This window comes from Microcebus murinus, chromosome 2 (assembly GCF_040939455.1).
Source record: "Microcebus murinus isolate Inina chromosome 2, M.murinus_Inina_mat1.0, whole genome shotgun sequence".
In the NCBI taxonomy this organism is placed as follows: Eukaryota; Metazoa; Chordata; class Mammalia; order Primates; family Cheirogaleidae; genus Microcebus; species Microcebus murinus.
The window spans coordinates 101,515,326-101,587,414 of NC_134105.1; the positions used below are offsets into that span (position 1 = coordinate 101,515,326).

The 72,089-nt window shown below is 43.6% G+C and overlaps 3 protein-coding genes across 3 annotated transcripts; all 3 read left to right on the forward strand.

The window, feature by feature from the left end:
* Positions 1–2,485: 2,485 nt before the first annotated feature.
* On the forward strand, positions 2,486–2,776 carry LOC142876897 (late cornified envelope protein 2A-like). The gene has a single exon (XM_076011155.1). The coding sequence runs from the start codon at positions 2,486–2,488 to the stop codon at positions 2,774–2,776; it is 291 nt and encodes a 96-aa protein (XP_075867270.1).
* Positions 2,777–12,137: 9,361 nt separating this feature from the next.
* On the forward strand, positions 12,138–12,440 carry LOC142876899 (late cornified envelope protein 2A-like). The gene has a single exon (XM_076011159.1). It carries the CDS (start codon positions 12,138–12,140, stop codon positions 12,438–12,440), a length of 303 nt encoding a protein of 100 aa, XP_075867274.1.
* A 24,686-nt stretch (positions 12,441–37,126) lies between these two features.
* Positions 37,127–38,981, forward strand: KPLCE (KPRP N-terminal and LCE C-terminal like protein). The gene is made up of 2 exons (XM_012791190.2): positions 37,127–37,154; positions 37,988–38,981. The coding sequence occupies exon 2, from the start codon at positions 38,009–38,011 to the stop codon at positions 38,780–38,782; it is 774 nt and encodes a 257-aa protein (XP_012646644.2). The 5' UTR covers positions 37,127–37,154; positions 37,988–38,008; the 3' UTR covers positions 38,783–38,981.
* The last annotated feature ends 33,108 nt before the right edge of the window (positions 38,982–72,089 follow it).

Below are 72,089 nucleotides of genomic sequence, written 5' to 3' on the forward strand. Positions count from 1 at the left end.
TATTCACCTGTATATCCCCATGCTTGGACAAACATGCTCTGAGAATGTTGCAGGCTTTCAAAGAATGTCTTTCGAATGCTTTGGTCACACTATTGATTTATTTTATCCTTGAACTAAAAGCTCTCAGAGAGCAGGAGCCAGGTCTGAAAATAGGTTTGGATAAACAAGAGACTCTCTCATTTACAAGCAGTTGATAGAAAACTATGCTCTGCCCATCCTCCCTTCCCCCTACCAATCAGGCACTAGGCAATGTGAGGGCAGGGGCTGTTTTTCTGTTTTAACCAGAGATGTTAATGTAAGTCTTTTTTCAACTTTAATTTTATTTTGGCATCTATATTGAGATATAATTCACATATTATACAGTTCATCTATTTAAAGTATATATTGAATAGTTTTCCATATATTCACAGACTGGGGCAATCACCACCACAATGTTAGAACATTTTTATCACCCCCATAAAGAAACCCTGTACCCAGTCGCTCCCCAATTTCTCCCAACCCTCTCCAGCACCTGCAAGCCACTCACCTTCTTTCTGTTTCTGTAGATTTTCTAAGCATTTCATAGAAATAGAATCGTACAATCTATGGTCTTCTGTGACTGGTCTCATTCACTTAGCACGTTTTGAAGGTTACTCTCAATATATCTATTTAAAATAAATGAATAAATAATGGATAAATACATCTAGTGCAATATATCTGATGCAGGGTTCTAGCCCTGAATAAATGGACCCTTGATTGCCCATCGGCTTCCTGAGAGGAAAGGAGCCCACTTTCCACAGAAGGAATAATTTATACCTCCTGAGAAAGCTTTCAAATCCTCTAAGTACCTGGTTGAGTTAAGCTCTCTGAGAGTAGGGGCTTTATGTGGACAATTAATTCCACATCATACCTGAGCAAGTACCCAATGTACAGCATTAGTTTTTCTTTTAAACATGTATTTATTAAGCATATTTAAGGCACAGAGGGTTGTGCTAAGCCCTTTCTTGCTTCCCACTTAATATTCAAGATGGCTCAGTGAGATAGGTATGAGAACTGATACTCCTAATGTTCCAGCAATTTCCAAAGATTACCCACTTGGCAAATTGCAGGTTTTCTGATTCCAGTTGAAGATTCAATGCAATTCTTCTCACTAAAGGAAGTGTTTAGATTTTAGAGGAATTGCTTATTCTCCATCATCCTCCTTGCAGTGGACAGCAGAATAAACTCAGATTTACTCCACTGAGTCTACTTTGCACAGTGAGGCCCAGAAGTCACAATGAAGCACTGACGTGTGGTGAGGGAGGATGCCCAGGAGGAGCAAAGGCTGTAGCAGCCAGCTGAGATGGCTGCACCCACAGAGGGACTTGGGAGGGACACTGCTCCGATGAGGGAGTCACGATGGAGCATTTCCAAAGGGACCAGGGGAAGCTGAGGATCAGAACTTTTGTTTCCTCAGAGGACGAGCATAGAAGGAGATGAGGGGACAGAGTTTTGTCCAGGTGTTCGTTCCTTGGGCACCCTAAGTCACCTCCTCAGGGTCGCATCCTAGGGGAGGCTGTGACTGGCTAAAGCCCTTCTAGATCCCAGCCCAGAGAGGGTCCTGGGAGCTTCCCAAGGCCTCCTTGGATTGCAGGGACAGGAGGCAGAGGAATGTCAGGAATGACCCAGCAGCACGTGTCTGGTTGTGCAAGAGCCACCTCTTGCACCTCCTGGAGCCAAGCCCGAGCCCTATAAAGGGCAAACCTGGCTCCAGCACCTCACCTGCTCTGAGGTGGCCCTGCCTGTGCTCCTGTGCGTGACCAGGGTGAGTGGGAACCTGGGCGACCAGAGGGGTCTGAGCAGGACAGAGGCACGGGAGGAAGGAGGGAGGCTGGGGAAAGAGAGCCATGTGCTTGACTTCTGCCATGCTGAGCAGGGGTAAGACCCAGCCTGCCTGAAAACTCTCGAATCCCCAGGGTTTGCTGGAGCTGGCTCACATCAGCTGGGGTAGTGAACTGCAGCATCTTTCCCAGCTCTGTGTTCAAGGTCTTCACATTGGTAGCTTAGCTGAAAACAGCCAACATTTACACCATGGAAATTGGCAAATGCTTCAAACTAGGCTTTTATTTAAACTGGAGTGCTCACTGTTAAACATTTTCCCAGAGCACCCCTGAGGGTGTCTGGCAGGGAGTTTAGGCTTGTGTTAAGAGAATGGGCACTTCAGGGGCTGTGAACCCTTTGTGCAGGCTTGTGAGGATGTAGCCATTCCAGCTTTCCCCTGAAAGGAAGACTAAGAAGCTCATTCTGGTGATTTTGTTAATCTATGCACTTTTATCTGGGGGAAAGATTCAAGGTGCTGTTTTTGTTTTTTTCTTTTTTCTCCAGGTTACTGATGTGACTGTATGATCTAAATATCATTTGTCTTCTACATATAAATTGAGTCTATAAAAGGTATAATTAGGACCTTGGTTTTAAATATTTAAAGAGTTTCATTATTATCTTTCAGGTTGACTGAACTCCTGCCAGGATGTCCTGCCAGCAAAACCAGCAGCAGTGCCAGCCCCCTCCCAAGTGTCCACCTAAGTGTCCCCCCAAATGCCCACCCCAGTGCCCAGCTCCATGTCCCCCTCCCGTCTCTTCCTGCTGTGGCCCCAGCTCTGGGGGCTGCTGTGGCCCCAGCTCTGGGGGTGGTGGCTGCTGCCTGAGCCACCACAGGCCCCGTCTCTTCCACCAGCGCCGGCACCAGAGCCCCGACTGCTGTGAGTGTGAGCCTTCGGGCGGCTCTGGCAGCTGCCACGGCTCTGGGGGCTGCTGCTGACCTGGGCCGTGGAGGAGCTACTGGGGGAACCGAATGATCAAGAGCTTGCTACAGCCTGGTGCACGGCTCTCCCCACTTCCTCTCCTGCAAGGGTGACAAGGATCACGGTCATAGAGTCCTGGGAAGAACTTTGTGTTTGACTGAGCACCCCAAGTGCTCAGCCTGGATGCAAGTCTTCTTTTCCTCCTTTTCTTCATGTTATAATAAAGCTCTGATTTCCTGCTCGCAAAATGTCTTGGTTATTCTCTTCTTTTGTGTGATTTCTAATGTCCTCCCAAGGCCAGGGCCTCAGAGGCATGCTCTTTATGGTGCAGGGACAGGCCCTGGATCAGTGACAAGTGAAGGGCTGCTCCAAGGAACTGATTCCCTCCACACAGGGTGGATAGAGCCCTGAGAGGGTCACCTCCAGCTGTAGGAGCTTTGCCTCTCTCCCATTAAGCTGCACAAATGTTCTCGATTTCTGTGTGCTCCAGAAGTTGAGAAAGGTTGGGAAGCTTTGTAGACTTGTCCTTCCCTAGGGAGAAAGATAAATCTCCATTTAACAGAACTTCCCTGCTGGTAGAATCAATAGTTGGCAAAAATACTTGAAATCAATGTTGAGACCTTTCCTCCCCTAAAACACAGCACATAGTCACTGAACTCCCTTCCAGCGAGGCGAGTCTGGTTGAGATCACCTTTTCACTTGCTGCCTTGCATCATGGTCTCAGTGTTTGAGCTGTTCCCCAGAACCCTGTCTCACCACCTGGCCCATACGCTGGGCAGGTGAGTGATGAGTGATGGACATTATTACTAGAAAAAAACACTAATGTATAACTTACAAAATAAAAAGAATAAAAGGCTCAATAGCACAATAGGCTCTATAGAAGAGTGGACCCATTTAACACCTGGCTTTCCTTCTTAGCAGCAGGAAGGGCAAAAAGGGAACTGAACTCTTAATCAGAGATGCTATCTTCATCAAAATCTCTCTATGCTGAATCAATCTTTCTTTCTTTTCTTCTTTCTTTCTTTTTCTTTCCCTCGTTCTCCCTCCCTCCCTCCCTCCCTCCCTCCCTCCCTCCCTCCCTCCCTCCCTCCCTCCCTCTCTCTCTCTCTCTCTCTCTCTCTCTCTCTCTCTCTCTCTCTCTCTCTCTCTCTCTCTTTCTTTCTTTCTTTCTTTCTTTCTTTCTTTCTTTCCCTTCTTTCTTTCTTTCTTGACAGAGTCTCATTCTGTTGCCTGGGCTAGAGTGCCGTGGCATCAGCCTAGCTCACTGCAACCTCAAACTCCTGGGCTCAAGCAATCCTTCTGCCTCAGCCTCCCAAGTAGCTGGGACTACAGGCATGCGCCACCATGCCTGGCTAATTTTTTCTATATATTTTTAGTTGGCCAATTAATTTCTTTCTATTTTTAGTAGAGATGGGGTCTTGCTCTTGCTTAGGCTGGTTTTGAACTCCTGGCCTTGAGCGATTCTCCCACCTCGGCCTCCCAGAGTGCTAGGATTACAGGTGTGAGCCACCGTGCCTAGTCTATGCTGAATCTTTCATGTTCACATAGACACCTCTCAGCCTGCATGGAAAGCGCATTTGCTCTTAGTTCCTCTGCTGCACCCCGATTTCCCTCCGCTTCCCCTATTAACAACAGAGATCCCCACCATCCTAGCACTTCTCCACCCTCATACTTGAGGACAAAGAAGACAAGCACTGAAGGAACTTTAGAGTTTCTCGAGCTGGTTAAGGAATTTTCCCTTGTCCTTAGTGTTTCCATGTCAGCAAACCGAATGAATAACCTCCTAACTCCCCATCCCCTCAAAAACCAGGATAAAATGGGAACGCCAGGCAGGACCAAGGTTAGCCTGGATGCGGGAAGGCTGGCCTGCAGGGAAGTGGACACCTGAGTCTGCCTGCAGGAACTTCTGCCTTGAGTAAGGGGAAGTCGCCCGCCCTTTGCTTCCCAGCAGGTCTGATCTCTGTGGCTCCTGGTGCTCGTTCCACGGTGGACAGTCCCTTGTCTGTCCAGCTTTCCAGACACAGGATATTTTCCAGTCTAACTATTTGTTTGAGGTTGTATCTTACCTGGTGTTTGGTATGAGTGCATGTGTGTTAGAAGTTATGTCCTCCTCCTGTAACAGAAACTCAAAATAGAGCAATTTTGAAAAGAAAGCAGATGTTAATTCCACTCATATGCCGTGGAGTCAGAGGTACACAGACCACGGCCACGGCCGGTGCGGTGGCCCCATGGAATTTTCAGAGATGACGCCACGTCTGTCTCGTTATCTCATCATTAGTGCTGGCTGTTTCCTGGAAGGCACTTGGCCGTCTCAGGGTGCCTGATGAAGTTCTGACTGCCTAGGCTGTGTGTTAATCGGGAAAAAGGAGAAAGAGTGGGGAGAAGGCCCTTGCCTTTGTAAAGCCTCCTTTCTTGAGCTCTCCTAAAGCCCCGACAACTTGGTAAATCTCACTGGCTGCCTGTATGTAAAGGGAGATGGAGAAGTGTAGGTTTAGATATCTGGACATTATTTTGTTTCTGGACAAAATTTAAATACGTAAGTTAAGAAGGAAGGGGGGTGTCCCAACCCGCGGGACCTTCTGTTACTCGCGGGGTCAAGGGGGACCTTGCCTGAAAGAGATGAGCGAGAGAAAGAAACGAGACCAAGCGAATGGTTGTCAAGGTCTGCTTTACTTAGATTCTTAGTAGGTTTTATAAGCATACAGAAACAAGGAAGTAGAAACAAAAAAATAGAGTGGCGACGATGAGGCTTGAGTCTGGGTTAATCAGCCCCGATCAGCGTCTTATCAGTATCCTGTTTTTGACTGGTTACTCATCTCCAACCTGGCAGGTGGTCGGGAACAATTGCAGTCAGCATACCCTGGAGCATCCCGTGGTCAGCACGTCATGGACTGCATTCTTCTCGGAGCTATAGCTGGAATTTTCCAGGGCGAAGTCCGTGCGTAGGACGAGTCATAGGGGAGTTGAGGGTCTTTGAGGGTCCTTGCCTCTAACAAGGGGGCATATATAGCGGCTCCCCCAGTAGCTCCGGGTGTATTACGGCTTCCTGGGAAAAGACGGCCGGGTGGCTGGGTATCTGGAAACAGTGACACAGACTCTCCCTCTCCCGGGTGCACTTCATTTGCATCTGGAAGAGCCATACAGGTAGCTCGTCACATAAACATTTAGAAACGTCATACCCTCAGTGCCGCCTGTGTGCGTTCTGACGTATGCTCTGCGGCAGGCCCAGGAGGAAGGGTTGATCAGGCAGGGAATTCCCGGCCCACAGCTGGGGAGGTTTGAGAGCAGTGGGAGCTCCCTGGAGACAGGCACAAAACCTGACTTATCGACTGGCACCTGGGGGACACTCAGGGTTACTGCTGCCTGTCTCCTCACCTCTGAGCCACCACCACCCAGAGGCGTGCAAGGACCACGGTCTTGACTGTCTCTCAGGGGCAGGGGGAGGGTGAAGCAGAACCTCAGAGTGCCAGGCTCTGAGAAGAGAGGTGCGAGCAGAACACACATTTGGCTTCGTGGCTTTATCCTCTCCAAAATAATCTAGTAGGGCATCGCTATTCTTATCCTGCATTATTCTTTTTAAAAATATTAACACTAGATTCACATAATTAGATTGCTACATTAAATCAAAGGATCTTTTCATATAGTAGAATGCTCATTAAAATTCTGCTTGGAGTTATACAAAAGTATAATCTGGGGAAGAACGGACTTCTTTAGAATATCCATTCTTCCCTTGCAGAGGAAAGACTTGCCTCTCTGTTCAACTTTTATTTTTTATCTAACAGCAAAGCTTTGTAGTTTCACTGATACAAGCGCTACAGTTTTTATTAAGGTTATTTTTATTAGGATGATATTTTACAGAGACTATTTCTGAGTACTATTTTTTTGGTTTTATGGTTTTTATGAAAAATATTTCCTCTTAGAGCTTCAAACTAGATTTTGCTGTTATATTGTAGTAACTCGTCTGCTTGGGAGATTTTTTTTTCTACTAACTCTAAAGATTTCTTTTTGTTTATTCTTGTGTATATTCTGAATTTATAATGCTAGGTTTAAATAATTTTTTGTTCCCTTCTTTCTAGTAATTTTACCTTTATTTCAGTTTCATATTTTTTGCTGAATATTCTAGACAATGCAGGCCCTTGGTAAATTGAAATGGTGATGTCATGCTCCTTAATGATAGACATTCTTTATCACATGATAGAAATAGATTCCCCCAAAATCATATATATATATATATATATAAAACTAGAACTTAGTGTTGATTTTATCAAATTCCTTTTCAGAGGGGCTGAAATAATTGTGTATACTAGACTATGAGCCCTGTAGGAGCAGGAATTTTGTATGTTTTCTGTTGATCTCAGGACTGAGAACAGAGTGGGCACTCAACATTTATTGAATGATTTATTGAATGATTGCATTGATGAATGAATCAATGTGCCTTTTAAAATAGCAATTTTCATTATAACCACAAACTCTTAAAGTCAATAGAAAGTTAATATGAAGAAACTGAGCCACAGAGCAGTAAAATGACTTACCTATTTTCACAGATGAAAGTTACGGCAATGCTGGGACTTGAACACAGTTCTCCTAATTTCCAGGCTAGTGCTGATTTCCAAAACTTTACCTCTTGCCTTCCCAGAAACTCTAAGGGCTCTCCACTGCTCATAGCAGGAATTCCAAATTATATATTTAACATTCAAGGCCATTTATAGTCTATTCACTCTTTACTTTCCCCAAAGCACCATTAATGCATCAGAATCCTCTGCAGAAATCACACTGGCAGACTGGTTGTTGCCTGAGCTCACCTGACTCCAGTCTCCGCTCCGAGTCCCTGCTGAAACCCCCCTCCCCCTCTCCATCTTTCCTGGTTATCGCTAACTAGTTAACGTGGTGCAGCAGCTGGAACAATACACATAAGGATTTTCAAGTAACATCATTTCTGTGTTTTCTTTAATATTTGTTTTTTTACTTCATTTGATATATCATCTTTTTATCATTGGTCAATGTATTAGACAAAATAAGGGATCCAAAAATATTTGAGCCAAATAATACCTTAAAATCAAGAATGTTTAGTATGTTAACTTTTTTTTCTGGGATTGAGGTAAACACTGATATTTTTCAACTCTTAGAAATAAAATAGGGCCGGGCGCGGTGGCTCACGCCTGTAATCCTAGCACTTTGGGAGGCCGAGGCGGGCGGATCGCTCAAGGTCAGGAGTTCGAAACCAGCCTGAGCGAGACCCCGTCTCTACCAAAAATAGAAAGAAACTAATTGACCAACTAAAAATATATATACAAAAAATTAGCCGGGCATGGTGGCGCATGCCTGTAGTCCCAGCTACTCGGGAGGCTGAGGCAGTAGGATCGCTGAGCCCAGGAGTTTGAGGTTGCTGTGAGCCAGGCTGACGCCACGGCACTCACTCTAGCCTGGGCAAAAAAGTGAGACTCTGTCTCAAAAAAAAAAAAAAAAAAAAAAAAAAAAAAGAAATAAAATACTTCTATACACAGGATAGCAGTTTTCTATAAGAACATACTTTTAGGTAGAACTTTTATATATCCTTCAAAACCCATCTTCAGTTTTCCTCCTCTAGGAAGCCTTCCCAGATTGGTTTTGCTGGAAGTAAAAACTCCTGCCTGTCTAGTCTGGAAGTTTTGAACTCTGGTTGCCCTGTAGAATCACCTGGGAGAACATTTTTAAAATGTTGCGTTGTTCATTCTCTTTTGTTTCCAATATTTTCCCTTTCTGAGGCCAATCAGAAGAAGTGCTGCGATGTCGACAAGGCCCTAGATAATATTTATATCTTTCTTGGAATGGAGTCAAATGCCTAATGAATGGAGAAAAGATTCTAAAAATGCCAGCACCTGATTGGTGACGTCCATGGGTTGCCCTCACAGGATTCCAGTGAGGCTGGGTCTGGGGCTGCCCATGCAGGCTGGTGAGAGAGGACAGAAGACAGTATTGTGCAGCGTGGCTGTAAGATATGGCAGGTTAGAGAGGTGGAGAAGGATTCGCTGGTGGTCGCATCACCAGGCACAAGCAGCCAAAGCAGAATCCCAGAGAATGTGGGGACCAGAGGTGCTGAAGAAGCTTTGGCTGGGATGTGGGCATGAGGAGCCCTTTGGGGAATGGTGCTCTGGATCTCCCATCAGGCCTTTGATAAGAGGCATGTACGGCCCTTGAAGCTATGAGGGTCTCTATTTCCCTAGGACCCACCTCCACACAACCTTGGGCTTCTGAAGAAGCCTGGGGTGGCACTGTAATAGGAAGGGGCGAGGATCCCCTGGGCATGGAAATCTACCTTTGGGAGACATCCAGCTGAGTGGGAGGGTGAAGATGATTAACCCTGTGAGTCAGGTTATTGGAAATCCCTCCAAGTGAGGAGGGATCAATAGTAACCAGAACACACTGTGAAAAGGAAAAGACGGATTGCTTATCACTTGGGCCAGAATCACCAGAGAGTACTTTTAACTCCACACATTGAGTAGGAATTTCTACCTGGTAACCCTCTTGAGTCCTCAAAGAGTCAGCCCACAAAGGGAGGAGAGCAGAAAAGAAAGCTTTGTGCTAGGATGGATTCTTGGCGTTATGGTTGATCCCAACACTGACTGTCTGAGCTCGGCAGCAGAGCCCCTGAGATGTGGCAGCAGCCAGAGACCCTAGACTCTCTGCTGGTCCCTGGCCTTGAAAACACATTCATGCTCATGCTGTAAACGCGCACACACACACACACACACACACACACACACACACTCATAAAACATCAGCCTACCTCTCTTTTTTTGCGTGTGTTCATGACCTTTTTAATTTTTTTAAATTCACAAATAATAATTGTACATATTCATATGGTATATAGTGATGCTTTGATACATGCAATGTATAGTGATCAGATCAGAGTAATTATTAATAACATATCCATCTCAAACATTTATCACTTATTTGTGTTGGAAACATTCAATATCCTCCTTCTAGCCTATCTCATTCTCTTCCTTCATGGTTACTATCATCTTTGTCAAGGAGAATGAGGAACCTAGCATGACATCACCCAGGGCATTGTCAGATGATCCATTGTCCCAACAATCTCCTTGGGAAACAGTGACTCAGAAGATTCCCAGCCCCAGACTCATTTTTATGCATGTGGATTTCACAGTGGTCTTCAGAATGTCCACTGAATTGTCAGTTCCTACAGGTCACGGCACACATGGTATTTGCCTCTGTAAACTGAAGTGTTGGGACAGATGTGCTGAATACTCAAGAAGTAATAAAGCAGTACTTTTTTATTCCAATTCTATTTGAATAATATCCTTAGTAAATGTTTGACCAAGGAATAAAATAAATTGATTAATGGAATTGTATTGAATTCTTCACTCTCCTATCATTCATCAACAAAGTGAAATAAACTGTTTGATTCCCATCACCCTCTCAACTAGAAATAATTATGTTTAGAATCCTGAAGGCATAATGTATATTCCTAAGAGAGTTTTCACCAGCATTATATTTTTAAATGATTAATATCAAAAAGTTCAGACGTAAAAATTTTCTACTCTTGATCTGAAAACTCTCAACATTAGTGACTATATCTGAGACTAGAAGAGAAACAAATTGAAGATGGGGATCTCTTCGTGAGACGGAAATTTAAAGATCATATACTCTTGCCCTCTAGACAAACGTATATGAAGGAAAGGCCTATATTTTTCAAAAGCTGTATTCTAACTTCATGTTATGCAGTAGGTCCTAGTAAATGTTTGACCAATGAATAAAATAAATTGATTAATGGAATTGTGTCAAATTCCTTACTCTCCTATCATTCATCAGCAAAATGAAATAAACTGTTTGATTCCCATCACCCTCTCAACTTAGAAGCATTATGTATATTCCTAAGAGCGTTTTCACCAACCTACTTGTATTTTTAAATAAAATTTCCAAGGACAGGAACAATATTGTCCATCTCTGTGTCTCCCACACTGACTAGGCAAAGTGCCTGAACCCTTACACATTCTTCTAAAAATTGACATTGTTTAGGGGTCTTCCTTGTGTCTTTTCATGTGCCACACCCCATTTAATGGTCCTAAGAACTCAGGGAGGAAACTACTGATAGGTCTGTTGTATAATTGAGGATTTACATGGTCTAAATAAGTCTTTTGATGTCACTGGCCTCATAAACAAAGAGCTATAATTTGCACCCTGCTTTCCTGATTCCAATCCTATTGCCTTGTAAGGAAAACTGCCTTGTAAAATAGCAGGCATGTTGATTTTTAAGTGAATAAGTTTAGTCAAAATAATCAATCTGAGGAAACCACCTCGATTCACCTAATAATCCTGTTAGCAAGGATGTGTGGGCCCCACAGGAACATGGAGTAAGGAATGAGGGGCTGACCAGGAGGGGTGGAGATAGGGAGGAGTGTATCCCAGGAAGGAAATGGTTTCTGATTCCATGCCCCAGAGAAAGCAGCCTGGCTGTGGAAGCAGAGCTCAGAAGACCATCTTTGTGGATGGGAATAAAGCACTTCTGCAGGGAAGCTGTGGTACGCATCTCTGGTTTCCTCAAAGGCACTGACTCTTTGAAAATCCCCAGGTAGCTCTTGGGGATCCAACCAGGAAAGGTTGTGACTGGCTAAAGCCCCTCCAGACTCAAGCTACAGAGGGGTTCCTGGGAGCTCGCAACGCCTCCCTGGATTGCAGGGACTGAGGGCAGGGGAATGTCAGGAATGACCCAGCACGTGCCTGGTTGGGCAAGAGCCACCTCCTGCCCTTCCCGGAGCCAAGCCTAGCTCTATAAAGGGCAAACCCAGCTCCAGCACCTCACTTGCTCTGAGGTGGCCCTGCCTGTGCTCCTGTGCATGACAAGGGTGAGTGGGAACCTGGGCCACCAGAGGAGTCTGAGCGGGACAGAGGCACGGGAGGAAGGAGGGAGCCTGGGGAAAGAGAGCCATGTGCTTGACTTCTGCCATACTGAGCAGGGGTAATAAGACCTCATCTGCCTGAGTCTCTGGAAATCTTGCCTTGGGTTGGGAGAAGCGTGGGTCTCGCAATTTTGCCAGAAATGTATTCTGATATTTAGGGACTAAGCACTTTATTGAGGTGTGAACACTTTATCCAAGCTCATGAAGGTCAGAAAATACTGGGTGTCTACTGAAAGATGGAATAAGAAGCTTCTTATTTTATCTGATTTTTCAACATGTTTTTATTCATCAGGAAAGATTTAAGTTATTTTATTTCAATTAGTGATATTTGTGTGTGTGTGTGTGTGCGTGTGTACACACACACTAAATAGTATTCACCATTACCATATGATTTAATTTTAAAATCAAATTGCAATCCTTGGCTTTATGCAGCTAAAATGTTTGATTATTGCAACTTTCAGGTTGAAAAAGTCCTACAAAGATGTCCTGCCAGCAAAACCAGCAGCAGTGCCAGCCCCCTCCCAAGTGCCCCCCAAAATGCACACCCAAGTGCCCTCCAAAGTGCCCGCCCCAGTGCCCAGCTCCATGTCCCCCTCCCGTCTCTTCCTGCTGTGGCCCCAGCTCTGGGGGTGGCAGCTGCTGCAGCTCTGGAGGTGGCGGCTGCTGCCTGAGCCACCACAGGCCCCGTCTCTTCCACCGGCGCCGGCACCAGAGCCCCGACTGCTGTGAGTGTGAGCCTTCGGGCGGCTCTGGCAGCTGCCATGGCTCTGGGGGCTGCTGCTGACCTGACCTGGAACATCACAGAAAAACCCTCATGGAGAAACTGCAGGCCAGGACCCGCCCCAGGCGATGCTTCCCCTCTTCACAGGAACACGTCCTCCTGGGAAGTGTCCTGTCTGTTCTGATGACCCAAGTGTCCATCCTGGACCCCGATCTTCCCTTCCTGCCTGACCTCACACAGCAATAAAGCTCTGTGGTTTACTCATGAAGTTTCCCTGCCTTTGTCAATTCTTTTATTCCTTTCAAATCCCTGAGAGCCCAGTGCCTTGGTAGCACACCTTTAGGATGCTTTGCTAAGACTGGACCTGAGAAAGAGCAAGCTAGAGCAGTTTTCAGGGGCAGTTATGTAAGAGCAATCTCACAGGGGAGCTTCCCCATGGGATCACCTTGTGCACTTGAGGCCTGGGAGATGTGGTCCTCCCAGGCCACGCAGTGACCAAAACCACTGAGCACTTTTGGCCAGGTACAGCCCAGTCAGTTTAACATACCACGCTGCATGTAAATTGTTTTCATTTTCTCTGCATGCCATGATGACAAAGTTTGAAAAGTCTTTTGCATTTCAAGTAAAAAGTTATATTTAACAGAATTCCTTTGATTTGATTTCAAATGTTTGGCATGAGAATTGGAGCCCTTGGGGCAAGCTTAAATGACAACTCACTGCCACTCAACTACCCTCCAGGGAGGAGGAATCTGCCTAGTTCTTGCTTTCATTCACCCTCCAGCCTCTCTTCTAAATAATTGTTAAATAAGCATTTAGACAGTATACACATGGCTGCACAAGTATGGACCTGCTCAGTCCCTCTGACTCAGCCTACGCTAAGGGGCACACTGGGTGTGGAACTGAGGTCTGGGCCAAGCCCCACTTTCATCGCTGCAGCTGGCTCACTGCCAAAGCCCAGGCCTGGAGGGTGAGAAGAACTGTCAGAAATGCCACTGTCATGTAGCTGTCAAATAAGCTGCACGGTAGCTCGGGCTGGGGCCGGCCCTCCTTAGATCCTGGTCTTCTCAGCTCATCACTCATAGAACATCAGGGCAGAGAAGCAGTTTGCCTGGGTGGTCGCGTATGCCTGTGCCTGGAGGAGGAAGTGTGAAGGGGGAGAGACCACCACTAGGGAACTAAGAAATTCCAGGCTAAGTGGTGTCTGTGGGGAGGTTATAGGTTCAGTTTAGAGCAAACCATGATGGGATTGTGCTGTCCAAGGCAGGCATCCTCTCCGTTCTGGATGAGGGTGATGCCTACTGATCAACATCTCTACCTGTGTTCCATTTTAACTGCTTACTCCTTGAATTTATCAGGAGTCTCCAAAGAAACAGAAAGAACAGGAGGTATATATCTAGATATAGATACAGATACATATATAGATATAGAGTTTTGGATTTATTATAAGAAATTAGAAACTAGCTCATGTGATTATGAAGGCTGAGAATTCCCAAGGGCTGTAGTTGGCAAGTGGGAGACCTGGAAGAGCTGATGGTGTGGGTCCAAGCTTAGGCAGGAGAAGACCAATGTCCCAGCTCAGAGCAGTGAGGCAGAAGTGTCAGGGTGGAGAGCAAGTATACGTGGGTTTTGAGAAAAATTTCTCCAGGCAAAGTTTAGGATAGAAAGAAAGACAAGTTTATTTTACTTTTCCTAAATGGAAAAAGGGCAGACACAGTGAAAGCGAGGGAGATGGGGCAGGCAGGGAGAATCATGTACCCAGGCTTTTTACTTAGAAGGTGTAAAGGGGGTGAAGAAGATTTATGACTGTGGCCAAATTAACAGGGTACTGTGAACACTGCATCCTACTCCTGTTCTTAGCAGCAGGCTGATAATAGAGGCTGATAACAGAAGGTAACAGATGTGGCAGGCAGGTTTATCACTGATGACTGTCATCTTGTCATTGGTTCTACTCCTAAGAAACTGAGGCTTCTAGCTGGCACCTCCTGTTGTCTGTTCAGAAAGCAAATTTAAAAAGGCAGTTTCTGGTGCATGTAAAAACTAAGGTTTATATTTCCTTTCTATTAGGCTCTTTTCAGACGTTGTAAAAATGGAACCCTATAGGGTGCTTATCAGCTAGAGACAGAGCAGAGAGAGAGAATTCATAGGATTGATCTTTAGCTGTTATTTCACTAGAAATACCAACAGTCCTCTCATTTTCCTCCTTTATTTGGTTAAAATTAAATTTCTATTTTAATAAAGTCAGAAGCTAGGAAATTGGGTGGAGGTCTCTCTCTTCTGTAACTGCTTTCCACTGAGAAGGGTCATTGAGAAATTTTTTTATGGAGATAGTTCATTAGAATCAGTAAGAGGGAGGGATTTAAAATGAACAGTTTTGAAAGCTAGATTAAAGGCAGGATGGGGGTTTTACGGGAGAGAAATAGTTAGCGTAAAGTTTTCCGGCAGTGAAAGAAACAGACAGAGGGAGAGAGAGAGTAGAGCCAAACAACATGGCTTCACTGAGCACTCCCGAGTGAGGTTCGTGGGTCCCAAGAGAGGGAGACCCTAGAAGTTGTGTCCGTTTGGAGGGGGTTAAGGTTTTTATACTGTTTGGGGGGTGGGCTAGGAACTTTTGGCAGGGAGAGCTGGGGTTTTTCCACTGTGACCTTCGGGGGTTATTGAGAAATAGGAGGGGCTGACAGTATTTGCAGAATCCAGGAACTGAAAACTTTCTTATCTGGGTGGATATCCAGGTGTTGTTGTTTTCAGCGGGGCCTGGCAGTTGTCCTTGGTGGGTCTGGTCTCATGAGCCTTTTCTTTTTGATCTAGAGAGGGGAAGGGGACCCGCCATGAGCCTTATAGTTAGGGCCTGAATTCAGTTTTGTATGAACATTCTAAGATAGCAGAGAATGTAGGGTCTGAAAATGAGAGTTAAAAGCAGAGCCACTAGGGGTGTTAGCCAAGAACCCTAACTCTACACATGACAAGAGGGGTTCACAGTTTTGGGAAGGTAGAGGGCTTCTTGACTGTAGGCAAATGGAGATGTCATGGAGCACCCATAGTGGGGTAGTATGGAAAGTAAGGTTATTATTAGGGTTCCCAGCATGGGCAAAAGACTGACCGGTCTGGTGTGGAAGCTGGGCTGTGGTGGCATTCACAGAGTGACACAAGAAGTATGAAGAGGAGGGAAAGGGTGATAAGAAGCCATGTATGCCACAGCATGTTATCAGAGCCTGGTTTCTGTGATGGGCTGGACTTTCAGGGAGTTCACTATGGGAGGAAGCAGGTTCCTCTGGAGGACCCAGGGCAGAATTTCCAGAGTCTTAGCTATAGTGGGAGCAGTGAGAATCATTAGAAAGAAACCCCTTTTTTTCTAAGGTTGAAGGGGCCAGTTTGTCCTGGGAAATCCTTGAGTAAAATCTAGTCCGTAGGCTGTAAGTATTGTGGCCCCTTTAAGAAGTTGTTGAGTGAAGTTTACTGTTGGTGGGCAGGTGCCAGTTGGGGGTGGAGAAACACAACAGGGGAACCAAATGCTTACTAATTCTATCCCTGGAACTCAGCCCTTACAGCAGTCAATAAGGTTGGGCAGGCAGGGTTTAACAGTTTTAAATCCTGCAGATATCTGATAAACTTTGTTATTTATTTAATACAGTTTAACATAGTGGTAAGCCCAATAAGTTTTTCCTAGGCTTCTAGTGTCTCTTCTAATAAAAGCTAGTTTGAGGTGAAGGGGAAAAAAATCTAGAATTTTGCTCTTGGAAAGCCTGTCCAACATTATAGGTCTAAAAAATTTGTTTAAATAGATTCACAGGTCACTATAAATCAATGGCTTTCATTTAACCACGAGTGACAGTTCCTAGTAGACTTTAAAGGCAATGTAGGAAGTGAGATGGGTATAAACCCCAACTTCTAAAGTTTAGTTTTTTTAGTTAGTCAAAACCAAAGATAACACAGGAAGTATTTTGACAAAGCATAAAATTCTTGTCTTTCTCAGGCCAGCCACCAAAGAGGCAAAGAAAAACTTTCTGTAGTATAACTATTATCGGTAGCCATCTCAGATGTAGTTACTTTCATTGACATATTAATTATGATATCTTAAAATATTTAAAATTTAATAACAACTTTAAGACTAGTTTCATTTACCAAAGGTTATCAAATTCACATGAACTAAAAGGCAGTTGAGTTCTTTCTTATGTTTTTGATAAAATATTTGATTTAAGTGCTTACTTTTCCCTTGATACAATTAATAAGAATTCTTTTACATATTTTGGTAGTGAAACAGCACGTGCACATGACATATATGGACATGAAAACATATAGACATATAGAAGTAGACATTTTTAGGTGGAACAAGGTAGAAAGGAAAGGAACAAGGAAAGGAAAAAGTGGTGTGTAAAGTTTCAGTTAAGCTCTTTCTAGATGTCAGAGAAAGGAAACTGTACGATCTTTCCCCCTTGCAGTAATTGGGAACAAAGGACTGATCTCCCAGTGAGCAGAGAAGCTGCGAAATGCATAGGGGGTTTTGTGTTTTACCTTCCACTCTGACAGACATGGAGATAGGAGAGGGATACACAGTCCTGAAAATCCAGGAAGACTAGAGGAAGTGGCTCTGGTGTTTGTAAACATCAATTTGCTTACCTGGGCCAGAGAGGGTTACCCTAGGCTCAGCCATTTCGAGGTAGTGAAGTGGAGCCAGGTAAAGCAGCTGAGGCAGTCCCTGCAGATCTGAAGTGTGGTGGGAGCCACTCCGGAACCAGAGCATGGGTGCGCTCCCCTGTCCCCAGGAGAGGGCAGTCTCGCGTTCAGTGCCCTTCTTTTTGCAGTGTGGCAGGTGCAGAGGGTGGATCTCCTGGGGCATTTCTTATTCCAGTGACCCAATTGGCAAGAGCTAAAACAAGGTGAAGTTCCGGGAGAAGGTCATGGTCCTCATGTCTTCTTGCCTGCAGCTCTATGGTATCTCTGTCTCTCCCATTGCAGCAGCCACCATTTGAAAGGCTTCGTTCTGTTCTAGGACCCTTTGTTCCTTTCACTCTTTTCCGTTCTCCTCTTTTCATCTCAGCTATTAAAGACCTTGATGGCCAGGTCTAAACGTTCCCCTTGTGGAATCTGAGCCCCTTCTCGACCTTTCAAAGCTTATTCTGAGTATTGGGGGATGACTGGGAGGTGAAGTGCATTGCTAAGATAGCTTTTCCCTCTCTGGGATCAGGACCTTAATTAGTAAAGAGGCAAAAAGACAGTGGTGAAAAGAAAAAGGGCTAGATTTTCATCCTGGTTCTGAGTAATCTCTTTAACTTTATCATAATTAAGAGGCTTAGCAGTGGCCCCTTTCATCCCCTCTATGAGATAGGAATGCAAATGGTCTCACCTTCCTCTGTGAGGAGACCCTTGTTGGTAATCAATCCTACTTTGGGTCCTGTTCTGGGACTGCCATGGAGCCAACAGCATAAGCTTCAGGCTGCCTTCAAGTCAGATCATCTGCGTGCTCCCTAGTCTTAGACCAAATATGAGCCCTCTCCTCCACAGTAGTATAAGAGGAGAAAATTACATGGATATCTCTGCAGGACAGGTCATGGGAAAGAGTGAGGTTTTGAAATACCGGAGACCCCCACCACTCACGGAAGACCCACATCAGCATAATACTAACCTGTTACCTGGCCCATCAACTAGTCTATTGCCTGGCATCAGCATAACACTAAATCTATTGGCTGGCGCATCAACACAATATTAACCTATTATCTATCTGACACATCAACTAACCTACACCTGATACCCCCCCACCCCTTGGACCACCCCAATTTAATAAAAGTGGGAAAAATTGGGTAGACAGTGCTCAGAATTTGGTGGCAAGATCCCTCTGAGCCTGCCAGTGAATAAACTTTGGTTCTCTGACTCTCCGTGTGCCGCTTGGTTTTTCCTTGGGACCACCTGCTGTAACACTTGCTGTAACAATCAGACACCAGGCGTTCCCGCCTCTGAGCCATACCGATGACATGAAACATAAGGAGCTGGCCAGAAGGTGGGCATCCCTCAGTCCTGGTTCAGACCGAGACTAGAGAGGAGCTTCCCCAAAGCCAGGCATCCCTGGGTGAGTGCAGTCCTGGAGAGGTGGCTAGGAACGCGCCCCCGCCCCCCCACCACCTCTCCCAGATTGGCAGACCAGCACTGGAGTTTTCACCACAGAGCTGGCAAGTCTCTTTCAAGTGTAAGACTATTTCCAAAGCCCCAGAGACTTACCGAGTTCCAAATGAGCACCAGGAATGAAGTCCTGGGAGTTGCACAGCAGAGGAGGGAGCAGTTTTAAGACAGAGGCAGAAGAATGAGGTCTTTGTATGGAGGCAGAGAAGTAACTCAGTTTCCCCATATGGGTCACCATATGTGACAACTAAAATAAAATCTTAAGGCTCCCCCACACCAGCTGACTGAATGAATCCCCTCTTGGCCAAGGGGATACCCCCAAAACTAAATTGCCTTCCAGGAGGAGGGAGGTCGAACATGCCTCATCATGCCCCTCTCCCTTCTTGGAGACATCTTTTGTAACCCATTAACAGGCCTAAGACTATGCGAGACAAACCTGCAGGTCCTCAATTTACACAGCAAATATATGTCTGGTGGTTTGTCTCTGATGAACAGACCTCCTTATCTTAAAACATTTCAAGCCTTTAGACGAAGCTTCATGTCTTTAACCAATTGCAAGCCAAAGAATCTTTAAACCCTCCTATAACCTGTAAGCTACCACTTCGAGATGGCCCACCTTCTTGGGCCAAACCAATGTATGCCTTCCATGTGTTGATTTATGACTTCACCTATAACCCCTGTCTCCCTGAAATGTATAAAACCAAACTGTAACCCAGCCACAGTGAGTCCACTTACTCAAGGCTTCTTGGGCATGGCTCTGGGTCATGGTCCTCAAATTTGGCTCAGAATAAATCTCTTTAAAATTACTTTACAGAGTTTGGCTTCTTTTCCGTTGATGGAATCACATTTTTATAGGATTTTTTCTCTTTGTTTGATGTTATACTCAAGAGATTAAACCCTACTATTACATGTATCTGAACTTCATTCATTTTCATTTTTGTATATAATATTACATTTTATAATTATCCCAAAACTCATTTAGCTATTCTATTATTGATGGGAATTTAGTTCATTCCTAGTTTTTGACTAATAATTCTAATTCTACTATGAAAATTTTTATGTATGTCTTTTGGGACATATTTGGAAACTTTTTTCCCTGGGAGTGTGATTACTGGGTAGATGTGTTTTCTTTTTTTTAAAAGCCAGTCAAATTTAGTAGTGGGGGGTTGAATACCAACTTTATTTAATGTTAATAAGTTCTGATAACCCACTACCATGGGTCCAGCCTATTTTCAACTATCTAGATAACAACAAACTGTTTTCCAAAGTGATTGCACCAATATTTATCCCAACCAGCAGTATGAAAGAATTCTTATTGCTCTGTGTCTTCACTACTAGTGCTACTGCCAGACTGTTTTAATTTTGCTAATTTTGTGGGTGTCAGTATATCCTATTCTCTTTTTAAATTGCATTTTTTTAGATTATTTATGATGTTGAGAAGTTTTCATTGCCCATTTGAAACTCTTCTGTTGTTACATTTATTTCCAAGCCCTTTGTTCATGGTTCAATTATGTTGTCTCTCCTTTGTAATAGTAGGTAGGCATTTTTTCCCCTGTATTATGGGCATCAGACTTTTGTTAGTTATATGTAATGCAAATACCTTTTGACACTCAATGGTTATTTTATTTACTTAATGCCTTTAAATTTCCTTTTGAAGAGCATAAATTCTTAATTTCTACTAATTCCAATGTATTTTATCTGTCTTTTTCTTTATGAGTAGGGCTTTTTAGGTATTAGGGTAATTAGTCCTTCCTTCTCAGAGGTCCTGAAGATATTCTTCTATGTAATCATACAAAAGTTTGATTGTTTCCCTTTCACATTTTGTTTTTAACATACCTAGAATTGATTTTGAGGATTATAGATTTTTTTCCTCTATAGACATCCAGTGGTCCCAGAACCATGCACTTACATGTTTTACTTTGGCCACTAATCTGCAATGTCACCTCTGCTGCATGTCAGAGGTGCAAATGTGAGTGGGTCTGTCTCTAGGCATTCCAGTCTGCTCAATTTGTCTATTTCTCTAGCTCTGTACAAATGGCATGCTGTTATGATTATTATAGCTATGCAGTAAACCTTGATATCTGGTTGGTTTAATACTGCCATCTTGTTCTCCTAAAGAGCAACTTGACCATCTCTGGCCCTTTGTACTTTCATAGATGTTTTTCAATAGCTTGTCAAATTGCTTAAAAATATAAAATTCATAAGGAAATTCAAGGTACCCAGAATACTCAGAATTGAGAGTTCAGAAATAAATTTTTACATTTATAGACATGTGATTTTTAATAAGGGTTCCAAGATTATTATGTGAAAGAAATAATAGTCCTTTCAACAAGTGGTGCTAGGGAAACTGGACATCCACATGAAAAGGAAAAAAAAAATCAAGACCTTTTCTTTATGCCATACAGAAAAAAATAAACTCATTTTATCATAGGCTGAAATATAAGAGCAAAAACTATAAAACTCTTAGAAGAAAACACAGAAGTAAAACCTTGAATCAGGCTGTAAATTCCTAAGTATGACACCAAACATAAAAAAGAAAAAGTATACAAATTGGATTTTACCAAAATTTAATTCTTGTGTGCCTCAAAGGATATTATCAAAGAAGTGAAAAAATACACGGAATTGAAGAAAGTGTCTGTAAATCATAAATAAGATAAAGAACTTCAAACAGAATGGATAAAGGACTCTTACAACTCAGTAATAAAAAAGAGATAGCTCTCAATTTAAATATGGACAAAGGATCTGGATAGATATTTCTCCAAGAAGATATATAAATGGATAATGGCACATGAAAACATGCTTGATACCATTAGTCATCAAGGTGACGCAATTCAAGACCACATTGAGATTCCACTTCACATCCACCAGGATGACTATACAGGCATACCTCACAGACACTGTAGGGCCAATTCCAGACCACCACAATAAAGTGAATATTGCAATAAGGGATTCAGACAAAATTTTTGGTTTCCCAGTGCATATAAACATTGTGCTTACACTACATTGTTGTCTTTGTTGAGTGTGCAACAGCATGCTGTCTAAAAAAGCAATGTACGTAACTTACTTAAAAAAATATAACGCTAAAAAATGTTAATGAGCCTTCAGTGAGTCCTAATCTTTTCCCTAGTGGAGGGTCTTGCCTCAGTGTTGATGGATGCTGATTGATCAGAATGGTGATTGCTGAAAGTCAGGGTGGCTGTGGCAATTTCTTAAATTAAGACAATAGTGAAGTTTGCTGCATTGATTGACTCTTCCTTTTACAAAAAGTTTCTCTGTAGCATGTGATGCTATTTGATAGCATTTTACCCACACTAGAACTTCTTTCAAAATGGGAGTCAATCCTTTCAAACCCTGATGCTCCATTATCAACTAATTATATATGATATTGTAACTCCTTTGTTGTCATTTTAACAATGTTCATGGCATGTTCACCAGGAGTAGATTCTATTTCAAGAAACTACTTTTGTTGCTCATCTATAAGAAACAACTTCTCATTCATTCAAATTTTATCATAAGATTGCATCAATTCAGTCACATCTTTAGGCTCTACTTCTAATTCTAGTTCTCTTGCTATTTCCATGACGTCTACAGTTATTTCTTCTACTGAAGTCTTGAACTCCTCAAAGTCTTCCATGAGAGATGGAAAAAACTTTTTCCAAATTCTTGTTAATGTTGTTATTTTGACCTCTTCCCATGAATCATGGATATTCTTGGTGGCATCTAAAATGGTGAATGCTTTCCAGATGGTTTCCAATCTACTTTGTACAGATCCATCAGCACAATTACTCTCTGTGTCAGCTATTGCCTTATGAAATGTATTACTTTAATGATAAGACTTGAAAGTCAAAACTACTCTTTGATCCAGGGCCTTCGGAATGGATGTAGTGTTAGCAGGCATGAAAAGGCTCTTGGGTGACTGACTAGGTGCATTGTCAACGAGCAGTAATATTTCAAAAGAAATCTTTTGTTCTGAAGAGTAGATTTCAACAGTGGGCTTAAAATATTCAGTAAACCATTCTAAAAACAGATGTGCTGTAATCCAGGCTGTGTTGTTTCATTTATAGAGCACAGGCAGAGTGCATTTAGTATAATTCTTTTTTTTTTAATTTCTTTTTTTTTATTTTTACTTTTTTGAGACAGAGTCTCACTTTGTTGCCCAGGCTAGAGTGAGTGCCATGGCATCAGCCTAGCTCACAGCAACCTCAAACTCCTGGTCTCAAGCAATCCTGCTGCCTCAGCCTCTCGAGTGGCTGGAACTACAGGCATGCGCCACCATGCCTGGCTAATTTTTTCTATATATATTAGTTGTATAGTAGAGACGGGGTCTCACTCTTGCTCAGGCTGGTTTCAAACTCCTGACCTCGAGCAATCTGCCCGCCTCGGCCTCCCAGAGTGCTAGGATTACAGGCGTGAGCCACTGTGCCAGGCCTCATTTAGTATAATTCTTAAGGGCTCCAGGATTGGCTTCAATTTAATGTCACCAAGCTGCATTAGCCCTCAACAAGAGAAGTCAACCTGTCCTTCAAAACTTTGAAGCTAGGCATTGACTTCTCTCTAGTTATGAAAGTTCTAGATGGCATCTTCTTCCAATATAAGGCTGTTTCATCTACATTGAAAGCTGTTTAGTTTAGCTGCCTACAACAATTATCTTAGCTAGACCATCTGAGTAACTTGCTGCAGCTTCTACAACAGCACAAGCTGCTTCACCTTGCACTTTCATGTCATAGAGATGAGTTCTTTCCTTAAACATCATCAGTCAACCTCTGCTATCTTCAAACTTGTCTTCTGCAGCTTACTCACTTTTCTCAGCCTTCATAAAATTGAAGAGTTAGGGCTTTTCTCTGAATTAGGCTTTGGCTTAAGGGACTGTTGTGGCTGGTTTGCTCTTCTGTCCAGACCACTAAAACTTTCTCTGTATCAGCAACAAGGCTGTTTCACTGTCTTGTCACTTGTGTTTCCTGGAGTATCCTCAGGAGTGGAGCCTCAGGGCACAGCTATGGGCTGGAGGCAGGGCAAGAGCTGCTTGGCTGGAGCTGTGGGGCAAAAGAGTAGCACAGGAACTCTGGAGGTGGAGCCCTGCAGGGCAGGCAGCACTGTGGGGGTCACGTGGGAGGGGCCGCAGTGCCTGGCCACCCAACAGCTGAGGCTCCCTCCCTGCCTTGGTCCCCCTGTAGTAGTGGCAGCTCCCACAAGGCTTCTCCGGTGGCGTTTGTGTCCTCTGTAGCAAACGTGCTACTCAAATCCCCTATTGCGGGGGAGGAGTGCATGGCTCTCAGTCACAGGGCCTGGCAGAGGAGAACAACTGCGCAGTCTGCTCCTTCCTTGCCCAGCTGGGGCAATATGGAGGTGGCTGCAGCAAAGCTGAGCCCCGTGTAGACCTGGCGCCCTCTACCTGAGAGCTCAGAATGGCATCAGTTGTAGTAACCAAGAACAGACGCCAGGGGTCCCTGTTGCACCCGTTCTCCAGTGCAGTGCTGCTGCGCAGTCTCCAAGCAGCTCCCTCATCAGACCAGAGGTCTGTGGTCGCACTGGGGTGAGTCCCTTCACAGCTCTGGCTTGCAGGAGGAGCATGGAGTCCCAGGGCTGTCTCCTGTCCTTGCCTAAGTGTGGATGCCTCCTGCAGGTCCCTCTGGATCTTGCAGAATGAATCCTCCCATCACCTTCTCCTTCACTCTGAGTGTCCCCCATCACTTCTCTGGTGATTTGCAGTGCGCTTTCCAGGAAGGCCCATCTGCAGGTGGGCATCCACCTGGGACTTTGAATCCTCTCCCTGAGATTGGTGCAGGTACACTGCCCCTAGTCAGCCACCTTCCTTCGCATTTTTTTTTTTTAAATAAAGTTGCCTCATGCTAATTTTCTAAAAGCCCCTCTCCTGTGTTGTTGTTGTTTTTGTTGTTTATTTATTTAGTTTGCTCGTTACGTTGGCTTTAGGTGAGTTGGCCATAAAACATATTTTTATTTCAGGTGAGTTGCAAGTTGAAAAATTATCCTGCTTTCAGCCACATTAATGTCTTCTGTGATTAGTTTCAGGATTAGATTGACATTTTTCTACTAATTGAAATGTAAAACTTTTCTTGTCATCATTGCATTAAAAAATCCACCAGAAAATAGTTCCAGGAATATGAAATGGGAAAGGAAGCCCAGGGCCCACATGGGTAAGAAAACTCATGATCAGAAGAGTGAGAGGCAAGAGCCGAGCTCAGGCAGTGCTGGGAGAGCCAGGGAAGGAGAGCCTTGCATGTGGCATCTGGGAAGCAGTGACCAGGGTGAAGTATGGGGGGGAGAGACCAAAGGTGAGGCCTGGGAAGGACTGTGAGACCGGCATAGGCAGAGCAAAGGGGCTTTGGAAGACCAATGTGCAGGGGGAGGCAGTGCATTCCAGGTAAAGGCAGGGCCAATGAAAAGCATGGTAAGGGCAAGTTTTTATGTAGAGAATTGGGATTTAGAGGCAGAGAGATTTCTGTCTCCCCCTGCCCAACTATCCATGGGAAAATTGTCTTCCATTCATTCACTAGGAAACCAGTTCCTAGTGCCCAAAAGGTTGGGGACTGCCACTCTAATGTCTGATTTAATGCAATTCCAATACCTATAAAAATGCCATCAGCTTTTATTTTTTCCCCAAGAGCTAGGCAAACTGATTATAAAGTTCATTTTGAAGAACAAAAGGGAATAAATAGATAAGACAACCTGGGGGAAAAACAACAATGGCGGGACTGTCAGCCTTCCCAGATATTAACACACATCATAAAGCTTGTGAAATTAACATAGGAGCTGTCGACGCATGAATAGACAGATCAAAGGAAAAAAAGAAAATCCATGCAATTAGCCCAAATCCATATGAAATTCGGGATTCAATAAAGCAGCATCTGAAATCAGTGGGGGGAATGTGGATGTTTTAACAAGTGGTGTTGAAATAATTGCTTAGCTATGTGGGAAAAGATAAAATCTGAATCTATTCCTATGTCATAGATCAAGAAAAATTCCAAATATATCAGAGATGTAAATATAAAAATTAAACCATACAAAGTTTGAATGGCTTAAAAAATATTAGACCATACAAATACTAGGAAAAAATATAGGTTAATTTTTAGAAACAGGGAGTAGAGGTGTGAAAGGAGTGGCCTTGCAAAAATAACAGGAAAATAACTAATGACACAATTTCCCCAGTAATGGTTAACGATCAATCCTATGAGTTCTCTCACTAACAGGTAACCTGCAGGAGTTCTGTTTTGCACAGCTTCTGACAAGAGCTGAATGAATGGAAAAGAGATGTAAATCTCTCTCCTTCAAAATTGTTTTTTTGAGAATCTGCTTTTACGGAGTTTCTGAATAAACAGCAGGAGAGCGAGCTACATACAGCCTGGACCGTATCTCAAAGACAGAGTCACTTCCCCTGTGATAATCCCTTCTCCAGGAAAAGGCAGGAAACCAAGTCTTAGACTTCGACATCCTTGCAGTTTTTGTTATCTACCTCTTGCCAGCCATCACTATGTTCTGCTCTTTGTCTCCCTTATAATCAGCAAGCCACTTGGCCTTGCTGCTGGCATCCCCTTCTCTTTCTTTGGGATGCCATGCTGTCTCCCTGCTCTCCTCCCACCACCTTCCTCCCTGCTCTTCCCCCGCCACCTTCCTCTCTCTCTTCCTCTCTTTCTCTCTCTCTCTCTCTCTTTCATTCTCTCTCTCCTCTAAGAAGGATTTACTTTTATAACTTAATCTCTGCATGAGAAATATTTCTCTACTCACACCATGAGCACCTACTAGCCTTTCCATCCTGACAGGTGAATGATGATAAGTGTAGGCCAGGAAAGAGAAAATATTCTCTCAGACTATGTGTGGGAATGTAAATTGGGACAGTTGTTTTAGTAGTCAATTTACATATTTGGTTACAACTAAAAGTTTCATCTTTCTTATCTTACCTAGAAACTTACTTGTACATGTGCCTGTGGACTTTTATTTATCACTTAGATTTTATTTATTTTTTGCCTAACTTTTTTTTTTCAACATATTATGAGGGCATAAATGTTAAAGTTACATATATTGCCCATGCTCCCCCTCCCCCCTGAGTCAGAGCTTTAAGCATGACCATTGCCCAAACATTGCATGTCTCATTCATTATCTTTGTATATACCCATCCCCTCCTCCCCTCTTCCACCTGCCCAACACCCAATAAATGTTATTCCTATATGTCCACTTAGGTGTTGATCTGTTAATACCAATTTGCTGGTGAGTACATGTGGTGCTTGTTTTTCCATTCTTGAGATACTTCACTTAGTAGAATGGGTTCCAGCTCTATCCAGGAAAATACAAGAAGTGCTATATCACCATTGTTTCTTAAAGCTGAATAGTGCTCCATGGTATACATATACCACATTTTATTAATCCAATCATGAATTGATGGGCACCTGGGTTGTTTTCACAACTTTGCAATTGTGAATTGTGCTGCAGACAAGCATACATCGGATGAGGGTTGGAAGGAAGGGTACCTGAGACTATGGGGGACTCCATGGGAGGAGGCTGTGGAGGAGAACTGGAAGAAGTTAACTCCCAAGAAGCTTGGAGACTATCACTTATATTTTCTAAGGGAATGGGGCACCTCCCTCATGCAGGGTTCATGGGGCAGCCCCAGGGTTTATAGTTAGGAGACAGCAGCAGGAGAGGGAAGTAGAGGTCACAGCCTTCATTGCATTTTCCTTCAGGAAAGACAAAGCAGGGCTGGGGAGACAATTTAGCACTGCCTACTTTGAAAAATTCTGGTGGGCTTTGAGGCATAGTGACTGTCCCTAGTTGTCTGGTATGTGGCCATGGGTTGATTTAGGGCAGGGGAAATATTGACTTGGTGTGTGAGAGTTAGACAAAGGAGGTGGCTGGGGGTGTGGACAAGGATAGGTTGGTTTGTATATGAAAGGCAGGCTCACCTACAAGTTGTTTACTATCTCTAGGAGTTAGCTAGCCCTGGGGGAGGTGGTCTCTACCCAGCCAGCAAGCCCCCCAAAGATGTCAAAACATCATAAATTATAGAAAATAAAAATATGACTAATACTATAGTCTACTGGGAAAGACAGAAAATTGAGTAATCGTTAACAGTAACTCATGTTATGGGACAAGAAAATGGAGGACCCAAGTTAGCGTGGGTGTCAGGAAAAGTGTAAAAAGAATCGGATACCCAAGGTACACTGTCCTGGATTTCTTCCCTAAGTAAGGAATGTTTTTACCGAGGCTCTCTCCTTCAGACTGTGGGTCCTTGAGGTACTCTTGTGATGACAGTAGTGCTTATTCCCATCTTTCACAGACTTGATACTTTCTTGCAAGTTTATTAGTTTTATACTCTGTGTGTGCGTGTGTGTGTGTGTGTGTGTGTGTGTGTGTCTGGCTCCTTCTGTCTTTCTGCCTCCCCATCCTTAGTGCTGGTAGATTCATGATACAAGATGGCTGATTAAGGTTTAACTCTCACATCTCTCTTATAAGGAGGAAGAAATAGGAAAGGAAACAAGATAGGTCTTTTTTTTTTTTTTACCCCAGCTTTATTGAGGTATAATTGACAAATAAAAAATCAATATACACAAACCAATCAATATGGTACACCAAATTAACAGAATGAAGGATAAAAATCATATGATCATCTCAATAGATGCAGAAAAGCATTTGACAAAATTCAACAACCTTTCATGGTAAAAAAAAAATTCTCAACAAATTAGGTGTAGAAGGAACACACCTCAACACAATAAAGGCCATACATAACCAGTCACAGCCAGTATCATACTCAATGCTGAAAAGCTGAAAGCATTTCCTCTAAGATCAGGAATAAGACAAAGATACTCACTCTCACCACTTCTAGTCAACGTAATACTGGAGGGCCTAGCCAGAGCTATTAGGCAAGGAAAAGAAATAAAGAGCATCCAAATCAGAAAGGATGAAGGACAGGTCCTTCTTAAAGAGCTTCCCCGAAGTGTCACTCAATGACTTCTACTTTTATCTCATTACCTCTGTAGACAAAGGGATCTGTGATAGGGTTCTTTACTTAAGCATGTTGCTAACCTAGAAATACCGGAGTTCTGTATGTTAGGGAAAAATACATTAGATTGAAAACTACAATAATAATTCCATTTGGGTATGCTTATATCAAATACTTTCATACCATGAAGTAGCAGGTGATACTCTAAGTACTTTGTAAATGCAATTCATTTTATTTTCATAAAAATCCCTGAAAAAGGTATGATTATAATCTCCATTTAGAGATGGAGAAATTAAGGACCAGAGAAGTTAGTTCAAGGTCACTAGCTCAAGGTGACACAGCTACTACATGGTAGGGAATCAAACTCAAGCAGCCTGGCTCCGAGTCTGGGCTCTTAACCACTAATTTTTGCTGTCTCTTCACTGCTATTTTCTGCTGTCTCTTCCTCTTCTAGTACAGATGGCTAGATGCCTGGTATCTGAAAGCAGAATTAAAGCTTCACCAGCTGTGCCCCAGTATACTTGGCAGAGTCACAGGGTGTCTTTCATCACAAAAATGTATACATTTACACTCATTTTACCACCTCCATGTGTCCTAACAATGGCAAAGGCTAAATGCTCTGCAGAAAGCCTGAGGGGAAGGGTGGGATTGGCACCCAGGCTGGGATTCTCAGAAAGCACTTATGAGAAGTTGACTCACCCTGGTATTTCTGTGCACTCGGGCACCCCCTGGAGGTAGACACCTTGACTTGGCCTTATTGATAGGGGAAAACCATGAAAGTGGGGTGCTTAGGGTTACTGCAGTCTTCACCTCTACCCTCTGACAGTCACGAAGCAGGAGAGCATCCTTGATCAGCCTCTCAGAGAGAAAGAAGCACCCAAAGGGGACAAGCAGAGTGGGAGGAAGCACCAGGGACCTAAGTTTAACTTCCTTTAACCTTCACTACACTATTTTCATGTGTAGTGGCCCCTCAACTCACTGGGTGACTTTTGTCTGTTAGCCAGCACAAATGCATTATTAGCAGTTATCTTCAGATAGGTATGAACCTTGATCTAATGATAATTCATTAAGAGCAATGACTCTGTGCTCTCCTGATCTAGTATTTTTGTCCCTGCACAGCTATACATCTGCTTTAAATCCTCAGATGACCCAGATCAGAAGTTCCAGTAGACTATGCTACATAACGCTAGAAGGAACAGGGTCACTGTGACCTGAACAAACAGACCCTGGTCTCAGAGCTTAGTCCATGGGACTCTATCTTGAGAAAAGCCCCGACAGGAACCCTGACCCCAGCAGAGGGCAGCTGGGAGGTCCCATGGCCTCCAGGGCAGATGGATGGAGGATCATAGTGGAGACAAAACAAGGAGGCAGGTGAATGTCGGGAATTACCTGGCCCATGCTCTGGTTGGAACACTGCCACCAGCCTCTCCTAGGTCCTTGGCTCATCATAGAGCACCCTGGGTGTTTCTGGGTCTGGCTCCTCATCCACTCTGACTCTCCTGACACCTGTTCACTTGTCCATAATTGGGTCTATAACCAAGGTGAGAGTTTTGAGAAGCCCAGGAAGGTTCTGAGCAAGGTGAAGTTAGAGCTGGTGAGTCTGCAAAGGAAGAATGAATGAGAAGAGAAATATTTGAAGAAGAAATATGCGAAGAGGATTTGCTCTATTTGCATATGAGTAAAAGTAGCTTCACAACATAGGAATGTAGACATACAATGTTTCTAGGTGACATTTATCAAGAGCCTGACCTAGAACTGGCACTTTTACCAGATGGGCGAGGACATCTGTACTTGAGTCTACATCAACTTTTCCCTGGTCCCTGGCTTCTTAAAGCTGCCTTGTAGCTTAAGAGTGTCCTTTTATACCTGAGTATAACCATAGCCATTGCACACGGTAGATAGCAATATCGGCAAAACTAACCAACATTTAGTTAGCACTCACATGTTAGGCACATGTTTTAGCTCACATTAATCTTTTCTTGGATGATTGTGTTATATGATTATAAACTCCATGGAGAAAAATAAAGCTTGGAAGAGGGACAGGGAGGGCCACCTGGTGTGGATTATAATGTTAAATAGGGCCAGGTGTGAATATATCCATCCCCTCCTCCCCTCACCACTGTGCCAGATTAATGTTACCACTATATGTGCACATGAGCGTTGATCAGTTAATACCAGTTTGATGGTGAGTACATGTGGTGTTTGTTTTTCCATTCTTGTGATACTTCACTTAGTAGAATGGGCTCCAGCTCTATCCAGGAGAATACAAGAGGTGCTGTATCACCATTGTTTTTTGTGGCTGAGTAGAACTCTATGGTATACATATGCCACATTTTATTAATCCACTCATGTACTGATAGGCACTTGGGTTGTTTCCACATCTTTGCAGTTGTGAATTGTGCTGCTATAAACATTCAAGTACAGGTGTCTTTTTTATACAATGTCTTTTTTTCCTTTGGATAGATGCCCTGTAATGGGGTTGATGGATCAAGTGGTAGTTCTACTTTTAGCTCTTTGAAGTTAATCCATATTACTTTCCACAGAGGTTGTACTAGTCTGCAGTCTCAACAGCTAATGTCTCCATTTTACAGACGAGCAAACTGAAATGCAGAAAGTTCAGCAAATTACCTAAGGAAGAAATTACCTAGCAAGGCAAAGCATGGAGATGACTGGTGCAAGTGCCAGGATGAGCTTTTACATCATACATCTAGGAATCAGCAGAGCTGTGTGACACGCAGCAGTTCTCTCTAAAAGGAGAAGTTCCTGAGCGTTGAGATGATTCTTTGAGTGGAGGTCTCTAAGAGCTTGGGATAAAGGACAGAACATGCTATTTGCATTGGAAGGATGGACAACATGATTGGGAGGGAGGGTGTGAGAGATGATGTGATCCAGTGAGGTCTATTTGCAGAACCCACTATATATTAAGGGAATGTGGAAGTTTCCTGTATCCCTTTGTGTCTTGAACTGCAAAGATGAGAAGACGGTTTCCATTAAAAATTTCAGGATGTGGTGGTATTAAACAATTAATAATATTATACAGGTAATACAACCAATGCAATTAAACATCTCTATAAAGCTGTAGGAAAATCTAAGGGAATGGTTACCTAGTGTGCATTAAAAGGGAAATATATGGTTAGAGAATGGCTGGCAGAAGTCCAAGGGAACCAGCCCCAGTGAGCCCTTCCAGAAGAAGAAAGAGTATTTGGCACCAATGTTCCCTGGTCTCTGCAACCAATAGGGCTCTGGTGCTGTCTTGCCATGTATCCCTGGCACAAATACAACCATGAGACTCTGAGCCAGGTGGAACTGACATTCTTATGTTTTGGTGACCCACACATTTGCACACAGTGGGAGTCCTTTGTTATTCCCCCATATGCAAAAAATTTTCTGCTCCATAGCTGATGCCCTTTAGCGGATTTTCCTTGGCTCTTCTACTGTCTCAGTGTTTGTGGGGTTGGATTGGGGACGGAGGTCCCTAGCAAGTCTGTTCAGTGTCCATGTGTGTTATGGAACATGCCCTAAATGGGATTCAGAGATCCTGCCTGGAGTCTGCTCCTACCTGGCTATGACCTGAACATGCTACTTTGCTTCTCTGTGGGCCTCAGATACAGTATAGAGGTAGAGCTCTGTGCCTGTGAAGGGCTTGCCAGCCCTTCTGTGGCTCTACAATATTATCTCCCGATAATCTAGGAGGAATTGCCAATTGTCGCAGGCATAACAGTGCAGGGGATCTCTGGTACAAGTCACAGAGCAAAGCCTGTAGCAGAGACATGCATAGATATGGGATCCAAGGGTGGGGACCACTAGTCTCAGAAACAAAGAGAGACTTCTCACTGAATACCAACATTCCTGTGCCCTCCCTCTCCTGGGTGTGTGGCTTCTCATTTTGTCCCACTTCTTGCCCCCAGAAAGGGAAGGGCCCAGATTTTGTCTTTAGAGTGTCTCTAGTCCCTGATCAGGACAACTTCCTAGTGTGTGAGGAGACCAGGCCCTGTCCTCAGGGAGCAACATGTCTCTTTGGGCACCTCCCCCCTCTAATCTCCTGGTTGTGGCAGGGTGTGCCACTGAGATGAAATCCCACACTAAGGGGCCCAGCTTCAAACACGCAGTTAATGCCAGGATTCATGAATGCTGGTGCTATAAGAATCTGAGAGATAATCTAGTATACAGTTTCTGACTATCCAGTTAGTAAACCCTGAATAACCAGGGGGACTACAGAGAGCTTTTAAAGACTAGTAGATTTTCCTAAGAAGAGCAGCCCATTAGGCTGGATGACACAGTCGTTCACCTGTGTCCTGGCAGAGGCCAGACAGCACGACCTGTTTAGTACCTTTCTCCTTGGAGATGCTTTTCTCCACTTATTAGCCTGTACATTTGCTGGACTATTTTTCCATGAATCCACAAGTCTCTGATGCTATGAGCTTGTGTTCAAAGAGATAAATGGGAGGGAGTTTCTGGGAGCTTTGAGGATAGCCCTGTGACTCATCCTGGCACTTATACCAGTCATCTCCATGCTTTGCCTTCCTAGCCTATAAAATGGGTGGGGCACAACCCACCCACCTGTTTCGGTGGCACATGGATGCAGTATCTCTCACCAGGGATGTTAGTGCTGTCTTCAGATGTCAAACTCATTAGTGAGAGCATGGCCCTACAGAGCAGGAAATGAGCCAATCAGAGCTCACAGATGGCATGCGACGCCCAGCTTGGCTAATGGCAGGACAGGGATCATCACGTGGAGGAAGGAGATGGGTTTGGGCTGTACTGCCAATGTAAGGCATCCCCATCCATTCACTCATTCACTCATGTGTTCAGTCAGTGTTTCCCCAGTCCTGTGATGATATACAGTAAATATGTCTCTAGTAACCAAATCTTGAAAGTTATAGTTTAGTGGGAATAACTCTATGAACAGCTAGGTTTTGGAAGTACACATTTTCTTTGTGGAACAGGCCCCTACAATCATAGAGTGTCATACCAAAAGGGGCCTCATCTAACCTCTTTAGAGTGGAAGAGAAAAGGCCAAGAGACAGCAGGGCACTGTGGAATCACAGGCTGGGGTAGTGGTGGAATCAGGACAGGAGCTCAGGTGTTCCTGTTGGTGCCTGGAACTATCTCTCCCCTGTTTTGTTGACATGCCCTAAAATGGCTGTTCTTCTAGGAATTTTCTTCCCTATAAAGTTGGGCTATCCCATCCTACATATAATATAGAGGGTTTTGTAATGACTGCCTATTAGGTGACTGAAAGGTATGGTTCCTAGAACATCATGGGTTTTAACACCACAAATAGTATGTTGTGGTGGAAAAACAATAAAACTTGAAGTCTCTTTTATCTAAGTTCAAATTCTGGCTCTACCACTTCTACCTGTGTGAGGTTAGGCATGTTATTTATTTGTTTGTTTGTTTGTGACACTGTGAGGACTAAATTTGACAAGCTATCCTATGTGAAATGTGTAACCCCAATAGGAATTGTTCCTTTCCCCATTCCTCCATAAAACACCAAGCCTGGGTATGAGCTGAGGTGGGACACTTAGGAGAGCAGGAATGGAATGGCTTGGAACCATATCCCTCCTCACCTCACTTACCCCTGTCCTTTAGTGAGAGAGATTGGCGGGTTTCATAGAGGCAGCTGTCGATGCGATAAGCCTATCAGAGGCAGGAATGACAGGAGGGATCAGGACACATTCCAGTCCTGAGACAGAACCTCCCCTTCTTGCTTTCTCCAAATTGTACAGGGGCAGGGAGGAATCACTTTCCTTAACTTAAAAATATACTACAAAGCTATAATAAAACAAATGGTACTAGCATAAAAACAGACACACTGACCAATAAAATCCAGGAATTAATCCACACATTTACTGTCAATTGATCTTTGACAAAGGTGCCAAGAACACACAAATGAGGAAAGGTCAATCTCTTCAATAAATGGTCGTGGGAAAACTGAACATCTACATGCAGAAGATTTATATAAGACCTTTATCTCATACCATATACAAAAATCAAGTAAAACGGATTAAAAATGTAACTGTAAGATCCAAAATTATAAAACTACTAGAAGAAAACACAGGGGAAAACCTCCATGACATTGGTCTGGGCAATAATTTTTTGGATATGACCTCAAAAGCACAGACAACAAAAGGAAAAATAGGCAAGTGGGATTACATCAAGCTAAAAAGCTTCTGTACAGCAAAGGAAACAACTAACAGAGTGAAGAGGCATCCTATAGAATGGGTGAAAATATTTGCAATCTATACATCTGATAAGGGGTTAATATCCAAAATGTATAAGAAACTTAAACAACTCAATAGCAAGAAAACAAATAGCCAAATTAAAAAATGGGCAGCTGGGCATGGTGGCTTATGCCTATAGCCCCAGCTAATTGGGAGGTAGAGGTAGAATTGTTTGAGCCCAGGAATTCATGACTGTCCTGGGCAACACAGTGAGACCCCGTTTCAAAAAATATGGGCAAAGGACCTGAATAGACATTTTTCAAAAGAAGACCTGCAAATGATCAACATGTATATGAAAAAAATGCTCAACATAGTAATAATATGGTAAATGATAATCAAAAACCACAATGAGATACCACCTTACTCCTGGTAGAATGGCTATTGTCAAAAAAACACAATATGACAAATGCTGGTGAGGATGCAGAGAAAAGAGAACTCTTATACACTGTTGATAGGAATGTAAATTAATACAGTTACTATGGAAAAGAGTATGAAGATTTCTTTAAAAACTACAAATGGAACTACTAGATGATCCAACATTCCTACTACTGGGTAGTTGAGGTATCCAGTAGGGTGATACTGGGAAAGGAAATCAGTATATCAAAGGGATATCTGTACCTCTATGTTTATTGTAGCATTATTCACAATAGCCAAGATATGGAATTAACCTAACTATCCATCAATGGAGGAAATGGGTAAAGAAAATGTGGTGTAAATATGCCCTGTTGAATACTATTCAGCCATAATAAAGGAAATCTTGTCATATGCAACAAAATGGATGAACCTGGGAGATACTATACTAAGTGAAATAAGCCAGGCACAGAAAGACATACCACATGATCTCACCCATATGTGAAATCTATAAAAGTTGATCTCGTTGATCTCGTAAAAATGGAGTAGATTGGTAGTTACCACACCCTGGGGTCATTGCGGGATGGGTTAGAGAGATATAAAAGAATGTTCAGAGATTTTGCAAGGCCTGACTTGAACTAGTTTGTGAACTAGTGGGGATTTGCATTTTCTTTGTTTATTTGGGAGCCTTAGGGCTTATGGGTCCTAGGGAATATGAAGATTCATTATGTACAAATATAGTAGCAGTGTTTACCCAAGAAGCTACATGGCCATGGTGGGGCCTGGGCTGGCTGGTCCGAAGGAGTGAGATTTGGGACCAGTGCCATGATCAGACTCAAGACAAACCTTCCCCAGTAGGCAACCCAGTGAGGCTCAGTGGGAACAGTACGGACTCTGGAACTAGGTAGGCTCAAATATCCTCTGTTACTACTGACAGGCTGACTTTGCTGAGACAGACAGTTTCCTCTTCTGTAAAAATGGAGCTAATGAAGTCTACCTCACAGAGTTTTTCAAGAACAAACGAAATGACACAAGTAAAGAGGCTGGGACAGTATTTGGCACATAGTGAATGCCCAATAGATAATATTTCCACGTCTCTTTCTGCATCTACTGCATAGGGAAAAGGCAGGAGGCAAGGATTCCAGGACAGTGCTACGTTTAGAAATAAAAGGCAATATATTATAGTGGCAAAGATCATGGTCTGTGGAAGCAGACTGCCTACATGTGCGTTCTGGCTTCCCTACTTACTTGCTTTGTGACAACAGGTGATTCCCTTAGTCTTTCAGGGCCTCAACTGCATCCACCTGTAAATGTATCTGCCTTGTGAATTGTTTGGTGCATAAAAAGTATTCAATTAAATGTTAGATTCTATTGTTATTGCCATCACACAGTGTTCATCTGGCTAGAATTCACCCTATCCTGGGTTTTGGGGGATCAGAGCCTGATAGTGAGGTCTAGGAAGGTGAGGATGGGGGAGGTCACAAGGCATGAGAAGGCTGAGGAGAGAGTCTAGACATGAGGCCTCGGGTCTGCAATTATCAAGTGTACACCTAGTTTCCTTAGAATAACTTGATAGTGCATGGAATAAACCATTTCTTGGGGGCCCTGTGCCCTATTGAGCCAGAGAACACTGGGCCAAACTCTTTGTGCTCAGCAACCAAGACCTGTAGAAGCCACCATGAAAGCCCTCAGAAAGGACACTTGCTTTAGTCTGGGAAGACAGTGTAGCTTTGGGCACAGTGTATGAAAAATTGAGAGTCTAATCATATCTTTGGCAAGTCCTTGAAGACCCAAGTGACCTAGAAACAGCCTCATTAGAGATAGATCACATAGGCATCACCCATAACTTCTAGGAAAAGGAGATTGACTTGTTTCCTGAGGAAGGCAACAGGATCCTTTATCTCAGGTTTGGGGAAAATCCAATATCAAGTAGAGACATGCCCTGCCTCTGACTGAAGAGCTAGGCATACTGGGGAGGAATCTTGCCAATGCAACACCAGCCCTTGTCCTCGTGATCGCTGGTGCTTCATTTAGATGCCATTAAATTGCCTCATTGCTGCCCTATAAAAGTCTCCCCAACTGCCAGTTCTTCAGATCACTGGCTTCTTCCAGTCTTGCTTGCTCCTGTCAGCAAAGAGGGTAAGTCTCTGAACTAGACAGGGACATGGCAAGAAGCACAGGCTAGGTGCAGTTGGGGTGGAGAGCTGTGGGGGGAGGGGAGTGTAGACTAGACGCTGGGGACAACCCCTGAAGGAGGCGGACGGCAGTGCTGGTGGGAGCATGGAGCCTGGGGTGCGGGAGGAGGGGGAGAGGTACAAGAAGAACTGGTAGTCCCGTGTGAGAAGCGACTTCAGAGAACTGAGTTCCCCATGCAGATGTGTAGTCTTCTCTTGGGTCCATGTGCTCATGAGGTGAAGTGATGGACCAGGTGGTCCAAGGAGCAAATGGTTAGAAACTTGCTCAAATTTGGCCTTGATCTTTGCTCCTTGTCAGGCACAGCTGGAGAGTCATGTTGCTTCAGGGTCTGTTGACATAAATTTGCCTTCCCTGGGTACTCCCTGGAAGGCAGGAAGAAGGAAAGCCACCCTGGAAAGAATCGGTGGCAGGGGGAAGTGAACTGGGGAACATCAATTTCCCCAGTTAATTAACAATTATAGACTGAAGTAAGTAAGACTAGAAGAAGCTTGGAGAGCTGGGCAGAAATGCAGACTTCACTCTTTAAAGCTCTTCATTTCCCACTGTGGAGATCGAGGCCCAGAGGTGACCAGTGACTTTTGTCCAAAGCTACAAAAGCTGAGCCTAGAGTCCCTGGCTCTGAGTTTACTCTTCTGCTACGTATGCAGCCTCTGGGTGTCTGAGACCTTGTCAAAAAAAGGCCACTGTTTACCAATCACTCTGTCCAAAGGGGATACTGAAGGTTTCCCTGGAAACCTTCCTAGTTTCACAGTTCTGATGAAATCTCTCTTTTCCAGATTTTGCAAAGCCCCAGAAAAATGTGTGACCAGCAGAAGCAGCCACAATTCTTTCCATCTTGTGTGAAAGGTTCGGGACTGGGGGCTGGGCAAGGTACCACAGGTGCCTTGGTGACAGGCCCAGCTCCAAGCCAGACCCAAGTCGTCTCTGTGACAGGCCCTGCTCCAGCCCCCGCTGCCCCAGGCCTCGCTGTAGGCCCCGCTCCAGCCTCTGCTCAAACCTATGTGAGGTACCAAGTTCCATGCCAGACTAAAACTTACGTGAAATGCCCGGCTCCCTGCCAGACGTATGTGAAGTGCCCAGTTCCATGCCAGACAACCTACGTGAAATGCCCAGCTCCCTGCCAGACATACGTGAAGTGCCCACCTCCATGCCAGACGACGTATGTGAAATGCCCGGCTCCCTGCCAGACCCAGACCCAGACATATTATGTCCAGTACCCTTCTTCTTCTCAGAGCTACTACGTTCAAGCTCCTGCAGGTGGCTCAGCCGGCCTGTCCTGTGCCCCTGACCCATGCTCTGCACCGTGCTCCACCAGCTACTGCTGCCTGGCTCCCCGGACCTTCGGGGTGAGTCCCCTGAGACGCTGGATCCAGCGGCCCCAGGGCTGCAACACGGGATCATCTGGTTGCTGTGAGAGTTCCGGCTGCTGCGGCTCCGGAGGCTGCAGTTCTGGCTGTGGGTGTGGCAGCTCCGGGTGCTGTGGCTCCGGGGGGTGCTGCTGTTTGGGAATCATCCCCATGAGGTCCCGAGGTCCTGCATGCTGCGACCACGAGGATGACTGCTGTTGTTAAAACACAGGACAGCCCCGCTCCAGAATTCGCTGTCCTGCTGCTATGCCTTCCGGCACATCCACCAGCCTCTGGCCCCTCCCTGCGATTCCCAGTGATGTAGACCCTCATCGCTTCACCTCTGTGCTTTGCTTCTTTACCAAGGCAGCCTGCCAGAGTGAGCGCAACCTCCAAACTTTGGCAAGAATAAAGCTCTGAATGCAATTCATGGTAACTTCCTGTCTATTTCTTTGGTCCGTGTTCATGCTATTTTATCAGACGTTCTTCCGCTCTTGTTTCTCAACTAGAGGAAAGATCTGCGTGAACATGAACAAGCAGACTGAGCTGCTGGGATCCCATGCTTTCTAGAATTTTGGGAATAAACTTCCCCATGTAATTTAGCAGCATCTGAGGAGGAGATATGGGGGTTGAGGGCTGCTTCTTTCCTGCCCTCTGATTAATTTGCAGAAAGGCTTTGGCCATGATGAGGCCCTCATGGTAGCATGATTGCTGTATGTAAACTCAGAGTTTATCCTCTGGGATGTTGAAGGGATAGGGAATCATATCTGCTCAGAAGCATCACTGGGTGACGTTCCTACTGCTATACAAGTGGCTTGAACCCACAGTAGACTTTATGGATTACATTTTCTTATCTGATAGGCTTGCCCTCAGGAAAACATAGGGTAGAGGCCTGAGAGAAGAGGCCAGGATTCCCCCAAAGTGGGTAGATATTCCCCAGGTGGTCCTGGTAGGAAGTGAGCCACCTCTGAGAGGAAGATGAACCTTATGGGAGGAGCAGGCGGGCCCCAGGCCAATCACCCATCCTCATTAGCACTTCCTTCTCCACGGCTTGGCTAGCTCTGGAAAGTCTGGGGTAACTAGAGTCTCTAAAACACACACATTAAAACAAAAAGCTAGAGTGATAATGACTATTCAAAACAACCCTATAAGACCTGGTATGTAGACAACAGTATGTCCGGTGAATGCATAAATAAATACATAAACAAATGAATGAACAAGAGCGGGGAAGAGTGTGTTTGCTTCTAAGCCATCTGGTGATTCACCCTGGGGTGCTAGCAAAGTGTCATCTACACTACTCTGCTGTCTTTGAATGTATAAATACCTCTAACTCCAAAAATCATCCTCCATCTCTCCATCCAGACCCCTAACCTCACAGCCCAGTCACTGGAATCCCACCCAGAGCTGGAACAGCCTTGCCTACAACCATGCCTTCCTTTTGCACCACCAAGCAGCCCCTGTAATGCAGGAAGATGGAGTGCTGCCTATTCTGCTATTAGCATGAACACGTGATGCTTTTTTATACTTATCATTTAAATATTGTATAAGCAGCATGAGCTATGTAAAAATGTTAATAGTGCAGAAGTTTATGGGTAAAAATTAAAAGTTACCTGCCAATTTCCAATTCCACACTCTTTTCCAGGGATGACTCTACTCAGTTTGGATTATATCTACCTAGACTTTTGTCTAAGTATTGCTTATACGTAAACCACATAGAGCTAAATAATTCCTGAAGCTTCCTGTGGCCTAGTCTCTGCAGAGAATGGTATCCAAAAAGCCCATCCCAGCACTGATGTATTAGGAAATATTGTAGGAAATTCTCTTGATAAACCATTATGTACTTCTAAAAATCCCACTTCTTTCCTCTTCAATTCTCTCATATTCCACAGCTACTCAGCAGCTTCTCACTAACCTCCCAAATGTTCTCTAATATCCAGACATTGTGGCTCCTTCAATCTCTTTCTCCCTTTGCTCACTATCCTTTCCTCTCCCATCCCGCTGGGTCTGGTCCTGGTTACATAGTTTTCATCTGTCTGGCTCCCTTGTTAATTTTCTCTATATTTATCCAATCTTGGCATTATCTGTCTCACAGTAATTGACTGGGGAGCAAAATCCTCTCCTCTTCTCTCCAGTTGTTCTAACTCTCTCTCTCCAGCCCAATCTATTGATTTTGTGTAGGAGGGAGGAAATGAGGTATGAAACTTAAAAGTAAAAACATAATTTTCTGTAATAGGGAGTATAAGTGGAAAGAAAAGACAGGGAACAAACACATATTAATAAATCTCAAGTTATTGCATATCATAGACTTTTCTTTTTTTATTATATAGGATCACTGTAATACTGGGGTGGACCACTGCCCAACAGCAGAGAGGGTTCTTGCCTTCCATGCAAGAAGGAATTCAAGCACAGGGGCACGAGTGAGAGAAAAGAGTTCGGATAGGAGATATGAGCAAAAGCAGAGAGGTTTATTGAAAGCAGAGTACACTGTTAAGGAACGGCAAGAGCCTACTGATCCAAGAAGGAATGGTGTCCCTCCAGGGTTAAGGTTCATTCTTTTATATTAAATACGATATGCAAAACTGGGGGCAGAATATTCATGGATTTTCTGGGAAAAAAGTGAAGAGTTCATAGAACTGGGAACCCTCCCCTTTCTTGGCCTTATGGAGTAACTTCTGGGAGTCGCCACTTGGCATTTGTAAACTGTCATGGCGCATTGGCATTTGTAAACTGTCATGGCGCTGGTGGGTGTGATTTTTACTATGTTAATGAGGGTTGTTCATTTAGGGACAGGGTGGCCTCAACTGTGCGAATGGCCCAGTTAAAGGAATTTCTCCTTTTTACCTTAGATAAAAATGCTAAGACTAAAGTAAAATCACTAAAGTGTCCCTATGGGTTATGTTTATCTAAGCTAAGCAAATTTACATTCCTGCGACTTTCTTATCCTATGGGCCTTCTCCTTCTGATCCCTGCCTGCCTGCCTGTCTGCAGAATATCTGACTCCTGTCTCAGCAATATATTGCTGTATGAATAGCCGTAACAAGTGAATATTGAACATACTCTTTGGTTAGCGTATATAATTGATCCTGTTCCTTCTGTTGTCTGTATAATAATATTTCTTAGTGTGGCTAGTCAATGATTCATCTCTTCAACCCTTATCATGGCCCTTTTTGATTTCTCTCTATGTCTCTCTCTTCTATTTTTCTCTGTCTGCTCTGTCTCTCTTATTATTATTATTATATAAGTTGTTATTAAGGTTTTTTTCGAATGTTTTCAAGTTTTATATTGGAATATAACACATTTCCAGAAAAGTACACAAATTATAAGTGTATTACTCAATGGACACATTTGTCTAATGACCACCTAGACCCCAGAAAGTTAATGTCATTTTGAAAACAAAGTCCCTGATCCCCATGAAATAGGAAACTGAGACTTGAGAGGAATTAAATGGGAATTGCTTTCCATAACCTTCAGAAGAGCTCGTGTGTTAGGTTGGTGTGTAGAAAAGACAATGTAAAGAGAAGTAGCGGCAGCCTAGTGGTCTAGGCTCCCAAGGCATCCAGGCAAGTGTCCGGGAGCATGTCCCAGTGAACCCAACACATAGCAGTGGGGACCTCCCTCTTACACAGGCTGCAGGACATCGAGCAGCCTGAGACCAGGGCTTGAGAAGCCTTCACAAACCTGGTCAGTCTGGACAGCGTGTAAGCAACTTTTATGTCAGATTATTGTTCATTCATCTAATAAATAGTTATCAAACTTCTGGTTTGTTCCAGGCGCTATGTCTACTGTTTTGGAGTTTACAGCAGAGAGGGAGAGTAAACAATCCAATAATCCAATAAACGAATGTAAAGTTGGATCTACAAGTACCCTGTGATATGCAAATTTTTCCTGGTCAGAGCGATCAGAAATGACTTCCCTGAGAAAGTGCAGCTTGACCACAAGTTTGAGCAGGAGTTAATCACAGAGCTGCGAGGGGAGACTGCTCCATGCAGAAGCAAGAACACAGGCAAGGCTCTCCGAGGAAGGGAGGCTGAAAAGTGTAAGGGGATTAGGCAGCCAGGGGCAAGAGCCCCTGGGGCACTGCTAGGGGCAGCATAAGCTGGGTATCCCAGCAGCTTTTGCCGCTGTGCCTTTTAAAGTTTACTTTTCTCTGCAGAAAGAAATTCATATTTTTGGAGCATATGAAGGATAATCTAAAACAATTGCCTGATAGTTGACCTGGTTCTCTCCTAGCTTTGCCATGCATAACTCCCCCACGCTGGGTCTATTTCACACGCAGGTCTGTAAACTGGCAGATTGGGCCAAATTATGAATAAGTCGCGTCCAAGAGCCAACATGAGGTGATCTTTGCCTCCTGGTACAGGGCTTTTTCACACTACTGACTCTCTCATTTCTAAAAGTGATGGGTTAGAAATGCAGCCTTCAGGATATTCAGTCACAAGACATTTTTATGTTAAACAAAAGTTCTACAGCATCCTGTTTTTTATAACTCAGGAAATCTTGATGTACTATTTCTTATGTAAAATAATCCAGATTTCATGGCTATTGGTCCCTTTACAGTATTTATTGGAGGCTTAGCTATGAATAATTTAGAGAAAATAGCAAGTCCAGAATATGGAACCAAACCCCTGGGAAACTGGGAAGAGTTTCCTTGAACAGGCTAAGATGCTGCTCTCCTAGGATCTACTATAAATCCGCTTTCCCACAATTTTTCTGGAATAGAAAAGTCTAGTAATCCTAGCACTCTGGGAGGCCAAGATGGGCGGATTGCTCGAGGTCAGGAGTTCGAAACCAGCCTGAGCAAGAGCGAGACTCCATCTCTACTATAAATAGAAAGAAATTAATTGGCCAACTAATATATATAACAAAAAAATTAGCCAAGCATGGTGGCACGTGCCTATAGTCCCAGCTACTCGGGAGGCTGAGGCAGGAGGATTGCTTGAGCCCAGGAGTTTGAGGTTGCTGTGAGCTAGGCTGACACCACAGCACTCACTCTAGCCTGGGCAACAAAGCAAGACTCTGTCTCAAAAAAAAAAAAAAAAAAAGTCTACTGAATAGCATCCTTAAGCCCAGTTGCCTGGGTGGGATAGCTTTTACATTTTCTCTTCAGAAAAATACCTCTGCCAAAATTTCTGACAAGTAAGGCTAATGTGTACTTTGTAATATTTTCTAAAACTAATAAATTAAATATAGTCATATACATCAAAAATTTTGTATCTTACACATATACATATATCATATATGAATGTTATAGTCAATATTATTAAATATCCATATGAAAAATGACTGAAATCTATTTATTCTTTTTGTTTGTTTGTTTGCTTGTTTGTTTGTGTTGAGACAAGATCTCACTCTGCCACCCGGGCTGGAGTACAGAGGCACTAACATAGCTCATTGCAAGCTCAACCACCAGGGCTCACGCAATTCAGGACTCAAGCCTCAGCCTCCCAAGTAGCTGGGACTATAGGCGCACGCCGCCACACTCTGCTAATTTTTTTAAGTTATTTTTTATAGAGACAAATGTCTTGGCATGTTTCCCTGGCTGGTCTCAAACTCTTGGCCTCAAGTGATCCTGCCACCTCAACCTCCCAAAGTGCTGGGATTACAGGCATGTGCCACCATGGCTAGCCTCAAATCTGTTTATTCTTGACACCTAAAAGGAAAGAGAGAATTTCCTTTCATTTATTGAGAGACTACAGTGTGCTGGGCAATGAGCTAGCCAGTTTACATACATGTGATGTTTACTGTCTGAGCAGTGGATGACTGATCTAAACTACCTGGAAGGTTTGGGAGGACAACAGTTAGCACAACAGCTAGTGTTGTGGTCAGATCTGGACTTTTGAGTCAAACAGATGTACCTATGGACCCTAGGACTCCAGCCAAGTTACATGGTCTCTCTACTTGGAGAGATTGTGTCTCCTAAAACTGCCTACAGCTGTGCCTAGTGCATATTAGGTGCACAATATGTTAAACCATTTTCCTATTCCTGGTGGAAGGGGCTGTGTCAGTAAATATGAAAGACAACTCAGAGACTAAGAGGGTAACAATTGAATTAGATGAAAAGTATTAAGGAGGTCCTTATGGTTAGAAATGTTTAGTTCTATACTAGGATGGAATGAGAGAAGGTATTTATTATAGACAAAGTTGTGAAAATGCGCAACGAGTGCCTGACATTACAAGTGACTGTTGTCCCCCAGCTTCTTCTACCTGTGTTCTTATAACAGCTCTGCCACCAATTCCTCGCACAACATTGAACAAGCCACTTCACCTCTTTGGGCCTCAGTCTCCTCCTCTGTAAAATAAGGAGGTTGGGTGAGGTCATCAATAAGAGCCTTTTCTAGCTCTAGTAGTCTATACCCGCAATTGTTTAAGTTTTCCCTCAAAGCTGAGAGAGAGTATCTTCCTAAGATACTGAAAGCAGATAGTGGCTTGACAGATAACCACTACATTTCATAAAGAGACAAAAGGAGTGGGACACTCAGCTAATAGCTGCTCCACTGGAGCCAGCACTTGAGAAGAAGGGAGAATCTGGAACGAGTCCTCAGACAGCACTTGGCTTGGGAAACTGTCATAATCAGATATCATTCCTTGTCATCTGTGTAAGCATCTCCACCCAGTTGATGGCAGCCGGTGGCCTGATTGGCATGTCTGCTGTGTGAGACAGATGGGCGTTGGGTGGGCTGGGCCGCAGGGAGAAAGAGAGGAGGAGGAATAGTATGCACAGCACCAAAGGGCTGATAAAGGCAGGCGGTGAGTCATATTCTTACAGAGACTCGTGGCCAGCCCTCACGCTCAGCTCACATGGACGTCCTGCCGGGAGCCCTGTTTATCTTAACCTGCTAGTCTGCGTGTTTGGTAAGAGCTGGGGACTAGATCTCACTTGCTTTGATGTCCCCAGAACCATGCACAGGGTAGCACTCGATATATTCTTGTTGAAGATCTTGTGTCTATCCTCTGGGGATGCCCTGCCTTGTGTGAATCCAGTCAGATTGCCCAGGGGACGCCAGCGAAGACTCATGGGCTTAGCTTCTGTGGGTTTCTCAGACAGGAAAATGTCCAGCTCAGTATGATCCACTGCTCACCGTGCTGTCACGGTGCCAAGCGCCCCACCTCCTACCACCCCACTCAGGAAGTGCGCTGCCCACTCCTCACCCTACCCTGCTTCATTTTTCTTCTGGGACTGTTCTACTACATAAGACTATACTATATATTCATTCGATTATTGTTCTGATTTTCCTGTTAGAATGGAAGCACCTCAAGGTCAGGGATCTTCTTCACCGTTTGTGCCCCCCCCCCCACGCCATGAGCAGTGCCTGGTGGCTAGCAAACTGTTAACGCATACTGATTGGAAGAGGGATCGAGTCTCATTATTACCCGAGAGGTAGACGCAATTTTATCATCATTTTATAGCTAAGGATAGTGAGCCTCCTAAGGGTAAATACTTTGCCTAAAGTCACACTAAGAGTGGATTGTAACCCAACGCTACCTCACAGCCTTTGTCCTTAACCAGTGTGCGGTTCTGCTCTCTGCTGTCGACGCTGACTCCCACAAACGGAGGCTTCTGTGCCCTCATGGCACTGGGGGATCTGCTTTCTCTCACAGGGTTGAAGTCTTCTGTCTTCGACTTCTCTTTGTTTCATGTTTCCTTCGCTCTCCAGGTCTCCTTTTAAATACTACTAATAGTAACTAAAACTTTCAAAGTAAAATCTAGTTCACATGCTCTTTTTGAATTATAGCACAGTTTTAAATTTGCTCATTTTTTTTTTTTAAAAAAGAGGCCATATGCAATAGTAAAAGAAATAACTAATATTGTTACGGCTTCATTGTAACAGATGAGGAACCCGGGGTTCACAGAAGTTGAATGAATTGATCCCAGTGAGCAGTATGTGATCAGGCAGGACCCAGAGCAGTTTCGTACACAGACCCCATTCTCAGTGTCACTGATAGTTGGTGCCCCTGGTTTCCTCCACTACGCCCTTCTGTTTTCTTCATCCTGCTGTTTCTTGTACACCTTGAGTCTCATGTCCCTCCATTCCCTCCATTCATATTGCAAAAGCTCTTCAGAATAAGCCTGTTCCTTCCACCACAGACTTCCCAGAGCATGGTTTGCTTCGTCCCAGGGTTGGTGGCTCCCGGGCTGGAGATAAACCCATGGGAGCTCTGGAAAGCCGAGTAGAGGTGGAGTTCGGTCTTACACCTTGGGAGTTACCTGCCTTGTCTCACACTGGAACTCTCCTCCTCAGCCCCCACACACTCTGGGAAGGTTTATTCACTCACTGAATCAACACGCATCGAACACATGCTCTGTGTGCAGTGCAGGGTGCGGGGAACCCCAAGGGGAAGCAGACATGGTCTCTGCCCTTGAGGAGTTCAGTCTTCTGACAGAACCAGCATGTCAAACAACAAAGTAAAATGATAAATAGAGTAAATAAGACATTATGGGAATGCACAGGGAAGATGCTCAAGGTATGTTGGAAGGGGAGGCCAGAGTCAGGGCAACCTATGAAAAGCCTGTTATGAAATTTAAGCCAGAGATGAACAGCACTTCAGCCAAGGAGGGGCAGTGAGGGGTCACTTACCTGAAATATACTTGTGGGGATCAACGGAAGCCCAGGGTGCCCGTGCCTCCTCTTAGAGCCAATTTGTGCTTGTGTCTGCTGGAAACCAGAGAGTCTCCTGTTCTCGGACCACTTCTTACAAAGTACATGGCTGGGGGCGTCTGGAACATAGCAGGGAATCTGTGTGGGCTCACGCTGACAGGGAGCCCAGCTGACTCTGGGATGTCCCTATCAGACTTCTCACCTTGTCAGGGAAGTTGGCTCTGCCTTCTGTCCTCGTCAACCAAGGGCATCAAAAGGAAAGGCTGATGATATTGATTTTACCCTTCATGCAAAAGCAGCTGACTCCAGTAACCTCTATAGTTCCTATTTTCTCTCATTTTCTCTTCAGTTTTTGCCTGGTAATTCCTATTCCTGACTAGACACACGTGCACACACACAGGAAAGAAAGGAATACATGTACACACACATATATATATGTATGTACATATATATCTTAATCACTTTGTTTTTAGTAGGACTGTTTATCTAAATAATATGGCCCACCATTACTGAAATCCAAAGATTAGATCAGGGTCTTTCAAATTTTTCCCATAAAATTCATGAATTCACCAAACACACACACACAAACACACACACATACACACACACAGAGGTTCCATTTTCCAGTAAGACAGGAAACAATGCATTGTTTGAAACATTATATTACAATGACCTTAGTGACTAGTCATACATGTAATTACATAATAAAGGATCTCAAAAGTCTAGATGCAGAGAATGCAGTTTTACTTTATAAAACCTCATGTCTCTGCCAGGTGCGGTGGCTCACGCCTGTAATCCTAGGCGGGAGGCTCACTCAAGGTCAGGAGTTCGAAACAAGCCTGAGCAAGAGGGAGACCCTGTCTCTACTAAAAATAGAAAAAATTAATTGGCCAACTAAAAATATATAGAAAAACTTAGCCAGGCATGGTGGTACATGCCTGTAGTCCCAGCTACTCGGGAAGCTGAGGCATAAGGATTGCTTGAGTCCAGGAGTTTGAGGTTGTTGTGAGCTAGGCTGACACCATAGCACTCTAGCGTGGGCAACGGAGTGAAACTCTGTCTCCAAAAAAAAAAAAAAAAAAAGAAAACCTCATGTCCCCTAAACTAATTTGATTATAGACCCCTACTCAGTGTACGTATATATGTGTGTGTGTGCACGTGCACACGCCACCGTTGCATTAACACACAACTGTGGAGTATTTCCCAGAGAGAACATTTCTGTTTCCAGCAGGTCCATCTTTCATATCACTAAGGAAGGAGTCAGAAAGCACTGCACCTTTAAAAATCTGAGCTACTTTCTCATTGAAGATAAGAAAAAGAATCTACATGTTTCTAACGCCCATGACCTTCCAATCGTCGTGCAATTCCACATTCCTGTTCTGTTTCTGGGCCATTGGATGTTTGATGGAGCCATTTCATAACACGGCTATGAGAATATGTATTGATGCTTCTCAGAGATGCAAATAAAAACCACTGAGTATCTATCTCGTGCTGTACGCTGGCTAGGTGCTTTCCCATTATTCAACTCAATCATAAACAATCAAAATTCCCCAGAAAAGGTGGCTGACAGGCATCCTCTGAATTCCAACAATCCTAATGCCAATCCCTTTATAATATAAAATATGTTGTATAAAGTTTATGCTGCTCAGTGTGACACAGTTGAAAGAATACAAGCACTGGAGTCAAATGTTTCTAGAGTTACAGCTTCACTTCTACCACTTTATTTACTCATGAAATAGAAATATTATTAACAGCCTTGTAGTGTTATTTTGAGGAATAAATTAAGTAATATATGCAGACTAGCTGGGTCCCTCTGGACATACAATAGTTGTATTTTCTTCCTCTGTCTCCCCTTTTTTGATGACTATTTTTATCTCCAAGTCACGCTATCTCCTCTCTTTCCCTTTCCAGTCCTATCTCGCATGCAGAAAGCAGATGTCTTGGAGTCTGTGCAAGAAACGGGCCAAGAAACGGGAAGGTAGCTAAGCTTTGTAATAACATGAGTCCCATGCTGTTGCTCTGCGTCATCTTTGTGGGGAAATGAGAAGATTGCAACTGTGCTCTGATGTGGTTGTTTTAGGGGAGCCATAAGCCACCTGTGGTCTTGTGAGTGGCAGGTGGACCCTCCCTCCACGTAAACGGATATTCATGGTGTCAATCATGTAGATGTGTTAATCATGATGTCAATCTAAGTAGATGGGTAATCTAAGTACATGGGTAGTTATGGCATCTCATCTCACCAGAGGAGATAGATATCCTGACAGGCAAATGAGGGCTTGAAAGACTGTGCAAGCAGGTATTTCTGTCTCTTTGTGGTCTCTAGAGTTCCCAAGTACATTTCTGGGTGTGGGAAAAGGTGACCTCTATTGTGCAGAAAGATGAAGAGACTCTCCCCCTACTAAGCTGAGAGAAGTAAACTTTACACTATGTGCAAAATCATCTAGTATCAGTTACTCTATGTTCTCATTCAAATCTCCTTTCTTCCTTTAAATCCTACGTCTTTAAAATGACACTGTTATTTTTAATTGATTTAGTCTGTTCACATTTTGGCATGGATTATGAAAAGAGTTCAGGGACCATTTTTTTTTAGTTTCCGATATGTTCTAGGTTTAGAGATATCATTACGGAGTTGTCCTCTTGCTTATGAACATGCAATTAAGCTAAGTTTCTGACAATATGAGCACACCCTCTGGGGCTGTGGGAGCTGGGGTGTGACTTAAATGAGGGCTGAGCATTGAGGGGAGGGCAAGACGAGTTTATCCGAAGGGAAAGGAGACCTTTAAGGGTTAGAATTTTAGCCTTGGAAAAGAGTCTTAATCATCTGTTACACCCTCCCCATTTATAGAAAGCTTAACTATCTAATCTAAGACAAAATTGTGAATTAGCTGCAGATTTTGGATTAGACGCTGCTCTATGTTACATGACTCCCAGCTCTGTATTCTTCCCACATTCACTGATACCAAGGAATAAAAAGAACAGAGAAAAATAATTTAGGAATTTCCACAAAATAGCTAAGGAAGTGAATATATAAAGGAATTACTAGAAAAATCAAACTGAACTCCATTAATAACTCAACAAAGATGAAGAAAGACAATTCTCCTTGGCTACCCCCAAAGGTTCCAAAAAATGTAGTAAATTTTACAATGTGTGTGACTTGTGCATCATTATTATTAGCTTCTGAGTATTGTTGGAGAGTATCACAAATTTAAGGACTAAAAAGTGAGAGTCCTTAATCATAAAAGAAGTATCAATTTCTAAGAGTCAGGCTAAGCAGATCCATCAAGATTCTCATCACGTTACCCCACAATCTTAGAATGTCAGGATCACTAGGGAGTAGAACCTTAGAATTGAGTTGTTGGAGTTGTTGCTGTAATGGTCCTGTAACTCCATGGGGTGGAGTTGATCACCTTTGGTCTCACATCTATGCCATTTCTGCCATCACCTGGCCATCCCTTGGCTATCACCGGTCAGGACATCTGCTCTGGGGTGTGTATGTATGTATGTATGCATATATGCTCTGTGTGTGAAGTGTGCTTCACTCCACAACCTAAACTTTAAAAAAGAGGCCATGCAGCTGGGACAGAAGTGATTTGGGGGCAAGGGGAAAGTGCTAAGGTATCCAAGGCTTGGAGTAAAGGATGGGGCTGGAAAAAGTCAGAAAGAAGTTCACTTATAGTTCATGAAGAACAGGGACTAAGCCTATGGAAATTTCTTGGGTGTTTGTGCCTTGCTTGTTGTGTGTGATTTATATAGCTCTCTGATGGCTGCATATTCCTTCAGAATGAAAAGGACCTATATGTTTGTTTATGAAAAATAATTTGTATCTAGTGAATCAGCATCCTTTCCTGCAGCCAGAGTTTGAATGAAAGTGCTATGGTTTGAATGTGTCCCCTGAAAGTTCATGTATTGGAAACTTAATCCCCACTGCAATAGTTTTGGGGATGGGGCTTAGTAAATGGAGATTTGGTCATGAGTGCAGAGCCCTCATGGACGGATTAATGTCATTATTGCAGGAATGGGTTAATTATCACCAGAGTAGGTTGTCATAAAGCAAGGCCAGCCACTGGTACCTCTCTCTGTCCCAAGTGCTCATTCCACCTTCATTCTTCTGCTATGGGATGACCTTTGTCAGATGCTGGTGTTATGCCATTGGACTTCCCAGCCTCCAAAACTGTGACCCAGAGAAACATCTGTTCTTCATAAATTACATAATTTGTATTATTCTGTTAGCGTAGCAGAGAATAAACTAAGACAGAGGAAAACTGCAGGATAAGGGTTGGACAGTAATGCTGCTTTATGGCTTTAGCGTTAGAATGCCTGGGTTTAAACTGGCCACCACTAACTCTGAATTTTGGACAAGTTACTTAACCTCTTTTTGCCTCAATCTTCACATCTGCACAATCTGAATAATAATAGTAATTATTGTTGTTGTTACTATTTAGTGTATAGGCCAGCAGTGCCCAACTTATTGGCACCAGGGACCAGTTTCATGGAAGATAATTCTTCCACAGAGCCAGGGGTGGGGTGGTGGTGATGGTTTCGGGTTGATTCAAGCACATTACAGTTATTGTGCACTTTATTTCTATTATTATTACATGGTTAACCTCTCTGCTAATGATAATCTGTATTTGCAGCTGCTCCCCAGCACTAGCATTACTGCCTCAACTTCACCTCAGATCATCAGACATTAGATTCTCATAAGAAGTGCAACTTAGATCTAATGCACAACCTAGATCTATTGCATGTGTAATTTACAGTAGGGTTCGTGCTCCTATGAGAATCTAATGCTGCCACTGATCTGACAGGAGGTGGAGCTCAAGTAGTGATGTGAGCAGTGGGGAGCGGCTGTAAATACAGATGAAGCTTCACTGGCTTGCCCACTGCTCACCTTCTGCTGTGTGGCCCAGTTCCTAACAGGCCACGAACTAGTACCAGTCCATAGCCCAATGGTTGGGGACTGCATGTATAGGCTCCTGTAGAGATTAGTTGAGACAGAGCATGTAAAATGATTAGAGAAGCTCTGGTGCACAGTAAATGCTCCATAGATGTTATCTTTAATTATTATGGACTGAAGTTGGAAAAGAGAGGTGGTCAGTCCTTTGGAACAAAACACTAAGAGTCCAATCCATCCAGTGATCCAGATGCGGATACAGAAGTAGAACAGAGGCTGGGAGTAACTGAATACTTACCTCTGCCCTCAACCCATCAGTCTCTGCCCACCTCCCTCTCAGGCCCAGCTTCTCTGCAAAGCAGGTATGAATAGAGCCCTGTTCTCTCCTATTATAAGCCACTTTTTAGACTTGTTGCCTACACTAGCAGATCAGAAAGTGTTTCCTATTTCCTGGCAAGTGTCTGCCCATGAATAGAGAGGTTTGTGGAAAAGGAAGCTGTATTCTTTATTTCTGAGTGAGGCTATCTGACTGTAGCCCCTCAGTAAGGACAGGCATTTCTCCCTGGAATATGGAGATGGTAAAAATGCTGCCACCCTGTGTCACTCCTTCCTTCCCCTGCACCCTCATGTCCATGCTCTAGTACAAATCCATATTCCTGCAAGTGTCTTACAAAGAATCAGAATTTCCACATGGTTCAGAGTAAAATGAAGAGAGGAATTCTCAACCCTTCTTTAAAACATACTCAAAATCTTAAGAAGGGTAAGTTAGGCTGCATTATATCAAATAAAGCCACACTCATTTATTATAGTTATAAGATTTTTATTGTAATTAAGTTTTAAAATAATCCTTTTAAAAAAATGATCCCACTTTTCATTGTGAGTTTAACAAATACATAGTTTAGGAAAAAGATAATTCTTAATATTATAAGAAATTATGGGAAATATTCTGGTTAAAATAGATTCATTTGATTGAATCCTTACTCACGGTTGAGTCCATTGAATTCAGACCATGCAACCACCACTAGTATCAATCCTATTAAATTTTTCATTAGTTATAATTCTTCCAAAAGCAAGTCTTAATTTTCCCAGCCCGTAAGAATAATTTTCTTCTCTGAACTCACATAACACTTAGAATTGTTAATTCAATTAGAGAGTGTATATGTGTTCCTATAGTTCTATGCTAAGCACAGAGTTATATATCTTTCTATGTCATCTTATATCACTCTCTTCTTTGTTGTTTTCATATTATCGTTCCTCTAATTGTGTAGAAACTTTTCCCCTCAGACCCCTCTTATTTTGCTCCAATCTATGCCTCATTCTTACACACTGTAGCTATCGCTAGAGATCTCTACATTTCTGCATCTACCTCTGTTCATTTTCATTGCTGAGACTCTATCTCCAGAAAGTCACACTTTGGTTTTACTGAGAATAACCTTGTCTGTAAGTTAGTGGAGTACTTGTCTGTCTGGCCTTCTAGACGGTAAACTCTGTAAGTACCTCTTTGAAGATAGGGATGGTTTCCAAATCTTTCTGAATCTTCTGTATTACCTAGGGCAATCCCTTTGCACATAGCATATGTCTAATAAGTGGTGTAGAATGAGATATACCTAACCCCTCATTCTTTTGTCATCTTCACCTTCACAAATATTCACCTACGGCTGTAGTTGAATCCAAGAGGGAAAATAGGACAGAATTAAGACTTCTAATTATGTCAGATACTATCAGTTCTCCTTTGTGACAAGGGAGCCTTGTTGGGCAGAGTAATGCCTATTAAAATATCAAACCATGTGAAACTATCATAATCAGCAGAGTAGTAGTAATAGCAGCTATAGAAGTTGCTGCCACTTTTTGAATTCCAGCCACTTGCATGATCCTGTGCCCAGTCTGTTCATTTTGTCTCTATTTTCCCAGCTCCATGATTATTTAATTACCATAGAGCCAATCCAGTTTGTGCTAGGTGATGTCCTCCGGTATGTGCCTAGGAGGGCTCTGTTATCTTAAAAAAATGCCCTGACTACAATAGCAGCTCATTAAAGCTAGTGATAACTCTTTATTCAGAGCAATTTAACACTGTGTTTGTTAGTTAGTAGGTGTTAAATCAGTATCAACTCAAATCCACTTGTATCTTCTTTTGTTTCTCTTCCCTTTAAGTGTCTACCTATAGATATGCAATAGCTCATAATGCAATTATCCTAATTCTCAAGCACTTTTGGCCCTCACTGTCAACCACAAACCAAAAAGTTTGTTAGAACGTCCAAGTTCAAATTAATATGGGTCTCTCTTCTAATCCCTTCGTCTACGAAGCCCCCTCTCCTCTCTGGTGGCAGCACCACGTCTTCCATGTGCCCAGTGCCCTCCAGGGGCTTCTAAGCCTCCTGTGGATTCCTTTGGGTCCACATTCCGCCAACTTGATCTCATTTCTATAGAGCTGTGCTCTCAATTTATTTCTTAGGAATTAATATTTGGTATTAGTGGAGATAACACTGTACCTCCCTGGGAATCTGCCTTGCTACAAAGGATTTTGAAAACCAAGAGGCTGCCACACTATGGCCTGAGTCTCTGCCTCTGTGCTTTCTAACATCTGCTTTCCTCCTTCCTGATGTTTACTCTTCTTCCTAAGTTTACTGTGCCAGACACTGTACCATGCACAGGGGATACAGAGGTGAGTAAGACATACCCTACTTTCAAATAGTTCACAGGGAGGACAGATATGTAGAAAGACTGTGAAACTGCCGTAAGGAAGAGCTATAAGGGACCTGAACAAAAGATCAAGATCACATGGCACAAAAACTTACAAATCATTGCTTATATACTCGTGCTCCAAGGCCATAAGGTCCTCAGAGCAATCTGTGTCATCTTTGTGTAATTGATGTCTTGAAAAGTTATGGGTTCAAGATAGATTATACATATTGACTGAATTAATGAATGAGTGAATGCATGAAGGTAGAATGGCTGGCCTGCAGCAGGCCTGTGAAGCAGATGTCTGGGCAGTCAGTCTCTGGCTCCTAGGATTCCTCTTGGCCCCTGTCCAGGGAGATCCTGGAGCACTGGGGCTGGCAGAGAAGTGTGAGAAGAGTCACCCTGCCCCCAGGTTGTGAAAGGGACAGTCTGCATACAAGGGCCGTGCTTCACTATAGGAAGACACCAGGCCTAAGATAAAAGGGCTCCAGTGCTGGGCTCCCCAGCGGTGTCAGTGACAGACCCTGCTCCTCCACTCGCCAGGTGAGTGCTTGGTCAAGAAGGTTCTGGGGTGGGGGGTTAGGGGGTGGGCGTGGGGTTGGCAGGCAGGACTGCACAAAGGGAGGGCAGAAGAAGGCAAGGACAGAGGAAGAAGTGACTTGGGGGTGGGGGAACCAGGGTAAGGGATTCTTCAACCTGCAGTTGATCTAGGCCTGGGCCTGTGTGTACACAGCCTTATCATTTACGTCATCTCCTGACTCCTCTTAGCTTGGTCAATATGGGCCAGAAGCAGGCTATGGCACTATGAGTGTCTAGCTTAGTGAAGGAGAACAACAAGAGCTGCATCGTGAGCAGGGTGGTAAAGGAAGAGGAGAAGGAACAAACCAACAGCAGTCACAGGAGTGAAACTGCTCAAGGTTGCACCTTCTATATCTTTCCCTCTAATCCTCTTCCAGTAAATGTTCTCAGAGACACCCATTGGATATGCATAAGAATGATCCATCAAAGGATGGTTTCTGAACATGTGGCCAGCTATGTGCCTGGGGAGCCTTCTACGGAGCTGATTTTAGAGCCCATGTGGGGAGATGTTCAGCATCTTTCACTGGGGGGAAAAGGCAATACAGAGAGATTTCACTGCACTGAATTTCATTTCCTATCATTTTCCAAATTCCATTAATGGATCTTTTTCACAAAGTAGCTTGCTCTGGAGTGAGGATTCAATGAAATTCAGACTCGGGGGAATGCATATCTGCTTAACACTTGTGCCGATGGTTTTTAAAATTTCTTCTTAGGTTCACTGACTTCCTCTTAACAATGTCCTACCAGCAGAGCCGGTAGCAATTCCAGCCCCCTCCCAAGTGCACCCCCAAGTGCCCTCCCAAGTGCCCCACCCTGAAATGCCCCCCAAAGTGTCCCCCTACGTGTCCTCCCGTCTCTTCCTGCTGCAGCGTCAGCTCTGGGGGCTGCTGTGGCTCCAGCTCTGGGGGTGGCAGCTGCCGCCTGAGCCACCACAGGCCCCACCGATCTCTTTGACGCCCGCTGACTCCAGAGCTCCGGCTGCTGTGGCAGTAGCAGTGGCAGTGGCCGGCAGTCCGGGGGCTCCGGCTGCTGCTCCGGAGGCTGCTGCTGACCTGGGCCTTGAGAACCTCAGACAAGCAGTGCTGGAGGAAGCAACGTGCAGAAGACCTGCTCCAGCCTGCTGCTCCTCCTCCCTCCTTTTCCTGTCCTCCATGTCCTGGATTCTGAGATGCTGAAATCTTCCTGTGGAAGGTTCTCAATTTTCCCCCATATGGTCAAGCTTCTGTGTTAGAGAATAAGAAAGTCTTCCCTACTAAGCCTCACCAGCCTCCTCTTTATTTCTGCCAGTGGCATCCCTACAGGCCAGTATTAGCAACTTGGAGCCCAGCCCTTCCCTGCCTGGGGACAGAAGCCTGCACAAAAGCGTGGGTCAGGTAGCCAGTCTCTCTGACCTGGGTATGGATAGAAAGTCCTGGGTCAACCTTTCCTGCATACAGAAAGAGCCAGTCTGGTCTTCCAGTTTCCATTGGGGATATTGTCCTCTTTTTGGTTTATGTAAATTTTTTCCGATTTTATGTCTATTACACTACCATACTTTTTTTTTAATTGTAACAACTATGATAGTATTCCTAACAGCCAATATGAAGTGAAAACTTAAAAACTGCTAGCACTCCTCTAAATAGTAAAATCTGGGGACCAGCCAAATTCCTCTTAAATAGAAGGTGGATGATTCATTATTAAATATTCATTCAAGGTGCTGTGATTCAGCATTCAAAATGAATGAACTGAATCAACATAAAGCAATAAATGAGTAAATGAAAAAATTAATTCCCAAAAGATTACATAGAGCATACATAATAGCCTTTTCATAAATTTTAAAACAGCAAAACATATCCTTTTTGGGTTGACATACATATGATAACAAACTCTATGAAAAGGAAAACAAGGTATGGACAAAACCATGTTTTAGAATAATACATCCTTTGAGTGGGGAGGAGCAGTGGGTGGGTGGGCTAGGCCCTGTAGTTAGAGGTAAGTTATTGTCAAGATTCTAGCTTTCATTGTGGTGGGTTCTTGTTCTTTTTATGTTATCAGATTTTCACATGAATGAATGAATCGACAGATGGGCAGATCAACTAACTAAAGAGTTGGGGATCATGCCCGGAGCAGTGATGATTGTGTGTCCTGGTCCAAGAATTCTGATTTTTCTAATTCTATACATCTAAGGTCCAGTTTTCCCAAAAAGTGTGTTAGATGCATTAACCTATACAGTGTTCACATCTAATTTTCTTGACTCTTTAAAATACATTATTTTGATCCCCCGTTAACTTTATAAATAAGGAAATTGAGATTCAGAAGTTAAATGATTTGCCCAAGCTCACATAGTACGAGCAAGTCCTGGTTCCATCAGTGTCTGAGCCTCTCACCACCTGCTCCTTTGTCCCTCACTCCCCTCTCCTCTCCTGGGCCAGCTCTTCTACCCGTGGCCTCAGTTAACATCACCGTGCTGATGGCCAAAGAGCCCCTTCTCAGAGAGGGCTGGATGACCACCAATGCTGAAGGAGCCCCCTTGTCACTGTCAATCACTTCACTTTGCTTTATTTTATTTCCCTATCACTGACAAATAGTTTCTTATTTATTACTTTTATTTTGTTTATCTTTTTTCCATTTTATTATAAACTTCACGACAGGCATGAGCCTGCCCTCCTCTTGTTGGCTGCTGTCTCTCCATTACCCAGAATGGGTTTATCGTGGATTAGTGGGAACTACTTTTGCCTGAATGACTTCTAAAGTTCAACATATGAAGTCCATATGTGTTTCCTGAGCTACTGATTGATATATTTTGCTGCCTACTAAATTTTCCTAATCAAGGGTTCATTCTGATATCAAAATCAAGGCTTATAAAATGAAGCTCAACACCCAGCCTCCTCTTCAACAAGCCCCCTCTCTGTTAATTTCCAGCTTAGCAAATAGCATCATTACCTGCCCAGTTCAGAGACCAAAAACATCCTGAACTGCTCTCTCTTGTAACCCATCCCTCACCTAAACAACCAAACACCAAATCTTCTTACGAGTTTTTCTACTTTTTCCCATCCTCGTTGTTACTGTATGAGTCTGAGTTCTGTCTTTCTTAGCAGGGCCTCCTGAGTCTAGTCCTACACTGCTCCGATCTGCTCTCTACCATGCAACCTCCATAATCTTCCCAAAATGCAAAATTGAACTCATGAGTCCCAGACTCTGCATCCTTCATTGCTCCAGTGTCAGGACATCTGGGTGTGACTCTTTGTATGTGACTCTTTGCTATTCCCGGGGTGGGGGTGGGTGGGGGGGGTCAGTGTTTTTCCATTCCACCATATTCCTCATGAAATTGATTTAGAGAAGCACTGGGACCCCTACTGACTATAATTCGATCAGCTCCTGCACTGTGCTCCATATTCTTGCTCAGAGATTTAGGGGTCCCCCTGGACATACTATGAGAATGTTTGAAGGGGACAACCAGCAGAGACACAGCTTGTGCATGGGCAGCCTCCTTATCAAGATGTCCCAGGAGGGAAGGCAAGAAGTCCTTAAGGGAGAAACACAGGATAGCAGCCTGCAAACCTGAACAGACATAAACTCTTTGATCCCTGGTGACAGAGCTCCTCTTCTTCCCAACTAGGGCAATGCTGCTTAAGGATTTCCAAAAAGAAACACAAAATTAATCCTAGGCTCCCTTCCAGTAGGAAAGGATTTCATTCGCATTGCAAGGGAGATACAAAGTACTATTAGACGATGACCGATGACCGATGACCGATGACCAGGACTCTGGCCAGGTGTCCTCAAACAGGGCTTCTCAGGCTCTCCCGTGCTCTGGGCTTCTTTCAGCGTGGTGGGTTTTGTCTCCATGGGTGTGCTTTGGCCAAGAAGAGGCTGAAATTTCACTAAACCAAATGACACTCAGGTCACTAAGAATCTTTTTCTGTAAACTAATGCTTATTTTCACTTACATAGGTCATTTTAAGTGTTTTATTACATCATCAAAATGATTTTTCATTGCTGATACATATGAATTAGAAACCTATATATACATCATCGCAATAAAATTCTGGTTGTGTGAACTTGAAGTAAGTTATGAACTTCCCCGTACTTCAGTATGCTCTTTGTAAAAAGAGGATTAGAGTAGTTGCCTAAGTCATAGGGCTGTTGTGAGATTACCTGAGTTAATGAACACAAATGATTTAGGATAGCTGAGCGGTTTTCTTTCAACACCAAAGACGTGTTGGTTTTCTACAATTCTGCAATTCTCTGACACCAACTGGGTGTTCAACAGTTCAAGTCAATTCTGATGCTAGCTCTCAGGGTTATAATAGAACAGACCCCACAGGTTAAGGGCCTAGTCCCCTAAGAGTGCCCCCACTTCAGATGCCACCTGTAAATGGGGCTTCCAGGCTACCCACACTTCTGCCTGGATGACTACAAATTCAGAGGTTCCCATGATCCCCCCTTCAGGTTCAATAGTTTGCTAGAATGACTCATAGAACTTTGGAAAGTGCTTTACCTATGATTATCAGTTTATTATAAAAGATACAATTCAGTAACAGCCAAATAGAAGAGATGCATAAGGCAACATATGAAGGGTGGATGAAGCCAGAGCCTCTAAGCTCTGTCGGGGCCCACCATCCTCCCAGGAAGTTAATATGTTTTGAGTTAGTAACCAGAGGTTTTCTGAACCCTGTCCTTTGGGGGTGTTTATGGAGGTTTCATTACGTAGGCATGATTGATTAAATTATTGGTCATTGGTGAAGCTGAAAGTTTCAACTCTCTTATCATGTGCCTGGCCTTTCTGGTGACCAGCCCCCAATCTTGAGGCTATCAAGATAGGAACTCCATTGTATATCTTTGCCTCTCCCTAAAAAGGGTTAGAGTTATGCCCTTCCCTTCCAAAATACTCGCCACCTCCCTAAGATTGGGTCCCCCCCTCCCCCCGAATCCCTGGTGTGTATTGCCACCATTTGAAAACCATAGTTTTAATCAGTCAGTACCAATTTGATGGCGAGTAGATGTAGGGGCCATTTTCCATGTCTTGTGTCGCCTCACTTTGGATAACGGCTTAAGCTTAATCCAGGATAGCATAAACGGTGCTAGCTCACTGTCATTTCTTAGGATTGAGTAATATTCCATTGTGAGGATATACCACATTTTAATTATCCACTCATGAATTGATGGGGTCTTGGGTTGCTTCCATGACCGAGCAATAGTGAATTGTGCTGCTATAAACATTCGGATGCAGATGTCTTTATAATAGAATGTCTTATGCTCTTTTGGGTAGATGCCCAACAATGCTATTGCAGGGCAGGTAGGGGGGAGGAGGAAAGGGGTGTATGCTTCCATAACGTGTGTGATGCACACCACCGGGGGATTGGACACATCGGGGGGAGGAGGAGGGGCAGGGGCAATATTTGTAACCCTAACAATATTTGTACCTCCATAATATGATGAAATAAATAAAAAATAAAAAAAAAGAAACACCCTCACAGACCCACCCAGAAATAATGCATTACCAGCTATGTATCTCTTATCCCATAAAGTTGACACATAAATTAAACACCAAAGGTAGATACTTGGTCAAAAAAAAAAAAAGATAGGAACTCCATCATGAGTCACCTCATTAGCATGAACTAAGGTATGATCTAAGGGGATTGTTGCCAATATCAAAGCATGCGTCTATCACTGAGGAAATTCCAAGTGTGTTAGGAACTCTGTGGCAGGAACTAGGGACAAAGACCAAATACATATTTTTCATGATACTACTGCCACGATGGTAACACAAAGCCCTCGGGAACACATTTATTCCACAGGGCAGGTCCTGTGCCATCACCATCATGGTCAGACTGACCTTCATCATTAACAGGAACCTCATCACCATGACCCTGGCCACTCCCATCAATGACCTTGACCCTTTGAGCAAACCTCCCCAACTGACCCAGCCCTCATTATTCACTTCCATTCTAAATATCTGAGATGTTTTCAGTAAGTTTCACATTTTTGACATGCAATTGGATACTGTTTTATGTTCCAATAAAGTTTGTGGTGTTCTTTTTAATTCTTAAGAAATAGTAGTTTTCTTATATTTGTCCTTTCTAATTCCTGATAAAGTTGTCTTCCACCTCTTGATTATTTATCACTTAATCAAGCCCATTCATCAATAGAGAATTAAATAATGACTTTTGCTCTCACTTCTCCTCCAAAATCAGTCTCTCCAAGGTCACTGGTAAGGTCCAAAGGCCACTAGAGCAGGTTCACTGGAGCATTCGACAACAGTGACCGTCATCTCCTCAGAGTTTTCCTTTTCTTTGGATAATAATGCTCCTCTTTTCCCTCACCCTTTACTTCTTTTATGCTAATGCCAACTACTCTGTGCTGTGTCCATTCCCTTTCCTCTGCTGTCCATCTGAGAACACCTGAAGTCTCCAGTTCTCCTTAACCCAATGACCACGATGACCTCCTCTTTGCTCCCAGCATCAGTGGCTGTCGCTGTCGGGCTCCCGTCTGAGGCATGTGCCCTTCCGTAGCCCCAGCTGCACCCCGTGCTTATCTAACAGAGAAATCACAGGTGTCCTCATCTGTCTTCCATACTGACCTTTGACCCCTTCAAGAAAGTTCTTAGTAGAGTGCCTGTTCCACGGTAGAACAAGTTAACTACCTGTTCAATTAAGTCCTTTTGTCTCTAACTCCAGATGTATCAGTAAAACAAAAAGATAGATTTTCATGTATCTAAGCATACTCTAGCCTTGTACAGTGGCCTTACAGTCCAGTAGACTCTCCCTGACCAAATGGCAGTGTTAGTCACTTCCTTATGTCCTTCCCCTTCCAAGTCCTTCAGCCTCTCATAGCATGGACTCCACAGTGATCCTACAATCCCTTAGGCTGTCACCTGGCCCCTGCTCCACTGCCCCTGGTCAGTAACCTGAGCTTCGCCCCTCTCGTGCCCTGCCTGCACACACTCACGCTGCATCTGAATGTCCTTCCATCGGCCTGTGCTCTCAGGTAATGGAGCATTATGAAGGCATGGACAGCTGATAGTGTCCAAGGGTCAGGTCACATCTGACCTAGCGTGTGCCCCCTTCAGGGTACTTCTGAAGCCCAAAGATGCCACCCTGATGCACAGCCTCTGCCCATGGGTCTAAAAAAAAAACAACAGCCAATCATTCATTTTTTTATTCAGTCAATCAATCACTAACTCATTTATTCTTCAAGGCTAGTAATTCTGTTGATGGTATTCCTAGGGATATGGAGGTAAAGTCTAGTACAGATTCTTCCCTCAGTGAGTTTTCCATGTAGAAGAGCTGAAAGGCATACAAATGGGCATGACATTATCCTGATGTAAGAGCTATTAGGGGCCCATCCCTGGGTCACGGCGCCCTCTTACAGCATAAAGTAAAATGTTTTACAGTGCATTGTTTACATATATGTCCTCAAGGCAACTCAACTCAGCTTTATGACAAGCCCAGCTTGCAAAACCCAGGCCCAAGACAGATAATGCATACATATTGAATTAATAAATGAGTGAGGGCATTAAGGTGGAATGGCTGGCCTGCCGCAGGCCTGTGGGGCAAATGTCAGGGCAGTCTCTGGCTCCAGGAATTCATCTTGGCCCCTGTCCAGGGAGGTCCTTGAGCCTCAAGGCTGGGAGTGTGAGAAGAGTGACCCTGTCCCCTGGTTGTGAAAGTGACTGTTCTGTGTACACAGACCATGCTTCACTCTGCGGAGACACTGGGCCCAAAGTAAGGGCTCCAGTGCCAGGGCCCTCAGTCCTCAGCCCAGTCACTCAGCAGTGCTGGCTCCTGCTTCCTCCACCAAGCCAAGCGAGGGCTCAGCAAGGCAGGTCCCAGGGGGGACAGGACTGCGTGGGGAGAGGGATGGAAGAAGGCAGGCAAAGGGGAAGGGAAACCTGAGGCCAGGGGCATGTGAACGTGCTACGACCTGCAGAGTCGTGGTTTTCAGAATCATTGCCTTGCAATATATTCATTGGAAAATGAGTGTTCTTGGGTATGTCACATCCCCACCAGACATTGAGATTAGGGGTCAGAAAATGAGTGAATTACCTTGTTTCCTTTGGGCACCAGAAGGCTTCTGTAGGGCTGACTTTGAAGCCCACGCAGGGAGGTGAGGACACCTCAGTGGATGCAAAGTGGGCTGATTGCAGAGAGTATTTATTAAAGTTTACATTCCTTAATAATAAGAATCAATCCTTAATACTATGCACTGATTTTTATTTGTTGTTTCTCTCAGGGTGACTCAAATTTTCTCAACATGCCCTGCCATTAAAAAAAGCAACAGTGCCAGCCCCTTTTCAACTGCCCCCCCCAAAGTGTCTTACTCCAAAGTGCTCCCCAAGTGCCCATCCCAGTGCCCAGCCTGTGACCCTCTCTCCAGTCTCTTCCTGCCGTGGCCCCAGCTCTGGGACTGGCAGCTGCTGCCTGAGCCACAGTCAGACACCCGTGTCTTCCACCTGCGCTGGCACCAGAGCCCCAGTTGCAGTGAGTGAGAGCCTGCAGGGGCTCCCCCTGCTGTCACGGCTCTGGAGGCTGCTACAGAGGAACAGAGAACAGGGGTGGGGGTGGGTTGGGTTGGGAGGGTGGGCACCCACGGAAACACAGACCCGCCTCTCTGAGTTTTCCCTCCCTCACATTCTAGGAGTTTGAGAGTCTAAAACAGATTCTTCTTAGAGAGTTTATCCCTGTGCTCTACGCAAACTCCCTGTCCCACAATCCCACGGCCCTGCAAACCCCTTCTGAAGGAGCAGCAGGTCCCAAATCATGCCATGTGGAAAATAGTAAAGTTTCTTTCTCCAGCACCACCTGCTCCTTGCTGTTGCTCCTCACACACACACACACACCCTCCCCTGCCTCTGCCCACCTTGCTGATCAGGGCTTCTCCAGGTAAGGTGGCCCAGTTCAGGTTCCAAACATCCCAGGGCAGGCCACTTCATTCTGACAGTCCCTGAGGACAGTGACCTCACCATGCAATCTGGAAAAGGGGTCTTCTTCCCTCTGTCAGTGCCAGGGTCAAGGACTAGGAAGCCATATGCGTATTGGGGTAGCAGCTCCTATGCTAACTCTGATTTATTAATTTAAAGAAAATTGTAATATTTATCACATCTTGTTTTCATAACACTCTTTGATAAATAAGCAAGAAAAATAAACCCAACAGAACTGAGAGATAAAGAAATAGAGATCCACTGGGTGATGGGCACACTTATAACTTTGACTCAAATGGCACAAAAGCAATTTAAATGACCAAAACGTTTGTACTCCCATAATATTCTGAAATTTAAAAAAAATAGAGATTCAGAGATTGGAGAGGTCACTGGAGAGTCCATCTGCACGGCATGTGATCAGCCTACACGATTTCACACTGCAGATAATTTTGGCTCATTGTAAACTGTTTCAGAAATGGTTATTTTTCCACTAGGCGGCATCATGATGTAATAAACATTAAGTAATATTAAATTATATTACCATAATATTAAGTAATAGTAATAATATAATGATAATAATGATAATTACCTTTATTGAGGGCCTATTCATGACTTGACTCTTCACATGTCATCTATTTAGCCTTTACAACAACCTAGGAGCCAGGTAATGTTTACCTTTTATGTATGATGAAACTAAGGAAGGCTCAGAGAGATCAGGCGATTTGTTCTGCCCCCCAGTCCACTGAAGGGAAGCCACAGGATAAGCCCAGGTGTGTCAACCCCCAGAGACCTTGCCGTTTCCCTGGGCCACTCAGCCTCCTAACTGCGGTTTTCACTTCTTGAGATCATATAAGAGAGAGTTGATTGTGTCTGTCAGTGCCCAGCGCTAGTATGGGACCAAGGGTTCATTTCCTGAGTTGAGACTAACAGTCGTCACTCCTGTCTCCCCACTTCTGTCTCAGCTCTCCTGCACCACCACTCCCAGGCACCCTCATGTCCCGCTTCTACTTGAAATAGTTGCCGATGGTCTGAGGATGCAGACCTGGTCCTTAAAGCCACAAAACTGGCCCCTTCCTCCTGCTGTCACCTCACTGGCTGCTTTCAGTTCTATGGAGGTGCCACAATGCCTTCTGTCAAGCACGGTCCTTCACTCATGCTGTTCCCTGTTCTAGCATGCTCTTTGCTCTCCGTTGCTTCCACTAATCCTTCAGATCTCAGCCCCATATTTGTTTATTTGTAAAAGCCCTTCCTGGTCTCCCTGGCCAGGTTAGCTGTGCCCCATTCTGCGTACCCAGCTCTAGGGAGCTTCCGTTGCCCTGTGAGCCTCTCCTGTCAAACACTCATTAGGGTTGTCCTTGGTTACTTATCTGTGTGACCCTTGGGTTAATGTTTGTCTACTTGACCAAAAGCTTGCTAAGCACTGGAGCTACATTTGTTTGTTTGCATATCTTACCACTGTCTCTGCAGGGCATAGCACGATGCTTTTTACATAGTAAATGTTGAATAAATATTTGCTGAGTGAACAAATGCATGCATGGATGAATAAATGAATTAGTATAATCACTATTATCACCATCATCCTTTCAATCTATATTAGTCTTGAAATATTTTCTGAGCTACTCTAGCCCCATGGGACATACCTATACTAAAAGAAAATTGTAGTCTATCTAAAATTCAAATTCGACTAAGCATCCTGTATTTTTATTTGTTAAGTCTGAAAACCCTATCCCAGGCACCAGCATTTCTGTGCCACGGACCTCCCAATTTCCTAGTTGGAGACTCTCAGTCCCATCCCCTCACTGGTTTACATGTGTGGCTTTTTCTCCAGAGTGGAAGGTAAAGTCTTTGGAAGGAAGTGCTTCCTAATTCTTCTGTAAGTGCTTTCTTTCTATGCTTCTACTCTGTGCTTATATCTCTCACGGAACTCATCACACTATAGTATAATTGTCTGTTTATCTTTGTGTTTTCCTTATTAGACTACAAAATCCTTGAGGGCAGATGCTGTGAGTAAGTGCTCAGGGAGCGTTCGCTGAGTGCACGGATGATGACTATTCTTAATCCAATTCTAGGAACCTGCTACGTCATCTTGTAAGTACTTGTTGAGTGAACAGGATTTAGTAAGCTCTATTTCATGAATTTCATAAGATAATGATTATTAGCAGGGAAGATATTAAAATGTGGTCATTATCAAGAGAAATACACTGTTTCCTTGGATTACAAGTTGGCTTCCTGTGAACATGTCCATCTAGGTGTTTGCATCCCCAAAATGCTTGGGTAAGATGCCTGACTGAGGTTCCAGCAGAGGCTGATCCCCAGGGATGTTGTGGAGGAGATCATGCACGGCAGGGAGGCTGGGTCGCAAGGAGTTCGTGATCCTGTCTTTCATGAATGTGATATAGGTTTCACTCCAATTTATGGATATATTCTGGTATGTGTATGTGTAGAAATATAGATATATGCATGCAATATATATGTGTGTGTATATACTTTGTATACACAAATATACACACAAATACACATATATAATCTTTATTGAAATCTAATTCATATCTCAGTTCATTCACTAAAGTATACAATTCAATGTTTTTAGTGTATTCACAAAGATGCGTGATCACTGCCACAATCTAATTTTAGAATATTTTTGTCACCCCAAAATGAAATCCTGTGGCCATTAGTAGTCATGCCCTAGGTCCAACTTTCTGTCTCTCCAAATTTCCCTATTCCACACATTTCATATAAATGGAATCATATAGTATGTGGTCTTTTGTGACTGGCTTCTTTAACATAGCATAACGTTTTCGAGGTTCAACCACATTGTTGCATGCATGTATCATTCCTTTTAATGGCCAATTAATATTCCAACATAGTGGTATATACCACATTGTGTTTATCCATTCATCAGTTGATGGATGCTTGGATTGTTTGTACATTTTGGCTATTGTGAATAGTGCTGCTATGAAACATTTGTGTACAAGTTTTTACGTAGATGTGTGATTCTGCCATTTCCAAGCTTGTGACCTACAACAAATTATTTCCTCTTTGAGCTTCTCTTCTCTCAACTATAAATAATGATAATGATATGTACCCTGCATGACTGTTTGAAAGATTAAGAAAGGTGACATAAATCAAATACTTAGCTAGATTATAGTTATTAATAAATAGCAAGTCCTCAATGAATTATCACCAGATTTATGTGTGATTTTCAAGTTGTCTCCATCGTTTTGTTAATCACTGTATCCATATACACTGCTGTCCCTACATCTCTTCTACATGGTCTGCTCCATTCCCAATGGGTACCACTTACATTTCCATATTTTTCAAATCTATAACTTTATTTTTTGTTCTATGTGTCATTATTTCTATCTTTATTTTTACAATTTTTGTACATGTCTTTATATTTAACTCTCTTTTGATGGTTTATATCAACTACATAAATCACTACATAGATATCACTTATTCCAGATTTATAGAATATTTCTAGTCATGTATATTTCAACCTACATTACTGTTTCTAAATAGCTCCATTTATCTAAATAACTTCTACATCTTTCCTCAAAATTAATGACTCTCTTTGGAGACAGCCTCTGTATGTAGCACATCCTTCTATTTACAGTTTATATGTACATATATATTATATATTATAATGATATATATTCATCTGTCTATATAATTTTTATATATGTATGTATATATACACATAAATATACACACACATCATTCTCTATCACTTTGCTACTATTGTGGCCTTTAATATAGTCTTTATATGTTGTCATGTATCCATTTATTATATGTCAGTAGATAATGAAACAAATCAATCTATAAAATACATAGTAGGACACACAAATGCTAAACTTATACATATACATGCATGTCTATGGGTGTGTGTATGTATGTAAAAATGAGAATGAAATGATTTAATCAACAAGGTGAAATGAACACTATGCACTGGCGCAGTGCCTATTTCTGGGATTCAAAGATTTACATATCACGACTTCTTTTCCTTGAGGAACTCACAGTTAGTGTGGAAGATAGGAATGTAAATAATCACAACGCTCATGATCACTTCAATGACGGGCGTGTCTGAAGTGCTGCAGCTCACAGAGTGAGTCACGGTTTGGGGGATCAGGGAACACTGCTGAGGAAGTGGCGCCGGAGTTGTCTCAGATGATGAGCAATAGTTGCACACGTGGAGAAGAGATGAAAGGGCATTCAGAAAGAGGAGGCAGCATTTGCAAAGGTCTGCCACAGTGAAATATCAAGGCATGCATAGAGAATGGCAACCACTATGCATGGCTTCCTCGGATGCTCTGTGGGTTGGCAGGTGGGTGGGTGGTAGTGACGATGAGAGGGACGTGAACCTGGAAGAGCAGATTGGAACCAGTTGATGGAGGAATTTGTATGCCTTGCTACGGAGTTTGAACATTTTCCAGTGGGCAATGGGAAGCAAAGGGAATAACGTACTCAGCTTTGATTATTTTATTTAGTGTTTTTAGGATGATGACTCTTGTGGCTATTTATAAGTTAAGTGAAAGAAGGAAAGACTGGAATCAGAGAAAACAGCGAACAGACTATCATACCATGTAGATCATAAAGACCTGAGGTACTGCAGGGGCAGAGTGGGTGGGCAATAGGGGAAAATTTGAGAGCAACTTCGAAGCAGCATGAACAGCCTGAGCTGACTGTGTTGGGGTGAGGTGGAAAGAGGATCAAAGGTGACCCCAAGGTTTCTAGACTAAAAACCAGTATGGATATGCCATTGCCTGAAACGGGACCTTGGGAGGAGGAAGTTTTCAAGGAAAGATAATGACTTATTTCTGTCTACATTGAATTGGCTGAGCCAAAAAGCAAAGAACCTATAAACATATAGACTCACAGAGATTAGAGGGCCACACTGAAGCCTGTCTAATGGAGCTGTTTAGTTTGAATACATCACCAGATAGGAATGCCCTTTGGAAGAGTTCTAGACCTTACTGGAGAAAAAGGATTATGCCTTATTTATCCCTGTCTTTAGAGCATCTCAGTACTAATTCTAGCTCTTTAACTAATGATAACTTTTTAATTATAGAGCCTTACACATCAGAGAAGAAAGAATGTCAGGAGTTAAGTCTTTTGCTTTTGCTTAACCAGTTGGGTACGAGCATCGACTGTAGTCGATAGCCACAGATGAACGCGCACAGCCGAGCATTGACTGTAGCTGACAGTCGTGATATGAAGGTGCACAACCAAGCATCGACTTTAGTCTATAATTTTGAATTGACTTTTCTAATTTTTCTTTTATCAAAATAAAATTGTGAACATTTAAAAATAACGTAATGAAAACATATATGTATATGTTACCTATTCTGATTTACATTGCAAGTAAAGCTGCCTGTAAAGTAAAACAAGCTTTCAGTGCTTTAAAGCTTTCCTCATCACACAAGAGCAAAACGGACTCGTCGTCAATGCACAGCACAAACTATCGTGCGGACTATGAGTGCCGGCTGTGGGCAAGGTTTCAAGGCTGGTGAGCGCCGTACCGAAGTGGTTAATGATCTGTTCATGACATCATATTGTTGAAAACTCTAACACCTAGCCTCACTGCCATCTTCGAGACTTAATTCTAGGCCATTTCCACCACCCTACCACCCATACCTTCACTTCTCTTTGCAAGAAGCAAGAAGCAGGCCGGGCGCGGTGGCTCATGCCTGTAATCCTAGCACTCTGGGAGGCCGAGGCGGGCGGATTGCTCAAGGTCAGGAGTTCAAAACCAGCCTGAGCAAGAGCGAGACCCCGTCTCTACTAAAAATAGAAAGAAATTAATTGGCCAACTGATATATATAAAAAATTAGCCGGGCATGGTGGCGCATGCCTGTAGTCCCAGCTACCTGGGAGGCTGAGGCAGAAGGATCGCTCGAGCCCAGGAGTTTGAGGTTGCTGTGGGCTAGGCTGACGCCACGGCACTCACTCTAGCCTGGACAACAAAGCGAGACTCTGTCTCAAAAAAAAAAAAAACAAAAAAACAAAAACAAACAAACAAACAAAAAAAACAAAAAAAAAAAAAAAAAAGAAGCAAGAAGCAAATGGTAACAAGAGTTGCAGGACTCTTCGATCTCTGAATGGGACATCAGTTAGCTCATTCTCTAGTGATTTAGGATATGTGAACCAAGCCCAATTTCATGCCCCCCATCTGTCCACTCATGTATGTATCCATCCATCAAGACACTTATGTGTCAGGATATAGAGATACAAAGATGAAAGTACACATTCCATCAAGAGATGAGTGGGAGACAAACAGCCATGAGGTTCACTAATTCACACTGCGGTGGGGCCAGCTGGTTTACATTCTCAGTTTTCCCTGCTCACTGCTTTCCTGACCACATTCTCAGCGAACATCAAGTCTCAGGCCTAATGCAGTTCAGAATACCTTGGTCAAAGTATGTGATCAGAGAAATAACTTATAGTGGCAAGAGTCCTGGTTGGGGACTTTGGCTACCTGGAATCTAGTCTCTCTATGACAGTCATTAGCTTTAGGTCCCCAGACAGCTTCATCTCTCTGAGCTTTAGAGTCCTCATCTGTAGAGTGACAGGGTGGGGCCAGATAATTCCTGGGGGTTCTTGTTGCCATGACATTCTGAATACCTATGATCCTACTCGAGTCTGGACCGGTATCTGGAGACCCCTTTGGAACGAGCGACGGGATCCAGAAGTAGGATTCTGAAGTCACGCCGAGCTGGGCAGGCTTCCCCGTGGGAGAGGTTTCATAAACACGATCGGCATGTGCACTGTGGGTTACAAAGCACTTTCGTACTCATTATCTGTTTTTATCTTCATGAAAACCTGCTGGAGTAATTGTGACTTTATCACTTCTATCTTTACATGAGGAAAATAAAGCCCAGAGAGCTAAATGGCTAATTAAGTGCTAAGCACTTTAGATCAGTTTTCTCATTTAATTCACACAATAATAACTATAACTTTTTCTAATTCCTCTCCTCCTCCTCTTGTTTCTCCTCTTCCTTCCCCTCCTCTCCATTTTACAGATAATGAATCTGAGGCTCATAGAAGCTAAGTAGCTTTCAACCCATTAGTAAACAGTAGAGCTCAGATTCAACCCAAAATATGTCTAAATCTAAACTCTGCTCACAAGCTTGGCCAGAATCTTAAATGACTACAAGGGCTGGAGGGTGATATAAACAAGTGAAATCATGCAGGATTATTTCACTTTCCTTTTAATGTCACCAAAGAAAAATAAGAAATGCAAGTAAAATAATAATCCAAGGGAACTTACACTCTGAATTGCATTGTAGATGCAGGAAAGGATGATGGAGCGTTGCAGAGGGAAAAGTATTAATATGTGCCCTATCTAAGGTGGGCAGCTATTAATCAGGTTGAGGGAAGGTTGGTTCACCTATGCAAGATCTTTTGATTTTAGGAGAAAAGCTGGATGTCTGGAATCTTAAGTAAAATCCCTCTATTTCTAAATGTTAACGATTAATTACAATATGATATAGGCAAAACATACAAGAACATCCATCTTGACTGTATCTGACACACTGGATGCAGTTCCTAACTTCTGCCCTGCACTGTGCTGCCCTTAAAGACGATTCCACAGCACTAGCTGTCTTGTGCTGCCCTTAAAGTCTACTCTGTAGCATTAGCTGAGTACTTGCTGTGCAGACTTCAATTTGCTCAGCTCAGGGCTGGGGTGTAGTAGGCACCCGCTGACCCAGCTGTGCCTGTTGCTTATGATCAGTATTTACTCTGAGTGGATTTTTTTTTTTTTTTTTTTTTTTAGGAGACAGGCTCTGTTGCCTGGGCTACAGTGCAATGGCATCATCATAGCTCACTGCAACCTTAAACTCCTGGGCTCAAGCAATCCTCCTGCCTCAGCCTCCTGAGTAGCTGGGACTA

Excerpts from the sequence above, each read along its gene's own strand:
- LOC142876897 (XM_076011155.1), top strand. The coding sequence starts at position 2,486 with ATGTCCTGCCAGCAAAACCAGCAGCAGTGCCAGCCCCCTCCCAAGTGT.
- LOC142876899 (XM_076011159.1), top strand. The coding sequence starts at position 12,138 with ATGTCCTGCCAGCAAAACCAGCAGCAGTGCCAGCCCCCTCCCAAGTGC.
- KPLCE (XM_012791190.2), top strand. The coding sequence starts at position 38,009 with ATGTGTGACCAGCAGAAGCAGCCACAATTCTTTCCATCTTGTGTGAAA.